Below are 72089 nucleotides of genomic sequence, written 5' to 3' on the forward strand. Positions count from 1 at the left end.
TTTTTCTGTGGACTATTCAAGATCTACCTTTCTTGCCACAGCATCTGACTCTTGATGCACCATCAGCTTGTGATTCACTGCAGCTCCCAGATGCCCTTCTGCAGTTAACCTCTTACTGCTCGTTTTGGGTGCGTGCATCCAATTTCCAAGAGCACTTCTTTGCACTTGTCCATATTGAATTCATTTCCCTTGTCTTCAAACCACCCCTACAGCTCATTAAAACCACTGTAAGGGACAATGCTACCACCTAAAGTACCTGCAATGTTTCTGGTTCCATTTCATCTTCTGTAGTCTACCATCCGATCTGCTACTGACCCTCAAAATGCCTTCCTGATCCAACAGCAACCCATTTATTTTAGCTTCTTAAGTACCCACTTACAATGATTTCATCTTCAGCACATTTCCCGAGTTTGTTTACCGAGCTGTCAGGATTTCCCCAAGAACTACTCAACAGCTTTCAGCACTTTTTTTGGTAAATACCAGCCTTGGTACGAGTTTGTCTAGTAGTTCTGGAAGCCCTCCATCCTTCAGGAGAAGTTGCTACACCAGGAGGTATCACAGCTAAGAGCCGGCAACTCAGACGATACAAGTTCTGCAGCTATTTGAAATGTTCTTTCAAGTCAGATCAAGCAGATCATCCATTCCACCTTCAGGATCAGCATCACCGTTTTTCTTCAAGTCTCACCTACCTAGCGGTCTCTCCGGTGCTATTTCCCTTGGCTGAGTGAGGACTTCAGGGCTGCAGCAGCTTACAAAGAAAAGCTCGCGTCCGAAGGGTTAAGGCTTGTTTTTTCATGATCTTTAAGTCATAAATATGATTTCCACTTGAAAAGGGAATACTTCATTTAACAGACGGAGTGGCTCTGAAGGGTAATGCAGGGCTTTGAAGGAAATTAAAAAAAAAGGAAGCAAGGGGAGAAAGCAAAATAACACTTCCAGAAAGTTTTCCAAAGGAAATGAGTAACCACTTGTTATTAAATGATAAATCACAGTCCTCGGGAAGTGGCATTGTCTGTGGTCTATTTTTAATGAGAAAACACCCCTGTCATTGGCACGAGGGCTGAACATGCTGATGGGACGTGTCTGTGGACAGCAGGAGCGTTCACCGGGAGCCATCATCTCATTCCTGCCATTCCCATCACTTATCAGCAACCCAAACGGCACAAAGAGCAAGTGGTTTGGAGGGAAAAAAAAAACGCACCCAGGACAAAAAACAAGGGCTACTGTTTTCCATGGAGGGAGGGCAGGAGGAAGACCAGAGACCAAGCAGAGGAACCAGATCCCAAGCGTAGTCTTAGGCTTTGCTTTTGATTTTCACGTGTGAGGGATGCACACGAAGCCACCAGAAAGCAAATTTGTGCTGACCCCAATGTCCTCATAGGGGTTTAGGTGACTTCCCACGAGCACTAGCATCCTCTGTGTCCCCAAGACTGGGACACGCTGGGCAGGCAGGCAGCCACAGTAAACCCCTCGGTCTCTTTCCCTTGGGGTCTGCCACCGAGAGAGGGATTTCTGGGAAAGCACCTGGTGCTGCAGCTCCGCTGATGCTGAGCCCTTCGAAGGTGTAATTAGCCTCATTTTGTGCTGATAAAAGAGTCACAGATTCCTGTGCCAAAGCGACTCTCTGACTAGGAACAGGCAGACGGTGTCGAGGGAAGGGAAGCAGAAGTCAGCGGAGCCCGCTGGAGGCTCTGTTCTCAAACCAGAGGGACCACAAGCTCTCGAACACCTCACCGTCACGCAGCACGACTCCTTACACACCAGCAAGGGGACTATTTTAGGCATCTTGTGCCAAGCCCAACCGGCTCCCAAGCCCCAACGAAGCATTGCCGAGTCTGAGCCAGGGGATTCAGCTGCAGACCCACGTCCCTCGCACGCTCAAGCCAACTCTGACCCAAAACCACCACCCCTCGCCCCAAACCTTCCAAGCTGCACCAGGAATAATCAGGAATCTACGACTGTCTCTCTCAAACACAATACGCTATGCCTAATTTTACAGCGAGGGTGACGGAGCACTGGCAGAGCTTGCTCAGGGAGGTTGCGGAGTCTCCATCCCTGGAGACATTCCAAAGCTACTGGACATGGTCCTGGGCAAGTAGCTGTAGCTAGCGCTCCTTGGGCCGGGAGGTTGGACCGATGACCTCCAGAGGTGCCTTCCAGCTTCAACCATTCAGTGATTCAGTAATTGCAAAGACGTACAGCATTGCAATCCTACACATTAACTCAGCTTTCACTGACCCGGTGCAAAAAGACTGTAATTATTCAACTTCTCAACTATTTCTGACATTCTTTCCATAGATGAGGTTTAAGCATTTTTTTTTCCCCTTCCTTTTAATAGGAAGGCAACCCCACAGTTTGCAGATTATAAAACACACACATCACTCTTCCAAAACAGCCTCTGAAAGCGTTTGTTTGATGATTTTTTTTTTTTCTCTCCCCCCCCGCCATAAACCACCACCCTGCTGGTCTCATTCATTGTGCGGCATTTTGCAACGAAGCGTAAAAACGGTATTAATCATAGCTCTGAAAAAACACAAACTTCTTCTCTGAGGTTTGAAGTAACCATTTGGAAGGAAAACTTCCAGGAGCCAGAAGGACTGACAGGGCTGGAGACTGAAGTCCTTCTTTTCAAAGGCCAAGTGTATCCCAATATATCCCTTGGACAGCTGCCCCGAGCCAAAGTTATAATACTTTATTCTTCAGTTCAAGTAGCAAGAAGGAGATTTGGTACAAAATCAGGACAAATACCCAAAGTGAACGGGGAGGTTCAGCGGGCAAATGTGTCGTAAATCTAATGGGAGCCTTGAGCAGTAACTACAGCTTTGGCAAGGACTGCCGTCTGAAGCCTCAGCTGCCTCTCACCTCCAGGATGCTGCAGGGACTGGGGACAAAATTACCAGGTAAAGGCACCCACCCCTCGCAGGCAGCATCCGAGCATCCCGGACCGAGCGCTGGCACTCCCCCACGGCAGAGTGTTGCTTCAGCAACCGGCACAGACACATGGAGATCTGCAAAGGCTATGCCAAAAAAAATAAAAATCATTATCATCTTTATGTTTTCTGGCCAAACAGCATTGGAGAAAATCACCTTCTACATAAATCAAGCTCTTTGTCCACCTCCGCAGATTTAGTGCTTCTCCCGGACACAAGGAGGGGCTTCTGTCAAAGACAGAGCTGGGAAAAACCATGAGGCTCTTTTCTACATTAGATGCTTTAGCAGAGATTTGCCAAAGGCTTTGGAATCCCTTCGCTTCAGAGGTAAAACATTAGTAATTTAAACCCCTCCTTTTAAATTAGAAAGGGCACTAAAAGAAACTATTGAAAGAGAAAAACCATCGAGCCCGCCACCGCATCCAACTCCAACACCGACATTTTCTCTCAAACCCCAAAAATGAGAAATTTACCTTTTTCTTAGCCATCCTTCCCCAGCATTTGCTCCCAGGACATTAATCTTCCAGGCAAAGCAGCCGGCCACAGGGACGGGGCCCACTGAGCATCCTGGCACAGAAAGCCCTGGGATGCTGCAACCAGGGGCAGGGGTGGCGTGAGCAGTTGCAGAGTCTCACAGGGCATGCCAAATATATCAGGTTTATTGTTACATTAGTGGGGTGGGATGGGAAGGGAAAGGGAAAAAAAGGAGAAGGGAAAAAAAAGGGGAAGGGGAAGGAAAAAGGAGAGGAAAAAGGAGAGGAAAAAGGAGAGGAAAAAGGAGAGGAAAAAGGAGAGGAAGGGAAAGGAAGGAAAAAGGAGAGGAGAGGAAGGAAAAAGGAGAGGAGAGAAAGGAAAAAGGAGAGGAGAGGAAGGAAAAAGGAGAGGAGGGGAGGGGAAAAAGGAGAGGAGGGGAGAGGGAAAGGGAAAGGGAAAGGGAAAGGGAAAGGGAAAGGGAAAGGGAAAGGGAAAGGGAAAGGGAAAGGGAAAGGAAAGGAAAGGAAAGGAAAGGAAAGGAAAGGAAAGGAAAGGAAAGGAAAGGAAAGGAAAGGAAAGGAAAGGAAAGGAAAGGACCTACAACCATCATCTAGTCCAACTGCAAGTACTTCATATTAGACGAGCAAGCAGAGAGAGGAAGAAAATAATCAATGATTGATCTTTTTTTCTTTTTTTTTTTCTTTTTTAATCAATAACCCCAGACTCTTGTGTGCGGTGAAGTTCCCTGCTTATTCAAAGCACGCGTGCCTCTGCCTGTCTCGGCTACTGATACCATTTCTTATCAGCACGTTTCATTCTTTCCCATTCTTGCAAGAGCTCTGCAAGGTAAGAAAAGGATATTATCTTCATATTTAAGAGGCAAAAAAGGCTGATAGGGATAGGTCTACCTCACTATCAAGGCTTTTGCAAGAGCAGGAACAATGTGGCAACCCAAGATTTAGGTTTGTCTACACAAGCCCCACCAGGGACCCCAGTTCCTTTGTCACCAGCCAGCCCGGGCGCAAGCCACCCTGCTGGTATCGAGGTGGTCAGATAAAAGCACACACTCAGAGACACATCCCCCTCTTCCACGCAGATGTACGTACTTCAGATGACCGGTCCAAATTTGCAAAGAAAGACGCGTAGGGCCAGGGAACACCATCCATTTACTCCATACCATGGCTCTTCACAGACGCCCAGCTCAACCAGCCAAGCTGAAGACCTTCGCATTGATTTGAATCCCCAATTCAGCCATGTAAACACTGGAAGAGTGCAACCTCGTGTCTCTGCAAAGGATGCTTAAATGCATCCTTTTCTTCAGGAAAAAAAAAAAAAAAAAGAGGAGGAATAGCTAGTCAAACCCTATGCACCAGCCGATACAGGGACCGAGTGCCATCCTGCGATAGCTTTGTTAGACAGTCACGAACTTTACGTTTGTCTCCTGCTCCCAGCAGCTCCTAAACAGTGTGAGCTAAATATTTATAGAAGAGTCACTGTTTGTTTAAGTTCCAATCCATACTCACTGAGGTCCAATATGCCCAGATCCCGAAATGACAGCTGATTACAGAAGAGCCTGAAAACACGGCTGAGGGGACCCTGACGCTTACCAGACCTTTCATCTGGACACTTTCTCCGGTGGTTGTTTTGGGGCGCCTTTCCCAGCTTCTTTCAAAAGAAGAGCAGCTGCAGCTCCCGCCGGCCCAGGGCCACATTTCATCAGATGCTTTGGCACAGCTCTGCTCAGTGCCACGGAGCCCCAGGCTTTGGGGAGCCCTGGACATGCTCCGGAGCCTGCTCCTCACAGCAAGGCAGGTGGATTGCTTCTAGAAATGCATCTGAAGCACCGGAGCTGCTGCACAGCATGCACCAAGGTGCAAACACCTCCCAGTGCCCAAGCCCCTGCAGACAACCTGCCACAGGTGGGGCACGGCATGGTGTCACCCCAGCTCAACAAGTCCTGCCCCGACCCATCCCTTCTGCCTCTCCTGGATTAAGCAACAGCTTTTCCAATTTGCCATTGTGTCCACTCCAACCACACAACAAAGTCCTCCCAGACCTTACAGAATAACCAAGGATACCCAAACTTTTGGGCTAACTGGACAACCTATCAGAAGCTTAAAAGACACCTGTATGTGCCGACCCACATCTGCTACAAGTCCAACAAGTCACGCAGCAGAGGATGACACCACCTTCTTGCATGCAGCCAGTACACAGCTCTACTCATGAGTCAAGAAAAAAATCAGACCACACTTCAGACACAGTGATTTCCATTTATTCATCCCATAAAGTCACGTGTGGGCCCAGCTGAACACTCCTGGAGTCCTCCATTTGGGGTATAACTGGGGACTCACCACCACAAAGATGCACACGAGAGTCGAGGCTATCAAGCCGGCATAGTGCCATGCTGGCATACCCCGATGGAGCATCTCACCCTGTAGATGTTCAGCGTTGAGCTTTGCAAGCTCCCAGAGGAACAGCAGAGGCAGGAAGACACTACCCAGGCAAACATTTCTCACAGCTTCCGATGACCACCCACAGCTGGTAATTTGCTTTGGTTTTAGGTTTCACATAAAAGTTCCTGCATGAGGAACTGAGCAGGAGGTGCTTATTCACCTCAGATGGGTGAGAGGTTGGGATGTCTCTGCCCAAGTCCAGCTACTTCAAACCCAGCACCTGATTTGAACGACCTCTTGGATAAGCACACATTGCTGAAGAACTCAAACCTACCACAACAGCTGTTGCTGTGCTCATCCCATCAAAATAAACCCTTTCTCAGTGCTGCAGCAAGGTGGGACTCAGCAACATTGCTCTGCCCTGGGGTTCCCTGGGGAATGGCAGGACCCATCCGCTGCCCACACAGGGTGTTTCAAGGCATTTCTCCCCAGTAAAATAGAAAATATGGCATTGAGCAAGAGGATGACTTTTGTCATCAGCTGGTTTTTGAGGTCAGGTTTGCACGCTGCCGTCATTAGGAGTCTTGATATCCAGCGTGAAGGCCCTTGCAAGGATGAAGAACCCAATCGTGCAAATGGCCGTGCCAATGCCATGCGCACACGTGCCACCTGCCCTCCTCTTCGCACCTGTTTTCTGTCCAGACATGCCTATGGGAGAGAGAACTGTTGTTGGAAGCACGCGCCTCACCATGCACGTCACCACGGCTGGTGGGTCCACTGGAGCCAGCCGCAACCAGGAGGTTGAAGGCACAAGTCTACGGCCAAGGAGACTTCGAAACCGCAGCTGGTCTCCTCCAGCATCGTCCACACCATTAACGCCACAGGGCCGGCTTCATGGAAGGCAGACATAGATGCTTCATGGAAGCAAGCAAAATTTTACTGGGGCACGGAAGAGAGACGCTTTTCTATTTTAATTCACCTGGTCCTAAAAAAGAAAAAAAAGAAGGGAAAAAAGAAGAAATGCAGCCCCCCTCTTTCTCCTTTTACATAAATATTGGATCTGAGCGCTTTATGCTCTTAAGAAGTTAAAAATAGGAAATAATATGAAGTCTATGTGCTGCATCTTTTATCAAAGCCTTTTATGAACATCAAAACCAGCTCTTCTGCGCTCTTTTATACTTTCCTGCCGTCACTCACAATTTATAAAGGAGGACTACAGAGATACAAAGGGTAAAGCACTTCCCAGCACTGTCACAGCGAACCAGGGACAAAAAACAACTTTTCCTCAAAGCTCTGAAATCTAAGAGCAATTTTATGATATAATGTCACTTTTAGCACAAGAGATGAATAATAGATATTCAAAATATAATAATACTTTCACAAGTAAACAATGCTTTGCAGTGTCAAAGCTCTTCAGCAGCGCTGTCAAGCCTTTGCAGAGGGATCGACAGTGCAACCGCCGTTAACGCCACCGGGAAGCAAACACTGCGAGAATAAACATGCATTTAACCCAAAAGTAGGGTCTTTCTAGCCAAACTCCATCTGTGTTCTCTAGACACACACATCCAGATGCCCTCTATAAAAAAAGGGGAGGTTTGGAGATTAGCAAAGTGAATCAGAAACTCTTTACGCATAAACCTGGCTTTGACCCTGCCATCTCCCAAAGACCTGCGATAAATACAAACCTCCCCCCATCTGTACACGCGGGCTTACGCTCACCTATAGTGAAGAGATACGAGCATTAATTAACTTCAACATCAAAAAACCCCACCCATATCTGAAAGACGGTAGCTGCTAGAATATGCATTAGTCTTACCCAGCCTGTTTATATACCTGGATATGGAGCAAATCCCCTATGCAACGCACAGCAAACCCGAGAGTGCCATTGAGCTCTTCAGCATCTTTTCCACAGAAGGCAAATTCCATAACTTGTGGTCACCGTTATTTTTTTTCCTGCCTTGCACAGTAAGAGTTAGGAATTCCAAGGGAGGAAGTGATAAACCCATGATAAAAAAAATTCCAGTGAACTTTCAGCATTATCCTAAGCAAAAAAGAATTTCCTCCTTAGTCATCCACAGGCAGGGTAAGCCAGCTCCCCCGCGAATTACAGAAGAGCAGGGAAAAATGCTTATCTGGGAGATTACTTCTCTTCCTAGTAACTCGGTATTTAAGCAGGGCAAAGGTGAAACGAAAACCACCTGATGCTGATGTAAATACAGCCCTGGATAAAGCTGCGCAGGGACCCCAGCAGAAGGAATTGCTCCTTGCAAAAAGCTTAATGAAAACCGAGTGATGGTGCCAGCGGGGAGGGTGACGGCACTTCAGTATCCGCGTGCCACAAGGATGCTCCCAGCCGGTGGGAGGGTACATCCACGCTGTGGAGGTGGCCGAGCCCAAAGGCAGCCAACAGCCCCTGTGGCCCACGGGGAGCCAGGACACTGTGGGGGTCCCTGCATCGCTCAGCGCCCCAGAGAATGCCCCCAGTACTCCCATTTGGCCAGGCAAACTGGGGCGTCAAGCCCCGACTGGAGTTGGGCCTCTCTCACCTGGACGGTGGGCAGGGGTCCACCTTCCTGAGGGACCAGGGCTGGGATGCATCTCTGCCTCACCCTCCAACTTCTCTAAGATAACCTGTATAAAAATATACGAGGTTTTTATTGCAGAGAGTTGGCGCAATGATGGTTTCCTGCAAAAGTGGAGCTGACGAAACCACAGCTTCCCCAAACACTGCCAGGGAAAAACAACGAAGATGGGTGCGAGATTTGCTTCCAGCTCAAGAAACACCCTCAAAATAAAAAAATGGCCCAAAACCATATTTTGTGTTTCTGAACTGGGCTCCACACTTGCAGGACCAGAAGACTGGGCAGACGCCCTCCCTCGGCGGCAGGCTGGCCCCGGGGCAGCCGTTCCTCGCTGGCGGTTTTCATCTGCTGCCTGAAATCAGCAACCAGACCAGCTTGGCGACGATTGAAACCTAATTACAAACTCTTCAGATCATGCCCCATTCACGGCTTTGGGACGGCGCAAATCCTGCCACCTTCACCGAGCGGCCCCTCCACGGGCCCCTCGCAGACGCGGGATGCCAGCCAGCTTCAGAGGCTTTACATTTTCGTGGCATGAGACAAATTTCACTACAAGTTCCTCAATATTAATCCACATAATGCTGCTCAGCAGACGGGAGCCCAGGAAAACAGCACGTCGCCACCTTCGGCTCCGCAGAGCCCCTCAAAGCAATGCGAAGGATAACTCTGGCTTTGGTGGCTTTAGCAATGACACATCTTGTGACAGTTCACTGCTTCTTTCCAACCCGAAGCAGCATGGTAAGTCAGCAGATAGTTAAGTGTTCACTCTGCATAGTAAGTCAGATGCAGGCGTTCATGGAAAAAGCAAAGATCACACATTAGGAAAGGTCTTTATTCTGAAAGTAATGACTATGATGCTTCAGTCAACACAAAGTGCCGAGTGAAGTGATAGGGGACCACTGAACACACACTGGCAGGATTATTTCAGACCTTTAAAAATAGGCAAATATTCATTTATTTACGGAAAAAGAATGAAATATGGCCTTGTATATCCCCAATTATACGCCCCGCAAAGAGGGCACAGAGTTTGGGCCCGAATGGCACGCGCTGCGATGGTGTCAGCAAGCGCCCTGAGAGACACGCTGCAGAAGTGGGGGAAGAAAGAGGGGAAAGGTTTAACACAGCCTAAGGACTGGGATACACAATCAGTTTGCTGCCCTCGAGCCGGCGAGCAAAAGCCAACATTCTCCAAACCCCAGTCCTGGGGTGAGCAGCAGCAGGAGGAGCGCGGGGTCCAGCAGCATCCCTCACCCCGGGCACACTCTCCTCTGAACCCCCCCGGCAGGACGGCGAGAAGAAAGACCGAAGCAAAATTTCAGCGTCAGCAGCTCCAGCACTTGTCCTGAGCGGAGGCAGAAGCGAATCCCAATATTTTAAAGGTGGCAAATAGACACTGGGCAGCCAAGATAAGAAGCTTTAACAGCACCGACTCGCATTTGCTGCCCCCGACCCTTGCAAATCCAGCCTGCTGAGGTGGTAAGGTTGGTTGCCCACAAACGGGAAGCTGAAACTAGTCTCAGCCCCAATTCCAGAGAACTGGGAGTAATTTTAGCAGCTGGAAACCATCAAGCAAGAGACATCATCTGTAGATTAAATCCTCGCCCTTTGCCAGGCTTCGATACATTTGCCTCACAAAACCGTAAAGAAAGTAAGACTCCCTAAAAAAAGCTTCATTGTCAAATTTATTTTATAGCTTTGAGGTTTTGTTTGGTTTTTTTTTCCCTTGAACCAATACATACTTGCAATTCCTTTATTTGCTGCCAGCTGGGGAGAGATTTGAAAACTCCTGCGAACCTGCAATTTCAGTGCTTGCCTGTGCTGGGCACTAAAAAATTCCTCTGGGGTGAGAGTGAGAGGGGTTAGTCATGAGGAGAACATCCCTGCAATGTGCCAGGGCCGCTTTTCACTCTCATCCGACCGTCGTTAATACCGACTTAGCCCATCTGCAATTTTTATAATCGGTTACGTGCTTTTGAAACACACCCAAATACACTACCCTCACAAGCAGCCAAACCAAAGCTTTCTGTATTTTATTTTTTGAATTGGTAACAGGCATCTGTCCATAGATCTACCCCCTGAAGGACATTTTGACCTGCACCCGAACTGAAAGGCTTTGCCTTCTTAAAGCATTTTAAATGCTGATGGAGTTCATCATTCCACTAGCACCCAGGGATGTACCTGGCAGCCCCCGGCCCCGATGCTCGCGCTGACGCGCGGAAGAACCCTTAAACTACACTCTCCTTGAAGCCACCCCACCTCTGCGCAGGATGAGACCGGCTCTGAACAAAACCCAAGGTGATTTTTCCTCCCTGTAAAAGACAGCTGTAAATTTGCAACCAAAACATTGTTCTTGCCAAGCTCTAATTCTCAGGCCACCCACAGGTACTGGCAGGTTCTCAAGTGCCTACAAGACATTGTGCGAGTTCCCAGGACAGCTGGGACACCAAGGGGCAATGCAGAATGCAGGATTTGGGGTACGTCTACCACAGCTTTCTCCTTGCTCGGTGTCCCATGCAACGCAGAGGGCAAGCACTGCTGGGGCTCCTCTAGGTTACCCAGGTAATGGGCAGGTTTTGTTCGGCCTCCAAACAGGCATCTCCAGAAGCATCAAAGCAACCGCACCACTAGAGCCGATCAACTGCTACCCCATTTTCTGGGGTGACCTCGAGCACTGCTTGTACTCCAGAACAGCAGCCAACGCCTCTTCTCGTACTCAAGACCCATGAAGAAACCTGTGTACAAGCGGTGATTATACTTCTTTCGGCTCTCTAAACAAAAGAGGAAACCCAAGGAACTCCCTCATATCAAATTACAGAGGTGCTCTTCCAAAAAGCTTGAGCAGCAAAGGCTGGGAGGAGACCAATAAACACATTTTTCACATATGCTCTAACTCCTCTAGAGGTGTCCAGGGCTCTAATTAAGTTCATCTTTGCCTGCAAGGAGGAAAGCCCAAGCTCCTAGTTACATACAAAAGATAAAGCTCATTCCGACGCAATGCACTGCTGACAAAGGACCTTTTCACATCTTACAGGAACAAGTGGAGATCTGGTTTGCAACATCTTTATCAAACAGCTGGCCACAAAAAAAAAAAAGAAAAAAAGGGGAAAGGACTTTAGATATCAATGGTGTTTGCTTTAATTGTAGATAAAAAGGTCGTACTGCCAGTGATCCTTCTTTCCTTCATGCCTTAGAAGTTGTTAGGAACTAGTTTATAACAGAGGAGGAATTTCAGTGATGGGAAAGCCGTGTTCTGTATTCCTGAGAGAGAAAAATGGGCTGAACAACTTTCCTGATGAACCCACCCAGTGGGGCTCACCCACCCGTGAAAGTTAATTCAGGTTCAGGAAGGAAACCTCTTATCTCCAAATGAAGGGCCGAGACCCAAGCCAAAAACACAGCCAAGTCCAGCACTTTCAGTAGTGCCTTAATTCGGTGCACAGGAGCAGGGGCTGCTCTACGGTGGGACCCACCGGTCTGCTCACCCGGGGACAGATCCTGCACAGTTCGGCCGTGCCTCCCCTCTGGCTCCACCAGCAGAAGACCCAGGAGGGCCGGGAGGACAACTGGGATCCCGGGATGCCCAAGCCACCGGAAACCCCAGCCAGGGGCATCACTGCAGGTGCAAACCGGCATTTTGCAGCAGATCTAAACAAGAGCAGAGTTTGGCTTGGTGAACCCAGGTGAATCTCAGCAACGTTTACTGGGGTTCAGTAAGTTGTTTTTCTGTGCTGTAGCACAAAAAGCTAGGGGAAAAGAGAAAGCCTAAATACCACCATACATAATGCTATCACCTTTCACACATAGAATCATAGAATCTTCATGGTTGGAAAGGGCCTTTGAGATCATCGAGTCCGACCATACACACACAAAAAACCCCCACAATCTCTGCCACTACAGCATGCCCTGAAGTACCAAATCTATGGACCCAGGCAAACAAATAAATGTATTTGGTGACTTCATCAAATCATCTAGGTTGAAAGGGACCTTTCAGACCATCGAGTCCAACCACCAACCTAGCACTGCCAAGTCCACAACTAAATCCTGGCCCTAAGCACTACATCTACCTGTCTTTTAAGCACCTCCAGGAATGATGATTCCACCACTTCCCTGGGCAGCCTTTTCCAATGTTTGATAACGCCTTCAGTGAAGAATTTTTTTCCTAATATCCGGTCTAAACCTCCCCTGGCGCAACCTGAGGCAATTTGCTCTTGTCCTATTGCTTGTTACTTCACCAGAGGTGCAGATGGGAGTGACTGGAGGAGTCAGCTGCAGAATACAGATTTTCTAATTGCCTTTCTGCTCTCTCTTGGCCATCAGAGAATGTCTTCGGACTTACAGAAGAGGCACTGCATCATGCAGAAGAAATATAGTAATTTTTCAGTGTATTTTCTACATCACTTGACCCGGACTGCAACATGCTGAGTGAGCAAAGCAGGAGCACAGTTCAGCAGGGAGAAGTAGAACACTGAACGTCCCGGTCCCAGGGGACACCTCTGCAGCAGAGCACAAAGCTCACACAAGCAACACCGGAGGTCTCCATCCTCCCCAGGGAGTGGGATCTTCCAGATGCTCCTGGGCTGAGCCTCCAGGCAGTCCTCCTTCTGGAAGAAGGTCCCATCTTGGCATGCAACCGTGCTGCACGGGGGTTGACACCAACCAACCATCCCCACCAACCTGCCACGACACTGCTGTTCACCACCAAATCCCCGCGGTTAATTCTAGCCTTTGTTAGAGGCACAGCAAGCGCTTGCCCTTCCTGCTACTTAAAAGCGAAGAACCTTTTTATCCTCAATCTTTGTCTACCATCTCCACTTGGCCTACGGGTCGCAGTCACATTCAAGAGCGAGGCGACCAATTTTGCTTCCCCCCCCGCCCCGCACACCCTCCACCCCCCCTGTTTCCTTCCTTTAATCAGATGCGAAATCGCGCTTACGAAGCAAGAAGATGAAACTTGTAATGCCTCACGAACGCTGATGGGAATGCAGAATAAGTGTAGAGCAAAGCATTTTCAGTCCTTTCCCTTCAGCACCTCCTCTTTGCATACTGAAAATAAATGAGCCAAGCTAGACTCAAAGAGCTAACTTTTTCTCTGCCCTTTGGAAGGAGCGATCTGTTTGCCCGCACACATGAGCAGATTCAACCCAAACAAGCACAACTGCCAAAAAGGATGATTTTTGCAGCAAACTGATACCCACAGAGACCAACACAACAATTCCACTCTGGTATTAAAGGGGAAAAAAAAATACATCTTGTCACCTTCACAAAAACATCTAACTCATTGTAATTGACTATAAAAATGCAGATTTGGTGCTATAACTCAAATGCTATTGGGCTATCCATGCCTATACTGAATAGGAATAGTTTTAATTCTAAAATTTAAAGCCATCTCCTTTTTTATGGGATAAATCATTCTCAAAATCAGGTTCTTCAGCAGGAACACTGTTAAATTAAGAAGAGGAAAAATGGAATCAATACTTGTGTGGTCTTCTTTGACACCAGATGACAAAGCCTGATAAGCAGATCCACACACGGCTGGTGCCGGCCGCGGGTTACAAACACAGCGGGAAGCTGCCCGAGGGTCTGGGCTGATCCAGGAGGAGGAATAAGAAGCGGCAGATACAAGCACCTCCATCCTCCTGCTCAGATGTGAAGTTCAGGTTGGGCATCAAAACCTTCAGAAGCAGCTGACCCCACCACTCCACACAAACCTACCTATCAAATTGGGTCTGCATCCCAGCAAGGAAAAGTCACCTTGAGAGCACGGCATCAAGGACTTTGGAAGGTCTTACTTTTAGCAGAAGCTAGTACTGAAGCAGAATTATTTAATTCCTAAAGATGAAGACAGTAAACTGGCTAGTAAATGAGGAAACCATCTACGTACCTGATGGCCGTGAGCGCTGCTGCACTGGAAAAGCTCTGGGAGAGGACAAAAATATCCTTCTGCTGGGTAAAGCAATGGGTCCATCTTTAGAGAACAGAAGGGGAGGTATTCCAGTAAGTGACCAGTTTGCTATAATCCTCAGGCCAGACAGGCTTCCTTCCCAAATGACATGGGGTGACCCAGGAAAAAACAGTGTAAAAAGATGGTAGGAATTTCCAGATGTTTTTATCTGCAGCTGACATTCTCCAGAGGGTTTTAGGGGTCCATATATTCCATGATCCTAAATATCCTTGGGAGCTACCGGAAGACTCATGCTGCCAGGCTCCTCCAAATGTTACTCCAGACCGGTGGGAAGCGTGAGGCTGGGACCTTCAGAGAGAAGAAAGGGACAGGCTGTTACACGATAGCTCTCACCGTGTTGGATGAGGCTTATTCCTACGCAAACTCATACCTTTTGATTTGTTTTTGCACAGCAGGAAGTTTTTAGGGTTCCCCTCCCCTTTTTTTTTTTTTCCAATTTGAGTGATTTATTTAAATGAATTTCACACTAAGCATAGGCACACCATGGGGCCACCACCTCCAGATGCCTCAGAGGTGACATGAGCAGAGGAGGACTACAAGCCAGGAACTGAAAAAAGTTCTCACCTAACTAACAGATCCTTCCAAAACCCTCTTTTTTTTCTTTTGTGTCAGAGGAAAAGAGACCATTTTCCTCCCCTCTCTTCTTTTCCCATCCCTGCGAAACCTAATGAGGTGTCTTCTCCACCAGCGAAGAGAAGGACAGAAAAGGCTGTAAGGAGGATGGTCAGCAGGACCACCTGCCTTCCTGATTTCAGTAGAACGCATCCATCCATGGCTTGCAGCATCGCAGCATCAGGAGTCTACACCAGGGCCCAGCCCAATCCATCAGCGAGATCCCACTCCCAAAATCTCAGAAACACGCAGCTCTTGAGTACAACAGCCCTCTTTGACCTCCTACCAGGCAGAGCCACGCTTCCCACCTCTATGTTCAAAGAAAATAAACACATCCCAGCAAAGTGGCTCAAAATACCCAAGGAATTAGTCATAAAGATTCTAGTATTTGATGTATACAAAGCCATCACAATCTGGGGGGGGGTGGGTTTGGTTGTTTTCTTTTTTTTCTTTTTTTTTTTATCTGGTTTTACTAATTGTGCTGGGAATAGATTTGCCGGGATTTTTGTTTGTTGTTTTAAGATATGAAAACTGTCGCGCAAACACAGGCGATTGCCAGGTCCGGAAACAATGCCTAGCAAGCACTGAAAGGAAACTCAAATAACTCGTTGCCCGACATTGCTTTCTAGTTCATCTGTAATAAAAACAGGAGAGAGCAGCTGAGAGCCAAAAGGGTTGGTTTGTTTTGGTTTTTTTCCCCACTTTGTTTCAGCTGTAGCCGCACAGGAAGGAGATATCATTGTGTAATGTAACCAAGCACAGGAGTAACGAAAGTGCAAGCAAATAGATGAAATAGCACAGGGTTAAATAAAAGGTGTGATAATCATTTGTTTCGCTAATTGTGTCAATAAAGTCCTATCTACCCTCAAACAGCGGAAACGTCATCAGATATTTCAAAAAAATAAAATCAAGTGAATAATTAAATGTACAAAAAACAATCATTTTTTTTTCCCCCAGATGCTCTCTTTAAAGGGTTGATTAGGAGAATCACGTGTTTGTTTTAAATAAAATCCCACTGACTTTGATCACGTTTAAATCACCTCGAGAACGAAACCTGCTTTGAATCAAAGCTTCTTCCTCCCTAGGGAAAACAACCAAAATTGCCTCCTCTGCAGTAAAGACGCAGCCTTCCCGCAACCCAGGCTACCCAGCCCGGGATGCGATGTCACCAAGGGGGCTGGGCGACACCGTAACCCACTGAAATCTGGCGTCTTTGGGTTGTTAACTACAAAACCCAGCACCGAAGTCAGCACGAGGCAAGCGGCAGGCTTGCAGATGGAGCTGCAGCTGAAGTCTGCTAATTCATGGAAAAATAACCTGAATTGCCTTGCCCTTGCTTCTAGTTTTTTTACCAGTCATGGGGAGAGTTAGGAAATTAAATATTCCCTTACACCACCACTTCCCGCGTTAAATGAACTGAGGCTGGAGAAAGTCTGACCCAAACCCCTGAGCTGATGAAAAGGTTTTGGAAAAGGACTCAAATCCCCCCAGAATAACTCCCATCCCACCAATTACACAGCGAACCTCAGCCACTTTGATGACTATACGACACTCAAAATGCCTGTAAAACCTATTTCTCTACTGCAAGAGCACCTGCCTAAAATCCTTGAGCTAACGGTTTTCTCTATAAACCAATTACCTTTAAAATATGAGCATGCAAACACACATGAATCTCTGTCGCCAGAGAAATGAGACTTCTCCGCAGACCCAGCCCCTCGTCGTGCTGTGCCCGGAGCAGCAGCAGAGCTTTTTGTCCCAGCTCCATCACGGATGTGTCAATATGTACTTTGCCCACTTCTCCTGGGAGACAAGCCCAACTGTCCAATGAGTAAAAGCATCATTCTCTTGTTTTCTTCCTTTTACTTCTCCCCCCTGCCACATACACCACCACTAACATCACTCCCATCATCTGCCTTCAAGACCAGCTGGGTGGCAGCAGGACCTGGGGGCTCTGGCAGAGCTCAGAGACCGGAATCCCGCACACGCTGTACTTTTACATAAACATATGGGTTTTCCTAGTCAGGTTGTAAGGATTGGGACAACTGATAAACCAATGCCAGGTGATTAATGCTCGTTTTAAGCATCTTCCTTCACAGTATGGAGGATCCTCAGTACCTTCCATCTCTGCATGTAAGGAGAAGATACTGTCTCAGTGCTTCCCAGTTTGGGATGCAGGTGAAGTTCAAACTCTTGTGCCCAGGAGAGATTCCTGAGAAGTCAACTTTCTAGTTCCTTGGACTCTGCCCTTAAAATGCACCGGCTCGTTAAGGCTAAGCACTCTGCCTGCTCCAAAGGTCCGACTTCCAGCTCCAGCTCACTGCACTCCAAGCTCTCAGCAGCCTTCTGCTTCCACTCCAAATTGGAGGATGTTCCTTGCAGACTGCCTGTGAGTATTGCCTAACACCAACAGTTTAGATCTTGCCCTAAATAACTTATTGAAGGTCATGCAGTAGGTTGGCAGCAAAGCCCTGTAGAACATCCAGATTTTGCAAGTCGTGAGCCGTCCCTTGAAAAACACGTCCATCCTCCCAATCCCTTGAAAAACACATTCATCCTCCCCATCCGTCGATGAGGAATAACTCCATTACTCATACACGACAAGGGTTCAATAGCCCATAGGAAGAAATACGACATACCGAGCACGTGTCCAGCTCCCAGCAAACAAGGTGTCATCCTCAACGTGGAGAGCAGCCCTCTGAGCCCAGGGCTGCTCTCCAAGAGCACCAAGAACACGTCAACACGAGCTGAAGGAAAACAGCAGCAAGCAAAGCGTGCCCTGCTACGGAGAGCCCCCGCATGATTAATAGCCACACGAAAAAAGTTAGAGAGACTTGTTGCTAATTAGTTAAGAAATACAAGGGGAAAGAGAGAGGAATAAGGAGTTCCACCTGTTACATTTTGACCTGTAAAGAGTCCCAAGTGCAATGGCTCATTTTAAAAAACAAAGGCTGTTTTCTGTGCCTGCACTTTTTGTTGTAAGGAAAGGGCTGTTTTTCCACTTCAGCATGTTCATTACAACTCAGCCATGTGAGTTAAGTGCAGTGAGGGACCTGTTAAACCTCACGATCCGCTGCAGTAAGCTCCAGCAGTGACTTTATTATGGGCAAGAATGCAACCGGGGGCGTTTGCCTCTGCTGCTCCATCCACCAGGCACCGCCGACACCAAACTGCCTTCCCAAACACAGGGTGAACATCCCGAAACGGTGTCGTTACATTCCCATGCAGAAGAACATTTCCAGAAGAACATTTGCAGGTGCGGAGACTGCTTTTCAAAGTTAATGCTACCCAGCAGAGGAAGGGGAAAAAAAATAAGAAAAAAAATCCCAACTTTTCTATTTTGCTATAAATTCCCCAGCTCATTTTAAGTGAATGGTTGCAGGTGTATTCGCTGAAAGGCAGCAGTTTGCTACGGTGGGTACCCCAGCCATCACGGGGAAATGGTTTTCTCCTGGTTTAGTCAGCCAAAGCAAGCTCGGCACCAGCACCGGTGGAAAGACGAGGGCAGATCAAGCCCCATCCAGCTGGTGAATCAGCTCAAGCCATCTCCGAAACCTCTCCAGGCCTGTTACCACCTTGTTCTTAAGCAATTTTAAAAGAGCTACAGAATGAACCTGGCATAGCAGTGAAAGTGGCAATATCAGGGGTTTTCAGATCAACAGGACTTCTATTTTGTATCAGTGAGGAAGCATGAACTTGCTTACTTTATGGAGTCATGGAAGGACACTGGTAACAGTCTCTTCTATCATGTGCCTACCATATTTACTTCTTTGTAACAGAAAAGTCAACAAAACACTAAAACCAAAACACTTCAAATATTCTTTCTTCCCCCCCCCCCGCCCCCCCTCAAAAAATATAAAGGCTGCTGCTCCTTTTCCTCCTCGCTCAGCAACACTGAATTCTTGGAGTAACCTGACTGTGGCTTTTGAGGGCTCCACAAGCCTGGCCAACAGCCACGACCTGGGCAGTCTCCAGAGCAAGGGCTTTTGCTCCTAGAACAGAAAACACAGCTATGGCTGGCACATGGTTAATGAGGGGAGGGCGCTTCACAGATGCTCCACCAGCCTGTGACCAGGTGAAGACACATGCACACCCAATTAGCAGTGCAAATCAGGAAACCATTAGAGTCAGCCTGTTAACCCACAACAGTCGTAAGCTTTCCTCGTAAGCTTTCCTCTCCAAACATCGGTCTGGGATGGCTTCTGTCATACAACCCTCTGTCCATGTTACGGAGTATTTTAGGGAAAAAAGGTGGAGGCAAGAACCATTCATCGTGTTCCACCCTACCATTTTTCATCCTAAAAGTCAACTCCTTCCAGAGAACTCCAACCAAAAGATGTTTGAAGGACAAGGACAAGCACAGAAGGATTTCCCGGTAGATTGGGAACTCCAGCCCAAAGGCAAGTCGCTTGGTAACACAAAGTGCAACAGAAAAATTCTTCCAAAACTACTGATTCTTGTAACTGTTCCAGAAGAAAGTGCACTTTTGAAAATGTAAGCCTAGATATTCCATGGAAGGCATCATCACACAAATTCTTCTCCCTCACATTCAACCAGGACTCTTTACCCACACTCACTATGGATCTGCCAACCTGCTGGAACCATCACCCAAGAGACGAAGGAACTGTATGTACAGCCCAAGTTCAAAATGCAGGTCATGACTACGCTATTTTGTCTTCACAAAATGATTCCAAATGAAGATCACAAGCAGGGACACCAGTATTTAAAACACTGCTGAGATGCCTTCCATTGAACCCTGTTCTTTTAACCCGGAAGGGTTTTGAAGACAAGAAGCAACATTTTACACAAATGCCCCATAATCTTACATTCTAAGCACCTAATGTCACCTTGGACCATTTTCAAAGTAAAATTTAATAAAATTCTGCTCCATCTGCACCAGCTGACACAGTTATACTAAAAGAAAAAACTTTAAAATGTTCCCTAATGGGGAGCGCGGGGAGACACTCTCCTAATAAATGGAAGACTTGCACAGAAAAGACTGAAGGAACAAATTTTAAGGTAAATATTAATTAGCCTTTTCATAATGTTCAAGACAGGAATGTTCCCTGACCTGGCAGATGGCAGCACCAAGAAAAAGCATTTTATTTCACACTATTGAAGTCACCCCTATTATGGAAAAGAGCATTTGACATATCCTTCTCTTCGCAAAAAATGCCTTACAATGAATTAAAGAGTGTCACTCTCAAGAGATGCTGAGTTCCCTCACATGGAAAAATTGAAAGGCCACAAAAAGCCCATGCCTATTAAGAATAACCATTTCAGCCCTGAACCAACAGCTACACTCCCTCCGAGATGCAATCAGGTTCCTTGGGTAGGAGGAACCACTCAGTGATGCACCAAGAGCATGGGTCACTCAAGAATGAGCTGACTTATTAAAACCTTTGCCTTTTTTTTCCCCCCTTTTCATTTCAGAACGTCTGAGGAAGACCCCAGCACCAACCACCCCTCTCTTGCAATTATCACTTTAGTTGGATGCAGGTGAGACCAGAGGAGCTGTAACCCCCTCGCCCTCCCTCCAACCGCCCGTTCCCACCACCCAGCAGCACAGGGCACTGCAGGCACCTGCTGCTGAGCTCAGGTCCCACACAGTGCTGGTGTGAGATGCGGGATGCGCATGAGGCGAAAATCAGAATTGCAGATCCAGTGCAGAGGGATGGAAAGCAAGGGACAGCACTTGATGCCTCCAAGGACTGTGGATTCTGGCTTCAAAGCTGTTTTAGAGAAATGCTGACCCCCAGGCTAAGCTTGCAGAGATAAACTGGGCCCCTTCAAGTGCAGGAGGACAAGGTTTTTTGTTTTACTTGTTTGCTTTCTTTTTTTTTAAATAGTCTCTCAATTAAAACAATAATCTCTACCCATCAGCTTCAACTACTAAGAGAAAAGTCAAGATCTGTGCATCAAAATGAAAGGCAGGTTCCCCCACCTGGTCCTTCCTGACAGTTTTGTTAAGTGAAGCACATCAATCAGCCCAGGGAGGACTAATGCCACCACCCCAACATGGTACCCACCAACCCCACGCAGTATCTGGACAGGCTGCAAGAGCAACTGCAGGTCTTTCAGCTCTCTCTTCAGCAGATGAGACATTTCACACCTTTTAGGGGCTCTCCTGCCCCTCCGCACTGGCCAGGAAGGAGGTACAGATGGGTCCCCACCCTACCAGAATCAGAGCCACACCGATCTAATCTTCTAATCTTCTCTACATGGGCCTTGAGAGACAGAGGAGGGGACATAACCGGTTGCGGGCTGTGCGGTGCTGCGGGATGGAGGCAGTGGAAAAGGCCATGTGAGGATGCCTCACACAACTCATCCCACCACATTTTGTTTTAGAAGTGAGAGTCAACACATGCTTTTTGCAACACCCCTCTGAAAACCCACCAGGGAGAGCAGTGCCCGTCACAGGCGGAGCAGGGACAATACCTCCTGGAACATTAGCCCTTATTCTCCAGGACTCCAGCTTGTACAGCCTCACGCTTCATCTCGACCTCTTCTTCTGCTCTTCCAACTCATTTTGGTCGTACACGCACACAGCAGAAACCACATCTTAGGACAAGCATGCTTGAGGGCTGGGTCTGTATCTCAACTCAGCTCCAACTAGATACTGACAAGGCTGGACCTCTTGCAGGCTTTTACCAGTCAAAAGTGTAAAGAACTGTCTCAACGTACCAGAACCTCCAGAAGTCTTTGCTGGTACACATCTGTGAGCAAAGTCCTGCTGGCAACACCCTGGAGGTACTGGGAGCCATGAGCTCCCTGCCATTAACCTTGCTGCTGGGGGGAATTCAGCTCTGTCTTACGCGGGTTGAGTCTCCCATGACCCACGCTGTTATGAAACAGTTACATGATGGCTGTAAAATCATGAATTTTATGTTTTTCTTGGTAATCCCTCAACAACTGAACCAGGAGATGCCCACAGCAGATCATCGCTACCTGGTCACCAACATACAGGGACAACACAGCAGTGGTTCTCCTCCCCATTGAAAGGAATCTCAGGGGTTCATGTTTGTGAAGATTTCATGAAGTGTTACCGGTACTTCTTCCATTTCTGGGATCAAATGTAATAAAAAATGAATGTCTGCTTATCATAGTTCAAGCTACTGAACCATTTAAGTCTCTACCTCCACACCTGCAGCAGCAATCTCCTCCGGACAAGGGGACAAGGCTGCCTGGGTCTGCACATTCCATAGCTGGCCTGAAATATCGCGTTGCCTCTTACAAATGCAGAAGAAAAAAGGCTGGGAACCCACTCCATGACTTCTGAAAAGCCCTTGGTGACTCCACAGTTGCTACAAGCCTGCAGGAGGTAACCACCAGCCACGACAAAGACCCGCATGGGAGATTAGGGATGACAAAGGGGTTCAGCCGCACGGAAAAGACATATTTGAGTGAACACTGCTAGGGGAGAGCCCTCCCAACCAGCTGACTTCTCCTCTTCCAAAAGAAATAAAGGGCACTTGTTATATCTGGTGGGGATGCAACCACTCCAGAGTTCCGCGTATGCCCAGCAAAGCGTGTTAAGAAGGGCACAGGAACCATGAGGTGATTACGGTCCCATCCGCCAGAGAGAAGCTCCAGATAAGCCTGATTGGGAGCCTTATTAGTACAAGGGGGGTTAATTCTTTAATTCTTTTAATTCCTTACAAAACAGACATTTGGTATGTTGGAAACTGCCACTCGCCCAAGTTTCCATCCCACTGTTCACACCCCAGTGGGCACCGTTTCACCTCCCGTGCTGCCGGCGGGCTCAAACAAGAGCCTCTTTCTTTCCTCAGGTCCCACGTGCAGCCACATGGCGGCGAGGAAACCATTAGCTCTCCCACCGGCCCACGTCTACCCGCAAAGACCTGCAAGAGCTCTCACAGGTACGAGATGGAGCTCCTGCTCCAGCTCCAGAGATGCTCAGCTGCATCCCGACGCGCAGCCCGTGCCAGGCTCCTTCGCTGGGCACCGATACGGGATTCATGGAAAACTGGGAGACTTTGCTGCAAACTCACTTCTTGCCTTGGCCAAAATGAACCGCAGCTTCTCACGCCCAGCTTGGTCACTGTGAACCATCCCGCCTTCCCAGAGCGGGGCTCAGTCTGAAGCTTGCGGTTACCTTTTATTTATGATTTTTAGTCTACAGCATTAGTCACTAGCTTCAAATAAAAGGAAAAAAAAATCACTAAGCCAGATAACAAAAATAATCCTCCTGCTCGTTACACTCTCGGTTCTTTATCTTAGACCTATTCTTTAAGCCGTCAGGATCTAGGCTGTCACCATGAGGGCTAAAAACGTGCTTTATAGTCAAATAAATGCTGAAATTCTCACAAGACCACACCATCCCAAGAGCAAAGGAGTTGTGCTAAAACTATACAAGTGACTAACAGAAAGATTAATTAGATACTATTAAAAAAAACAGAAGACACCCCTTACTTTTCAAACATAGAATCAACGAACTCGAGGCATCTCCTTCGCAGTTGACATTTCCTTTCATCAACCCCCCGCCACCACAGCCTCCTGCAATTCCTCTATTAAGCTTGATTTGCAATTCTCCCTGTTAAACCATCCATACTGCCACGGCTTCAACTCCAGGAAGGTAGAGAAGTGCCAGCCACCGGAGCTGGGATGGTGGGGTTGGTCCTCTGAAGGCAACTGGTGGGACAAAGACTGAGCAGAAGACCCCACTGCTGGTGAAGTTTGACCACTGAGGCATTGGACTAATGCAGCTCCAGCCCCACAAACACCAAACTGATTTGCTGGTCCAATGAGGTCAAAAGAGGACATTTGTGAGCCCACTGCTCCTCTCCGCACTCCTCTGGACCAGCTCAACTCATCAACTCAAAGGAAACCATGACACACTGCTCTTGCGGGGAGTGGCTTTTTGCAGGTAAAGCGAACCAGTCCAAAGCTAGTCGAGATGCAGCAAGGGGGTAAGGGCCAAGAAGAAAAAAGCCATTTTTTGATGAGCTTAAATCACCCCTTGCACAGCTGACATGTCTGAAGCTTAATATTTGTCTCCTTTTAAAGCTGAATTCTCGGTGGCTGCCTCCTCCTCCTCCTCGGAGAACCAGGCAGGAGCCCAGTAGTAATGACTTTCCCTGTGCACTGTCACACTTGGCTTGAGGTCTGAGCATCCCTGTGGAGCCCAGGAGAAGCCCCACGTGCTCCGGGGCTGGCACAGGGCTCCGTAAAGGCAGCCGAGGTGAAGATTTCAAAACATCTCTGGGAATAGCAGCGCAGAGACATGCTGGCAGATCAGGCTCTGTCTTCCTGTTACTTTTTTTAAAGCTCCCCCTTATTAAGGGCACATGTTCAATATTCCGTAAATAATAACACAAAGTGTTTGCCATTAAACCGAAACCCATGGAATAATTTGACTCATTTCGGCTGGCAAATCCAAATAAAAGCCTGCCCCGCTGTTACAGGCAGCTTTAGTGTGCAGCTCAGGGAAGTCAAGGGGCACGAGCTCAGGACCTTCTTGAGGTGAAAGGAAATATTATTATTAGGAAAGATTTTGTAACAGTGTAGGATTAGGCTTTGTCCAAACAGAGACGTTGCATTGGTTTAACTAAATCCAGCATGGAAAAGTTTTATTTATTGCATCAGACAGTTACGTTATGAAGTTACAGCCCAGGATTCATTTTTCTGATGATATCCCAGAGCGAATCCCTTTTCTGCGGATGCCAAGATTCCTACCAAGGATTGGGCTCCATCTCTACCCGCCCCATCCCATGTGTTTGTAAAAGGATGCTTTCCTCACTGTCTCGTACCTGCGGAGCTCTCCCTACCAAGCAAAATGGTTTTAATCCTTCTCACCAAAAAACGACACTCGGTCCTGCCAAGTCTCCGTTCCCATCACGCTGCTTTCGCCTACATCGCCTCTGGCCTTTGTCAAGATTATTGGAGCCAAATCAGGAGGAAAAAAACAGAAACACAAAAAACAAGACCCCTGAAAACACGGCTGGCTGCTGTATAACCCTCTCTGAAAAATAAATATACAGCCTGGTAGCAGCAGGGAGCTGCAGGAACCAGAGCTGCCTCCCACCACCCGGCACCACGCACAAACAGGGCAGCTCGGCTGGGCGACGGGTGACACCCCCCCTGCCCCGGGGTGGCATCCCCATCATCTTGATGCCTGAATGTGCACACAAAACAAACTAATCTTCCTGCAACCCAAATGGTAGATTTTTTTTCATTTTTATTCCAAGACTGATACATACTGCACATCTTCTTACCCGTTTGTTGCTACTAATATTTTTATTTTAATCATGTCCGGGCTCTTGAATCTTTAACGCCCAGGTTTTCTGAAGAGCTCGCATGCTGCTTCTGAAATGAACGCCACACGTTGGTGTTCAGACTAGAACGAGGAGAAAATAACTAAAAACTGGGTTATTTTATTACTACGTCAGCATTTAAAGGCATCAAAAGAATTCCCAGCCACACAGCATTTGCTGCATGTGAATGCAGTTAAACACTGTATTTACATACAAAGCCTGCTCGGTGAATCTCGGCAGAGCTTGCAGTTGGAAAGGTCCCTTTTCTTTTACAGGGATGCTGCTGCCTTGGAAGGGGCAGGGTTCACTCTGCCAACACATCTCATGGTCGGGCATCGCTGCCCTCTTTGCTCTTTGCCGCGGCCCCATGACTGGAATCACGGCCCCTGCCGCCATGCCAAGAGAGCGATGCAAGCGCAGAGTGCTTTCTGACATGCTCCGGAAAAAAGAAAAAAAAAAGAAAAAAGAAAAGAAAAAAAAAGAAAAAATAGAAGAAAAAAAAAGAAAAAATAAAAGAAAAAAACAAAAGAAAAAATAAAAGAAAAAATAAAAGAAAAAAAAGAAAAAAGAAAAAAGAAAGAACAAAAAAAGAAAAAATAAGAAAAAATAAGAAAAAAGAAAAAAGAAAAAAGAAAAAAGAAAAAAGAAAAAAGAAAAAAAAGAAAAAAAGAAAAGGTAGGGGTGGAGGAAGCTGCTTTAAACAGTGATTTCAGCTCACTGGATGGGGAGGGAAAACGCATGAAAAATGCCTGTACAACTGCTCCTGCAGCAATGACCATCCATCGCTTCCACGGCTCCCCTGCCCCAGGCTCAGCTAAAACCTCCTGGGGGGAGAAAGGCACACCAGCGCGTCTACCAAGCCCACGGGATCTACCAAACCCATGTGTGAAGGCAGGGATGTCTCTTACCCACTGTACAAATACATTTAACACCAAAAGCAGATCCATCTGTCACCACCCGCCTGAAGCACCTGAGCTGCACCCACAACTCCGATGCAAAGCTGCTGTTTGTGCTGTTCCTTAAGCATCTGACCAACCCCTGCCAGGAGCAAACAGTCCCACGTCAACCTCTCCATTAATTTCAATGGAGTCAGGATTTCTCTCCAATGGTCATAATCTGCTCCAGGGACAGGGCAAGGGAACAGAAGATCTGTTTTCATGTAGATGGCCATGCTTTAATCACCAAGAATCGAGAGAGATTATTGTAGGCAGATACTATCTTTCCTTAAATGAAGCAATGGTAGCCCCAAACCATAAATCTGTAACCCAGCCTTCAGGGATTCAGGGGCTATCTGGCTGAAATATCTGAAATTACTTCCTTCTAAAGGCTGCTCACTCAAGAGACCTTTTTTGCCCCAGGGTAGAACTCACTCCTCTTGGGGACAGTGCAGGAGCACAAGTTAGTGGCCCTTCCAAACCACCTTCCCCATTTACTTAAGATCACAGAATCACAGAACCATAGAACGGTTTGGGTTGGAAGAGACCTTCAAGATCATCTGGTTCCAATCCCCTGCCATGGGCAGGGACATCTCCCACTAGACCAGGCTGCTCAAAGCCCCATCCAGCCTGGCCTTGAACACTTCCAGGGATGGGGCATCCACAGCTTCTCTGGGCAACCTGTTCCAGTGCCTCACCACCCTCACAGTGAAGAATTTATTCCTAATATCCAATCTAAATCTCCCCTCTTTCAGTTTGAAGGCGTTACCCCTTGTCCTATCACTACATGCCCTTGTAAAAAGTCCCTCTCCAGCTCAAGATAGCAAACGCAAAGCTGCTACACGCGGTACATAATCAGACTGTGGGATATATTTGGTGAAGGAAGCTCCCACAGTTAAAGAAAATAAAAGAAGGAAGGAGAGGACACTTAAACACACCAAGAACATCATAGGAAGTGTCACAGTAACAATGAAACTTCACGATTCAGGGATAACAAACAGCCAAAAAAAAATAATTATTATAGGAGATTAAACTTAATCAGGTTTTTCTCAAGAAGATGACACCTCTGACGTATCTGACGTTGCTTATTTGGGAGTCGGGCTATCGGATTAGACATGTTTGTGGCTGATGCAACCCATCAAACCTAAGCCTGTGGCACACTCAGCCGCCAGCGCATGTCCCCGCAGTCATCCCGGTCCCAAGGCTGCCCCGTGATCCTGGAGTGCCAGGAGGCGGACGGCAGCTGCGGCGTGATGCTGCGAGGCTATAAAAAGCCGAGGACACAGCCGGGAAAGTGGCGGCCGACCCGTGCCGGCAGCGTGCCAGCATCACCTTTCACCTACATCTGACGACCCGCTCTCCCGATAAAAGATTATCTTGGAAAAACAAGCCCCGTCACGGCTGCTTGCGCCAACAGGTCCCGGGATTGGAATTATGTCCTCATAGGACACAGCGAGCTACGAGCCAGGAGGGGGGGGACCCTGTGCCCAAAGCCGTCCCCAGGGATGGGGGGATCAGAACTGGCTGTCCCAGGATAAGGGAGCCCCTTCCCACCCCTGGTGGCTCCTGGCAGGGCTCAGTCCCGCTCCATCCCTCCACGGAGGCTGCCCCCACGCTATGGTGCAAGCAAAAGCCCCGGCAACTTCAAGCAAAAGACTGATGCTCCCTTCCCAAAAAGGTCCACCAGGGAACAGCAAAGCAAGAACGTCACTGGAAATGCCCACAGAAAAGCCTCAACGGCTTTTCTACCTCCCCTGGATCTCTGGCCCGGCAGCAAAACATAATGAACCTGGGACTTGAGACTCAGCAATAGAGATCTGGGAGATCCAACTTAGGAGACTCACAGAGGAAAGCCATACCAGAAGTGTGTCAGGCCAAAGAAATGTTCCAGGAACTACCATCAATGTAAGAAGGACATGGACCTGTTGGAACGGGTCCAGAGGAGGGCCACCAAGATGACCCAAGGGCTGGAGCACCTCTCCTATGAGGACAGGCTGAGAGTTAGGGTTGTTCAGCCTGGAGAAGAGAAGGCTCCAGGGAGACCTTATAGCAGCCTTCTGGTACCTAAAGGGGGCCTATAGGAAAGATGGGGAGGGACTCTGTCAGGGAGGGTAGTGATAGAAGGAGTTTTAAACTAAAAGAGGGGATATTTAGATTAGATATCAGGAAGAAATTTTTTACTGCGAGGGTGGTGAGACACTGGAACAGGTTGCCCAGAGAAGTTGTGGATGTTCCATCCCTGGAAGTGTTCAAGGCCAGGCTGGATGGGGCTTTGAGCAGCCTGGTCTAGTGGGAGGTGTCCCTGCCCATGGCAGGGGGTTGGAACTAGATGATCTTGAAGGTCCCTTCCAATGTAAACCATTCCATGATTCTATGATTTTATGTTTAGATTCTCATCTGAAGTTGGCTCCATCAAAATACTCTCGCTGCCTCCCACACCGAGCCATGCTGTTCAATCCTGTTCATAACTTGTCTTCTCTCTCCTCTGTGTCCTCCCCAGTGCCCAGCTGGCTCTGGTTCCCGGCTTCTCTGGGTCCCCATGCAGCATCCTCAGCATTGCAGGCACCAGAAAGGCCATTCCAGCCAGGCAGACAAGTCCTTCTCTTTCCAGCTAAGCTGATGTGCTCATTTTAGCTTCATCATCCAGCAGGATGGACCTCTGAGCTACCAGAATTGCTGGAGCCAGCCAGTGAAGCATCAGAAGACCCAATAAGAAGTTACATTAGCTGTTAGTTGCCCCATTTTCGGTCTGCCTATCTGGCTTCACATTGATGGCAATTTTTTAGTTAGTTGGTACCTATCTTCTTAAAGTCCTTGTATACTCCTTGCAAGTCATCCACATGCTGTCCTTATATATGCATCACCACGCCAAAAAAAAAAAAAAAAGTTACCACAGTCTAGTTTATACATAAAGCCCCAAAACTAGGTTGTTTTTTTTTCCTGATGGGTACACTGATATATCAAAGGAAAAGAGCCTCACACAACACAGCAACAGGGCTGTGAACACAGGAACGGCAGAAGGGTCAGGACTCCTTAGGAACATACTTTCAGGAAGAGAGTGGAAAGATTTTGGTAGATATTACCATTTCTTCCTACCTCAAAAGCAGCATGGATTTAACAAAGCCAATAATAATGACCTGAAAACGTATACTCGAGTGCCTTGGCCTTGATTTTGATCTTGAAATAACCTGGCCCAAGCTCAAGAATCATTTCTGATGTTTATTTTTAGAATGCATTACCTTCAAACCTCCAGACCTGTCCTTAAAATAGTTCAACACGTTAGATACCTTTTCTAATTTTTTCCATGAGGCTGAAAACACGATCTGTGAAGTCACATTTATCAAGAGAGACTTGTCCATCACTGCTATCTCGGTAAGTGCTTTTCCAAGGAAAGTGGTGTTCGGTTCACAGCAGATGCAGGCTTTCCCACCACCTACCACCAGGAAATGCATCAAGTCGATATCCAGACATGCCAAAGCCAGCCTGCTCTTTCCACAGCTACAACAAACTTCTGGCCTTGAGTTGACAAAGCCCAGTTTAGCTGGTAACCATTATTCTCACCCACACAAGTCCAATCTGTGTAAGAACTCACTGTCTCAGGGCTACGTTTTCTCAGAGCTGCCAACCTTGTTCCACCTTGCTACTCAAGCTGGACGCAAACAGCTTGTTGCAAGCCAAAGGTACGTGTCCTCAGCAACTTTTGAGCACACTTTTACTTTATTTGAGGAGGTCTGACTACTCTCAGCCAGGTTTGGGAACATGTACACCTGCCACATGGTTCCCCAGGCTTATACACCTGGCACCACCACTGTCAGGACACAAAAGTGAGGGAAATTGCTGATTTTCCTTGAACCAAAACAATTCCATTGGCAGAGATCTGCACCAATGCACCCACGCCGGTATAAGGGCATCCTGGCTTCCTGGCTTCTCATGAGCCTTCGTGACGGCATAAAGCCATTGAAGACCACACGTGGGATCGGGAGGGACGGAGGGAGTCCATTCTCCTCCGACCCTAACACAGCGTAATGGAGCACCATAAACAGCCCCACTTGTGGGACACCGGGGGATGAGAGACCTTGTGATTCTCAACTGCCTTAACATCACCACTTCCTGACACCCTCCTCCTCCATGTGTCCCTCCGGAAAGGGACCTCTGTGAAACTGTCTTCTAAATCCAAGCCCTCAAGCATCCCCATGGACATGCACAACCCAGAAGCCTGCAGTAGTTTATTGTATACTATTTGAAGCGGTTTAGTTACATTAATGAAATCCCATTCATTAGGATGCCCTGAGGCATGTTAGGCCACAATATCTAAAGATCACAGCTCTGCATATCTAAAAGGACCAGGAATAACTCTGAAGAACGTGAACCCTCCAGAGACCATGTGATGAGCCTTCCGGTGAAAGGGATGGTTTTTAAACATAGGTTTTTAAACACAGGAATCACCAGACAGGATCAAAATCAACCACCACTCTTGCTCAGCGTCCGGTCTCCAACCTCAGATGTTTTGGAGAGCAGACCCACGCAGCTGGCAGGCGTGAGAGGACACTCCCAGTCGGCACCCACCACCGGCATGCACAAATGACTTGCTTCATTCTCCAGCTTAATTAAATCGACAGTTTAAACTCATTTCTCAACTGCGACTGGTAGCAGCTGAGGAGCTGACACGGTTCACCTTCTGCCACCCATGGCAAGTGTGGCAGCCTCCAGGAAGGAGAGCAGACAGCTGACAGATGACAACACCTACCATAGCGGTTGCATGGCTGGGCAACCACCTGCCACAACCCCTGGAGGTCCATTTAACCACAGGGTCACTACTGAAACCAACTGTGTATTTCCACGTGGGTACACAGATATATATTCTTTATCTCAGATAGCTTTCTTCTTGTGTCTTTGCCCCATCGGACCTATTCTGAATCTCACCAGGGTATAACTTCATGTCTGGCAGCAGAGGAGGGTGCTGACTCCCTAGCGCAGGTGAGGCAAAGTGAGGACAGCTCAGGCATTTGCTACCCACCACTGTCCACTTCACCCTTCCCCCTACAGGGAGATCCCAGAGCACCAACAGCAACCCATTTCAGGTGACTTTAACGTGCCAGGTTACGAGGCATGACAATGCCTGAGCTGCTTCACATGGTGGTCTCCAGGTGTCCCCAGACAAACTCCAGAAGTGGTGTAGGTATGCAAGTGCTTCAGCCACCCCTGCCGAACCTCCTGCAACTCAAAACCTTGCGTATCATGTCACTGTGGTTAGGTAGCATCCTGACCTCAACTGCCTGATTTGGTAGCTCGGGTACTGGCTCTACAGTGATGAGTCCCCATGACCATCTGGTACCGATAACCCTTCACGAAGGCAGAGCCACCCAGCGCGCTGGGAAGCACAAGCGTGAGCAGGTTCTGCGCTCCAGGAAACGGGGGTACATCTGGTTTCAAGGAGTCACCAAGGCAAGGCAGCATGTCTTGAGATTGGTCCTTCCCACTGCCAAGACTCAGAAATAATAACAGCTGGATGAGAAAACGAGGGGAAAAATAAAACAACCAACCACAACATCACATTGTGGTTCATTTATTGTTTCAAACAGCTGCAGCAGAAACTCTGCTTCTGGTTTTGCTGGCTTTTCTCTTTTATTTCCCTTCCCTTCTACACAAATGAAACGAAGCATGGAAAGCAAGGGCCCTGCCAGCGTTTGTTTTGCACCGACTGTTCATTCCTAAGGGCCAGCCAGGCAGATGGACCTCAAATTACAACCCCCCCCCCCAAGTACAACTGGACAGATAAGCCTCTCCCAGAGACAAAACCCTTATTTACAGTACGGTACATGTCTACTGCAAACTGCACTGCTGCAAAAAGCACCTTCATCCATCCACAGCAGGGGCTGGTCCTGCCTTCGTTGCATGAGCAGCTGGAGTTGCGGTGAACCCACAGGGCGCAGGAGGACCTCTCGAAAGCCAGGTGAACCATGGCACTGTCTAAAAGCTTCGGTGTTTCACTTCAGCTGCTGTGACCCCCATTTAAAAAGATGGGCCTATCATTACTGTACTTCCTGAGTGATAATCATTAAGTATTCTTTTCCATTTTGATAACTGAAGCACCTGAAGTCTGCAGAGAACTGGAAGTAGAAATTCCATCTTAGCAACAGCAACTCTATTATGAACAAAACCATCACAGAATTACAACTATATCTTCTTAGTCATTACTGCCACAATTGTAACCAAAAAGAAACATGCCATCATATTACAAGTACCTTTTACACCCCATATTGCCAAGCAATCCTGGTAAAGAAGACCCAATCATGAAAAATAAGCAGCTTTCATTGATGCTCTTCCTAAGTACTGCACACCGTTCTGCAAAGACACCGAGCTTGGGGCTTGCTGCCAGAGTTGGGCGAAGGTCGGTTTTAGTTAAGGCTGGTCCCGCTAGAAATTTCATCACTCCCTGCCAGTGGGCTGAGATCAAACCCCCTGTTTCTCCAACCATAAGGTATCAAAAGTAAGATGACCAACACCGCGCCCCTACCACCGAGAGCCCCACCTGGTGCTGAGGGCCAGGAGGAGAGAGCCAGGAACTTCCAAGGGCAGCAGGGCTTCAGTGGCAAGGCAAATGCTGGGGAGCAAAGTATTTCTGGTAGAACTAAAGAAGATGTTTGCTACACCAGTAACAGCAGGATGCTCTGTCTCCAAGATGCTGTGTCCCGTCTGGGAGCTTACATTCAGGACAGACGGATTTGAGCAGAGCCCATGAGAGGAGCGAGCTTCCAGGATCAGGCAGGGAATGACGAGCCCCTCTTGGACAAGAGGACAGAGGGAGCTGCCTGTGTTGGAGCTGCCCGGCTCAGAGGGGATGAGACTGCTGTCTGCATCACAGAAAGACCGATTTAAGCTACAGGACAACATTAGCACAAGAACAAATGAGTATCAGAACGACTTCAGGCTGCAGCAAGAAGGTCCCTGGCCATGCCTGACTCTGGATGCCTTCCAGCAGTAGTGGGGCAGGCAGCCCAATCAGTCTTAAGATGCAGCTTGCTAAGTTTATTAATGAGATTATACCTCTTGGCTGCTCTTGAGGGTAAGGAAGAGTCCCTCGTGACGCCAGCAGCGTTACGTATCCTTGTGTTCCTCCTCTCATTAGCAGCATTTCTTAATTGGCTGCTGCTTATCCTCTACCACCTAGATATCATGACCATGCCCTGTGATGGGAACTCATTCTGGACATGTAACAGGAAGCTCTGGAAACCCAGACAACGGCTACTGTAGAGAAAAGAAGTATTATTTACCCCATTTTACAGGTGTAGCAATGAGGACAGGAGGAACCTGCTTCCACACCACAGGGAACCACTTCTCAGCATTGGTCTATGTATGACCAACATGAATTACACATCAAGCCCAAACTTGCAAGGACAAAATCACACCAGGACAGAGAGTGCCACATATCGTAGGGATTACACCACTCCTCCAAGACAAGAACTCACAAAGTTTTCAACTGAGCTTGCTCTGCCTGATTTTTGTAACCCTTTGCCAGCACTTCACTGACTCCACCACCCCTGTCTATCAATGAACGTTCTTCCCATGCATGCTACAATACCCCATATGATCTTCTCCATCTGACTACGTTTTAGGAGCTGGGTTGTCCCTGCCACCTCCCAGTGTGTGCCTCCATCCCACCGCCCAGCAGACACTCTGGTTTCTTATCCCCCAAATAATACTTCCACCGCTTTATTGGGATGTCTTTGGAGATTACTGCTTGGAGTTCTTCCAAGACATTTGTTTTCAAAGGCACTCAGATACTTTGCCGGCACCTTTGATAGGTTTCCAGCTTTCAGATCCATATGTTTAGATAAAAATCACTTTTAAGTCCAAGACTCATTGTTCAGCCTTTCAGCTGCAGATTTTCAGTGACCAAATCTCAGTTAAGCCAGTAAATGCGGCTGCTGCCTTGCCAACGCGTGACACCATTTCCTTCTGGACATCCCCAGTGGCTCCGACACAACTACCGGGATACGCGAATGGATTCATTTCTTGTATTCCACTGCCTTCTAACGTAAGGTTTGATGCAGGAGCTGCATGGTTTTCATGAGAATGGTGGATTTGTACCAGCCAGGACAACTGCACCTGCCTGTGAGGCTGAAGGTCTCTCCGTGCACATCTGCTGAGTGGTCCCATGGGCTCCATGGTGAGCACTGAACTTGGGACCCCGGGTTTGCCCTCAAACTCTCAGCCAAGCGAACAGGAAAGCCCAACCATTTGTAGGCACAACCACAGCAGAGGCTTTACCTGAGTTAGATCTCGTTGACGGTGGAAAACAGGGAAAAACCTGAGTACAGGCTCTCCGGCCTCCATAAAGCGTGGGGGCAACCAGCTGGGGACAAATCTGACGCCACCCCAGCACAATAAACCACAGGATACGTCCCAAAAAACACTACGGCTGCTCAGAAATAACCAAGAGTTTTACTTTTAATCCAGATTAAAGTAGTAACTGAGTTTAGACAGGTCCTGTGTGCATGGCCAGGTTGTCCCAGGCACTGGCAGGTAGCTGCCAATCTCTTGGAGGAGCTTCACCTTCAGCAAAACCTCATCTAGCGCAAAGCCTCCCCACCCTTCAAGACAAGAAACTACAGCCACCGATAGCCCCGAGCTGCCAAGGATTACTTCACGTTTGGACAACCATTTGCAAGCGAGGAGCCCCGTCAAAGCCCGGGGAATTATGCAAACACAAAGCGAAGAGGAAGCATCATCGGCATCGCATACAAGTTTGCCCTCATTCTATCAAAGCCTCGCAGCAGTAAGGCATTTCCCGCCAGTAAAGCTGCCGGGATCGTGTCACCTGCTTTAATGCACTCGTTTTGAGCCTTTTCTACACGCCAGGAATGCATGAAATTTAATTAGTATCTCCATTTTATTTAGGTTTGCTGTAAGGGGAGGGGATCTTTGCAGAGGGAATCCACTTCTCACTTCAGACCCTTGGCCAGGCTCAGATGGATGGATATTTATTTAAAACATTACCCCCCCTCCCTGCCTGCTCCTCTGCCAGGGGCTGCTACCATCACAGCATCACAGGGCACGCCACGGCAGCCATCCTACGTTAAGGTGCTGGATTCAACTGGGAAAAGGGTCTGTCTGCATTCCAGGGCAGCAAAGCAGAGGAAGAGCACTCACTCCATCATCTGCATCGCTAGAGGTAACGTGGCTAAAAAAATAATAAAGAATTAAATATCAAATCAGTGAAGATTCTGCATACAGGCAAATACTTTAGTATTTAAAAAATACAAATTTCACTTCACTATCCGAAGATTACCCTTTTGCTATCCTTTCCCCCTTAAATCTCATACACACAAGAGAAGAAAAAAAAATAATCCATATCCAGAGACTTGCAAATTCCCAATCCCCACATCCCAAGGCACATAGCTCCTCTCCACAGACAAGAAACCAAGGCATCTCACATTTGCCTTGGCTTGACCCATACTTAAGATGCACCAGAAGCCGGTAAAATGGTGAAGAGAAAATTAAAAGAAAATTCAGAATACATCCACAGCCCCAAACAACATAGTTATGCCGACGAAATGCCATCGATTCAGAAATAGCTCTGTGGAGGCAGCGGGGAAGGAAAATCAGAAAAAAAGCCTTTTTTTTTTTGCTGAAGAAGCTTACTTTTTTCTGGGAGCCGGTTTCAGCTGCCCAGCAGAAGAGCTGTAGGCAGCAGCAGGGCAGCGGATAACATCACCGTAGGTGACACCTGCATCACCTCAACGTGCGCTGCCCCCCCAAAACGCTTCCTTCCTCTTTCCCTACAAGGAGGCAGCAAATGCCACCAGGGCACTGAAAAATAACCTTGCACAAGGGGAACAAAACCCAAAACAATCTATAAACTTCATCGTGTGGATCGTCGCTCCATCTGAGCGGTTTTAGGTGCAGGAAACCCAAGGGACAGTGAAACTCAGATCCAGCACCAGGAACTCCGAGCTGCCACCCCTGGACCGGGATGCTACCAGCTTTTCTCTGGGGAGGAACATTTATCCTATCACTAATACCTGTAATAATGAAAAATTAATTAAGGACATCGTAAGACAAAAAGAACAGTCTAATATCCCAACAAAACCCTCGGCTCACTGAAATTTAAATCACTCGCACGGCTCTTCTCCGTGCGTGCAAGTACATGCGTACATCCATGCATTCAGTTTTCCATTCTGCACGCTTTCAGCAAAGGAAAATGCTAAAAATATTTCTTAAATGCCTAACAGAGTCTAAACCAGCAGCCCATATTGGTAATATCACATAAGTAATGTCATTTAGTTACTTCATCCAGGAAATTAATCCGAACAGTTAGAATAACAAGACAAAGACAGCCAAAACTTGGCTCCCAAGGTAGAATCTGCCCTTTCTGGGGGGACCAGCTCTGCCACTCACCACAACCCCCTGTGGCCACCGCGGTCTCTCCACCACATCCTTGGGGACGTCCACTGCCTTTTAACACTGCTGCCCCTGTGACCAGGGGCAGTCCCAGGGACTTGGTTGGATACTCCACCCCTGGCCCCACCGCGGTGCAAGCAAAGGGCATGGGGCAGGTGTATTTTATTAAACTGAGCATTGATATTACGCGCGTCTTTTGGGGACAGGGACCTAATCAAAAGGAATTTAACAGAGCAGGAATCACCACGCAGCTGGAATGTAAGGGCACACTGAGAGCTGACTGACAGAAGAAAATGCCAAAAATCAGACACCCTGTAAAAATACACAGATTTTAAGTTCCCCGGGGTCTTAGGCTCGGGTAGCTGTAGGAACACAGAATGATAGAATAGAATCACAGAATGGTTTGGATTGGGAGGGATCTTAAAGATCATCTAGTTCCAACCCCCTGCTATGGGCAGGGACACCTCCCACTAGACCAGGCTGCTCAAAGCCCCATCCAGCCTGGCCTTGAACACCCCCAGGGATGGGTCACCCTGTTAAAAAACCCCCTTCATAAATCATTTTGAGGCGCTCAAAGAGCAGGTGCTGGTGGCAAGAGGGGGTATTTCAAGGGTGTCCCCCCCCCGCCCGGCGATGGCAGAGCCACAGGGGCACAAACAGCTGCCGGCACGTGGTTCTCCCCTGGCACGTCCCCGCTGGCATCCGGGGGGGCTGGAGGGGGGTTAGCAGGGCTCGGGCGGGAGGCAGGGGGACACACACCATGCTCTGGTAAGCTGTGGAGATGAGGAGGGGGGGAGACAGGGCTGCATTCTTGGTGGATGAAACAGAAGAGAAAGGGCTCTTGCTGCTCCTATGCGCGTTAGTCAGCACGCAGGAACACAAAAAAAAAAAAAAACCAAAAAAAAAAACAACAAACCAAAGCAAATCCGCTCTGTAGTATTAGGGATTATGACTCAGAGATAATTTCCACCACCTCCCCCCCCGCACCGTGATTCATCCGGCGCAGCCTCACAGCTCAGATTCAGAGCAGCCTCACCGTTTTGGGCTCCCTCTGCCCGAAATCCCACTAAATAATCGCCCTTTGCAGTCAGCGGTGAAGAATTCAGGGTTGCTTTTTTTTCTGTCTTTCCCTGCCAAAGTGGGGGCCGAGTTTGGGGGGGTGGGGGGGACACAAGTGCTGCACGCCAGGACCACGCGCCTGCGGGGATCTCAGCACCGGCAAAGCCGGCACGGCCCCGTGGGAGCCACGTGATGGCCCCGAGCGCAGGCGCAGCCCAAAAGGGACGATAAAACGGGATGCGATCCACCGGCACAAGGGATGGCTGGCGGCCAACGGCTTCCCGGGAGGCGCGGAGGGGAACACCAGGAGCGGGGGGCAACTTCAGAGAGGTGGCAGTCACTTGCAGGTGACAAAAAGCACCCCACGCAGCAGCGGTGCCTTTCTGGAAAGGAGCCGGTTTAGCCCCCCCAGGATGGGTTAGAGTTTGCTGGGAAGGAATCCAGATGCAGGATGGTGGGGCTGCATGAGGTCTCTAGCTCAAGAGACCATCCTCTGCCTCCTCTGCACCTTCAGCATCGCTCGTGATGAAGGACTCCTTGCTGCAGGGAATGAGACCTCCAGAAGCATCCCACACAGCCTCCCACCCCACGGACCATTTTTATAGGAAAATGAGCCGTAGCTGCAGGACAGACTGCTGTAGAATAAGGAGAACGGCATTATTTTACAGAGGATGTGGCCTGGGCAGCCCCATCCCTGAGCACAAAGTGATTCGGGCTGGGCTGATCCAAACAAAAAGTCTCGTGGCCCCTTTGCAATGGGGTAATAATAGCAGCAGATAAATTCCACATTTCAAACAAGGGTAAGACATTAAGCAGAGCCTCTGTAGAGAGGTTAGGTGGAATAAAAAAAAAACCAAAACAATAAATCCTGATGTTCTTGGACTTGAACCGATTGGCAGCAGAAGCCGGGGAGCGGGGCCTCCTTTCCCCTGATACCACCACAGCGCCCTGGAGCTCAACACCTTGCCCAAAGGATGAGGGCTGCAAAACAGGGAGCACAGAAATACCCAAAAGACCTTCCTCCGGGTCTACTCCCACGATTACTATGTTCCCAAGCTGCCACACACCCGCGAGGTCCCGGCTCTCGCTGCCCCACTCTTCCCAGAAAGACCACATAAGGGCACCCAAGGAAGCCTGACATGCCAGGTGAGAACCACCTCACCTTCTCCAGCACGAGAGGCTGGGCAAGCAGGGCGCTGATAAAACAGGGTGAAGAAGTAGCAAAGAAACTGTTTTCCCTTATAGAGCTGTACGGGGAGAGGTTACAAAAGCATTAACCCTTTTCCAGGCTCCTGCAGGAGGGATTTTTGAGCCTGAAAGCCAGAAGCAAACGTCAGTAAAGGCAGGAAGAAGAATGAAGGGGGAGAATCTCTTATGTATAGCTTCATTATTTTACTTAAGGCTATTTCTCTTCTGCATGCTCTAGAGGACTCAAAGTGCAGTTTTCATCCTTTCCACATAATCCTTTGAAGCTGAGGTTCATATCTCCTGGCCTAGCATGGAGGAACCTCACGGTCCTCCTGCCCCCCTCACCTCTGAGGGCCAGACTCAGCCAAAATAATGAATATCAGCAATTAAGGTTCCATCTAAATAATATCCTCCTTGAAAAACAGTTTTTAGATTAATGATTTAAGACTAACTTCAAAGACTGAATCTACTACACGGAGGTCAACCCAAGCTCCACCAATGGATGCTGATGTCCTGCAGGGCAGCAGGTAAGACAATAGACACATTTCCATGTTTAAAACCACACCCTGGAAATACTGTTTCTGCCGCATGGCAAAAAAATGTGCTTTAATGACTTAAGGATCCAGTAAAACTAACTGGTGCAGAGGGACTCTCATCTTCTGCAGGGGGAAGCCTACCCTGTCACAACCAAATTCCCAGTCAACGTTGTCTCATTTTGCAATAAAACCCAGCTGCAATATTGCAACATACCATGGGGAGAGGAGCACACCTAATGCCAGGCTTGTTCATGCTTCCCGTTATCCTTGACCGTAAAATAAAGAACATTAATCCGAATAACATTTGCTAGAAAGAGCTCTCAAAGTACTTAAGAGTTTCTAAACCTTATTTCCCGGTCCGGATTACCATGTCCCTTATGTAAGTGCTGGTGACACTGCAAGTTCAGTTACGTGTCTAGAAGAAAAGACACGTCACCCTTACAGAGCCACGGGTCACCTACACCAAGGTGGGGGGGCAGCAGGAGGTGCTGACAGAAGGACAAACGCTGGCTCCAAAAGGACAAGCGGGAGCTGGGAGAAGACAGGCGGCAAAGAATGAAAGGAGGAGAAAAGGTATTTGTGAGTGTGAATCACCCATTCCCCCAGACATCTTTCCAAGTAATGATGAATATCGTAATTCCCTTAAATAATGCAAGGAAAATTTGCTGAATCATTTAAAGGCATCATCAATAATATATATGTCGGCTCCAGATGCTAACCTCACCGCTCTTCCTTGCTCAGGGACTGCTTTAAGGAAGAGATTAAGGTCACTTTTAATTTGGAAAGATGCTTCAGTATCAGAGTCAGGAGAACGAAGGAAGTACCTGAGACCAAGAAATGGAAATCCAAGTGTGCACACACCCTGCGCGGTGTAAAAGCTCTTTACACCACGGTTCCTGTGCAATAAAGCAGTGCGGGCAAGCAGAGGTGTGCACCGAGATAGCCAGGGGCCAGTTAAGAGGAAAACCCTTCCCACCCGCCAGGACAAGGTGCTCCCACCAAGGACCCAGGCGGCCAAGGAAGGGGCTGCCCCGCAGGCAGCGCATCCATCACCTGCCTCGTGAGAAGGAGAAAAGGATGCATGCCGCCTTTTAATACTGGATTTCTCAGGAATGAAGAGCAAAAGGGAGATTTAAGAGCCTTGAGCTTCATTCAGTGCTGCAATGCTGCCTGCAAAACCCACCGTGCATACAGGAGCATCCTCTCTAACACTGGAAAATTGGGACAGGTTTCCCAGCTCATCTTGACCGGGGTACCGACTCCTCTGGGCCACCCGCCACCTCACTGGCACACGAGTCACACCCTCCCCAAGGTGTGGACTGCCTTGACATGATGCTCCGTTGTTAACAAAATCATAATCCCAAGGGTCGCTGGTGCCACGGCAATCCCAGGCACTGAAAACAAAGGTGATGGATGAGCTGTGTGGGACCAGTGGGAAGAGCTATGGACCCATCTGGGGACGGAAGAAGGGAAAGGAAAAAGAGGTGAAAACCTAAAATCATGAGGACACCATGTTTCCAAAATCACATAATCCCAGAACTGTACGGGTTGGAAGGGACCTCTGGAGATCATCTAGTCCAACCCCCTGCCAGAGCAGGGTCACCCAGAGCAGGCTGCACAGGAACACATCCAGGCGGGTTCTGAATATCTCCAGAAAAGAAGATTCCACAACCTCTCTGGGCAGCCTGTTCCAGTGCCGTTACCCTCACCGTAAAGAAGTTTTCCTTCATGTCGGCATGGAATTCCCTGTGTTCCAGTTTGCCCGTTGCCCCTTGTCCAGTCGCTGGGCACCACTGAGAAGAGTCTGGCCCCATCCTCTTGACACCCGCCCTTTAGATATTGATCAGCATTGATGAGATCCCCCTTCAGTCTTCTCTTCTCCAGGCTAAACAGACCCAGGTCTCTCAGCCTTTCCTCGTAAAAGAGCTGCTCCACTCCCTTGATCATCTTCGTAGCCCTCCGCTGGACTCTCTCCAGCAGTTCCCTGTCCTTCTTGAGCTGGGCAGGGGGGCAGAACTGGGCACAGTACTCCAGATGTGGCCTCACCATGCCGGCACATTTTCCAGAAAAGCCTTTTCCCTACAAATACAGGAGGGATGAGGGAAGCAGGGGAATAAATCTGCATAAAACTGGCATAGTTTTGACTTCCAAAGTCATTTTCTGGCATCCCTAAAATAAAAGGCCGGGGGGGAGGAGGGGTGGTGACGACCAGCGGGGCAGATGGAAACCCAACTGCACAGAGCCATCGCAGGCATGCAGTGTCCCGGCGAGGAAACCCAGCCTGCTGCCTCTGCCAAACCTCTATCAGGGGTTGGGGTGGGACAAAAGGTTTGTGCCACCAGGCCACGGTTTGCATTGTTTCCATTTTTCTCTTTTCCCTTGGAGTCACTCTTCCGATTCAGAATCTGTACTATTTTAAGCAAGCCTGCTTAAAAAAAAAAAAACAAAACACCAGGATTTAATGCCTGTTTGGGCTGCCCATAAAAATCTTTTCCACTGGAACAAAGATTTAAACCTGTGACTCAAAATGAGTTTACAATGGGGGGCTGATTATCAAGAGGACCAGAATATCCTCTGATTAGAAAAATATTCACCGGGCTTTCCTGAACTTTACATGGTGGTATTAACTCAAGGGCTTGTTTAGCTGCGTGCAGGCGATATCGGTTGTCTTTGACACAGGGGGAAAAAAAATATATGTATTTTATAATACAGAAGAAGAGCAGGTCCGTGGGTGTGAATGTGTGCTATGTGTTTCCATACACGCACATGCATGCACAAACGCACACATCCTTCTGATTACTGTCAATAAAAACAGCTATAGGAAAGAAAAAACGCAAAATCACAAAAATCAAAGGTTGGAAAGGATCAAAGGATGCACTTCACCTGCTTGCCTCAAGTGAAACAAGCCTAATTAAGGCACTTTTTAAAAATTATCATTATTTGTCTGACAGTAGCAAGCATCATGGGGGAAAATCAGGGCCGTACGTGTGCGAGTCCTGTGCAAATACTTAAGGCAGTCTGGAAGAGATCTACAGTCTACAAGGCTTCCGTTAAACCGACATAAACCCCTAAGAGTACCCTGCATTCATTTTAGCTTAAACCTATTTGTTTTTAAGACTTATTTCTATTGGGACAATATTTATATGCAGATAAATTATGACAAAAAAGGGGGAGGGTAGGTAGGTTGGGCAGCAGCTCAGGTGGGGGCAGGACCACAGCCCTGGTCTGGGGATGCCCATCCCGGCACCATCCGTAGGAAGCATTTCGCAAGCTCTCCTATTTTTTGCCAGGGGGGATGGGGGGGGGGGGACGGTGGATGAGTTACAACAGCTCCTCATCCCAGGCCTGCCTGTGCAGGTCCCTGGATGAGCTCTGCCCCGAAGCCTTGCACCGGTGACGGCCATCGGTGCCACCTCCCAACCTGCCTGCCGGGGAGAAACCCTGCCCTCGCTGACGAAGCTCGGAGGGGAAAGCATGCGTAAAACGCCCGGCTCGCTGTTATGCAGCAGGGCTGATTAGATTTTAAGGCAACGAGTCATCAGCCGTCAGCCTACGAACTTGGCTTTATGCGTGTCAGAGCAGCATCCTACGATAGAGACGTCCCTCGGTCCTGCTGACCCGGATCTGAACCAGCACCCGTGAAAGGGAAGGTTTGGAAAGTTTCCTAGCCCATTTTTTAGGTCCTAGAGCCAACAGTTAGTCAAAAGTGTGGTCCCCTGGCAAGCAGAGAGAACATATCCAACAACCGTGTCCAAACTTTAAACAAAAAAAATTACCCTGGGGAGCGGAGCACAGTGTAAAAACTCTTATTTACAAGTTTTCTGGCTGCTCTTTCATCAGCAGAATTTACTGGAAAAACTCAAAAGCAGTCACCATTTTACAAGCATGTTTTGCTCCGTGCGGTTCCTGCACCCGACTTTACAGGGAGAACGTCCCCAGGGTGACAGGAGCCGACTGTGTGTCCCCCCCGCCCCCGGCAGCTGTACGGCGCGTCCCTCTCGCCAGGCCAAAAACCCACCTCTCAATTTAGACACTGCGCAATAATTATTTTTGCTAATCACAGGCTGCTCTGCGCTTCTCAACCCGAATTATTATTATTATTAGGGCTGGCTCAGCTGCGCACACGCCTGCTTTCCAAACACACGGCACGGGCATGAAGAAGACGGGGGGTAGGGGGACAGGTTTAATCCTTTGCTGGTCGCAGAGTAAGGCAGTGAACGGCGTTCTGGCACATAAATTTCATCCAACGGGAAAAATAACATCTTTCAGGAGGTTTTCCATTTTGAGTTAGCACAGAAATCACCACAAAAAGAGAAAAAATAAAAATACTGGGTAAGGCAACATAACACATACTATGGCCTTCTTTCAATTCACCAGCTATATTTATCTCCCAACTGCAGCGTAGAAGCATATTTCAGTTAGAAAAACTTTTCAGCTGCTTAAAAGAGACACTCAAGTAGCAAAGGCCACACACTTAGATACTGGGGGGGGGGTGAGAAAAAATGATTTATTTGTTTAGATGCCGTAAGCTAGCTGAAATCTGCCACCTCCAACTCACCCCCAAGCCCTCCAGTGGGCCAGCATGACTTGGGCACAAGCCAACCTGAGCTTGAAATGTTTTGGTAGAAAACTGCTCATATGATCTGGCTACTTTTTAGCCATCTATTTCACTTTCACCCACTTTTTTTTTTTTCTTCTAAAACCTCTGCCTTTGATCAGGGCCAGAGGCAGCAGGCTGGCTAAGAAAAACACAAGTTTCTGCCCCAGTAGAGCAAGTCTACCATACTTGAGCCCAAAAATGTAGGGTCATCAGCATCACAACCGTCACCATCGAACCTGCGGCAACCTGCATGGTGACTCTTTATCAGGGAGTGTAGCAACAGGACGAGAGATAACAGTTTTAAACTGAAAAAAGAGTAGATTTAGATTGGATATCAGGAAGAAATTCTTTACTGTAAGGGTGGTGAGGCACTGGCACAGGTTGCCCAGAGAAGCTGTGGATGCCCCATCCCTGGCAGTGTTCAAGGCCAGGCTGGATGGGGCTTTGAGCAGCCTGGTCTAGTGGGAGGTGTCCCTGCCCATGGCAGGGGGTTGGAACTAGATGATCTTTAAGGTGCTTTCCAAGTGTGATTCTATGACAGCTCCGTTATTAAGCAGACCTGGCTTTTAAAAACAGTTTTTCCCAGCTGTCTGCCAGGCTACCTCAGCCATGATCTGCTCCTTACCCTTTCCAAGGCAAGGTCCTCTGCATCCCCCGAGTCAACCACTGTCACTCTGTCCCATCCTGAAGGCTGCAACTTCGGAAGTTCAGGTGCTACCACCACGCGCCTGACAGCACCAAAGTAAGGTAAATGAGTGGGTAAACAGCCTGTTCCCGAGCGAAACTAAACCAGGGCAAAAAAAATCCCATTTGGGCATCCAAGGGAAATAGGATCAGTCCCGAGAGCCTCAAAAATAGCAAAGCACCCTAACAATTGGCACTAAGTGACCCTTGGGTGCAAGGGTCATCAGCAAGATCAGGTTATGAACATGGCCTGAAATAGTCCCTAGTCCAAGGGGGGCTGAGGTGGGTGGCACGGGACACTTGCACCACTTGTGAAAGCAGCCTGCATTGCGGGCAGGGGGGGCAAAAGCAAAGGAAAAAAAAAAAATGGAAGAGTCATCCTGAAAGAAACATGACACTGAGTGTTCACATTTCATCTAAGAAGCCTCACGTATTATCATCAGCCACACGAAGGGGATGGTCTGGAGGTTTTTTTTAAACAGATTTCTGTTTATTCACCTGGATAATACCCCTTAATATTCTCTACTCGGGTTACGTTTTTCGAATAAAAAGAAAAAAAAAAAAAAAAAAGGAATCTTTCCCTCTCTCCGAAGGAAAGCCCCTTCCACAGCTTCCACAGATCCACTTGCCTAAACCATGCTGGGCAGAGCTCACCCGACCTGACCTCCGTGGAGCGCAGGCTGGGCACGGGCAGGAATCGCCACCCATCAAAGAAACCAACGCTGCAAACCAGGGCTGGGAAGCATCGGCATTCCAGCACGGGAAACTCAGTGCTGAGACCTGGGAGGTTTTTGGGGGGGAAAAGGAAAAAAAAAAAGAGCTGTGCAAGCAAAGCCACCCAACCAACCCGTTTGCTGCAAGGCTGATGCGGCCAAGAATAAAATGTCTGCTGTCACGTGATATTGAGCGTGTTCCTCAGATCGCCAACATGAAAGTGTTTCCCGATTTCAGATACTGCCGTTTCCATAATGGGAAGCAGTTGGAACATTCGGCTTTATCGTCTACCAGTCAGCCTCTAGAAGAGGCTGCACTTCGCAGCGCTCGCTGGTTGCAGAGCAGTGGATGAGAAGCTCAACATGAGCCAGCAACGTGCGCTCGCAGCCCAGAAAGCCAACTGCATCCCGGGCTGCATCAAAAGAAGCGTGGCCAGCAGGGCAAGGGAGATGATTCTGCCCCTCTACTCTGCTCTGATGAGACCCCAACTGGAGCACTGTGTCCAGCTCTGGAGCCCTCAGCACAGGAAGGGTGGATAGGGTCCAGAGAAGCACAAGAAACATAAGAAACATGATCCGAGGGCTGGAGCACCTCTCCTATGAAGACAGGCCGAGAGAGTTGGGGTTGGCCAGCCTGGAGAAGAGAAGGCTCCATGGAGACCTTATAGTGGCCTTCCAGTATCTGAAGGGGGCCTACAAGAAAGGTGGAGAGGGACTTTTTACAAGGGCACGTAGTGATAGGACAAGAAGTAATGGCTTCAAACTAGAAGAGGGTAGAATTAGATTAGATATCAAGAAGAAATTTTTCATTACGAGGGTGGTGAGGCACTGGCACAGGTTGCCCAGAGAAGCTGTGGATGCCCCGTCCCTGGAAGTGTTCAAGGCCAGGCTGGATGGGGCTTGGAGCAACCTGGTCTAGAGGAAGGTGTCCCTGCCCATAGCAGGGGGCAGGAACTAGATGATCTTTAAGGTCCCTTCCAACCCAAACCATTCTATGATTCTGTGAGTGGGAAGCACTGTGTGGGATGTGCCCACAACTCCGTTTAAAATCCCCTCTGCTCCCAGCGCTGCCCGTCTGCTCTCCCCCGGCAGCGTTTTCTTATGGGAATGGGAGGATTGCTTAAATGGAGCCATCACCAACACATGCACAAACCCGCCTTCTCAACTGCTCGCTCACACACCCGAAAGCCCTCTGCCATCAGGGCACTGCAGCCCTCACAGGACCACCACGACTTTGGGCTAACACCCCTCGGGGGGTAAAAAACAGGGTTGAAACTAGGTGGGAAAAGCTCTAGGCTTGCAGCAAGCCAGAAGACTACTAAAATTAGCAGCGGAAAGGTAAGAGAGGTAACAGCAGGAATGCAGAGCCAAGGCTTTGAGTGTAGCTTGCAACCACCAAGGAAGGAAGGGGAGCCCAGGCCACCTCTTGCCACCACCGCGCCCGGGGTGCAGGAGAGAAGCACTATGGCCATTGACCCCAATTCTACTCTTACCATCAGATCCAAGAAACATCTACTCGGCCACACCAGCTGCAACCTGGAGCGGGCAAGGGAAGCCAAAACTGTCTGGCTGATGTTCATTTAGAGAGAAGGGAAACTAGAGCAGCTCAGACTCCTTTGTTCCCTTTTTTCAAGAAATAAAGGGCGCAGCTGCGGCTGTTCCTTGGGCCACAAACTCTTGGGGTGTGCAGAGACACTAACAGGGTGCTTGGCCAACCCGCCCTGGCGACAGAAACAAGGAACCATACAGAAGAGAAATTACAAAACAACTTGGAGAAGAAACATGTGGATGAGAAGGTAGAGAATGAAAAGCCAGAATAGAAAAGAAAGGAGAAAGAAGGTAAGAAAAAAGGGAAATACACCTATGAAAAACACAACCGGCACAAAACTCAAACGTGAAGTGGAACAGAAAAAGAGAAGCGGAAGGAAACCAGGAGGAGGAAGCAAAGTTAGAGCTTAACAGGCAATGATGCTTTCACACACATGTTTGTATATATATAAAAATACATATAAAAGTTACTTGGATATAGATACATGCACACACACACAAGTAGAAAACCTGTGCCGTGCTTTATCTGCGCTGCCCTGAATAAAAGCAAAGACTTCACCACCGGCTGCTGGCCCTGACAGTTTTCACCTGCACGGGAATGCTTTCTCTACCCTTCTTGTACTGAGCTGGCTCCCACGTTTACTGCTCTTCAGAGCTAAAACAACACAGAAACCTGTAAAAAAATCCATGCTACGGCAGCGCGTTTATGGCGATCACGTCTCCATCGCGTGCACAGATAGCCACACATCCCCAGGAGGAATTATCACTGTTATGAGTTATTGGCATTACATATAGCACCACCAAGAACTTGAGATTCCAAATATGTCTCTGCTGGACATTATATAAAAATAGAATAGAAAGGCCAGTCTCTGTCCCACAGACCCAATGACCCAGGGTAAAACCAAGATATAGATAGAAAGTACACGCAAACAAGGCAGGCTGACCAGAGTGGAGCAAAAGACATGTCAAAGGAGATATCATCATCTCACCATACATGGGAATCCTGGATGGGCACATCCAAAAACCTTGCTTTAGACAGGAAGCCGGGAAGGGGTGAACCACAACAGAGCACGAGCAAAGACCCACCCATTCCCTGTTCTCCGAAATCCCACTTAGACCACTAATGGAAATGGTGAAAAGATCCCCCATCACTGAAACAAACCAGCAGTAAGTAGTAACCCACATCAGAACCACCACATCCATCAAACCACATGGAGAACAACCCCTAACTAACACGGCCACAATGTCCATCATCATCTTGACTTCGTGATTCCTCTTCTGCATGCTCATTTGTTTAAATATCACATTTTGGGACATACAAAACAGATGGAGACCAAGAGTCGTACATGAATTAACGTGGAATCTATGAGCCCATCCACAAGGTCATAAAGGAGGTAATGTAATTTAAAAAAATTAATAAAATTCAACACATCAGTTAGATAAAATAGCTTGCTTTGACCCATTAATATTACAGGGTGCTACAAACCAGACTTGCGTCTGCAGAAAATTCCTAGTAATTAACCCTAGTTTAAAAGGGGTGAAGAGAGGAAAGGGAGGGCTGAGTTAAGGATGTCTGGGCATGTACCTCAATCTTGCTATTTCCTATTTTTTTATATATTCTGAAAAGGTACAAATCCCTGCAGGTAACTGGGATTACAGTCAAATGTATTTTGCTCAATGCTCAGCTTAAACACTGCAGTCATCACCAGATTATCTTTCAGGTAGTGTATTAAGTCATGAACAAACATCTGATACATCTTATTTCTCCTCTTTTCTCCTACTCAGCAGTGGAGGGTCTCGTTTAGCTTCTGTGTTCCTTAACTGTCTTTAAACATTACACAAAACGTTGCTATATATTTAGAAAAAGGACCTTCAGTTGAACGTACCTTGCACTCGGAGCAGAATATGAGGAGGTTTGTGGTGGTCTTTATCTCCTGGGGTTGCCCAGTCCATGTGAAACTGGACTCTCACAGAGCAGACCTTCATTTCCTTGCAGAAAGCTCCTACGGTCTTTGGCACAAAGCTTTAAGCAGCCTTTCTGCTACCTGATGCAAAACAGGGAGCACCCTAAAAAGAGAACAAAAGACCTCAAAACTTTATCTGTATTTCCAACAGAAGCCAGCATAGAAAGATATGGCAAGCTGCCCACGCAGCAGAGGAGATGGGCTCCAGCTTTCTGGACTGGTTGGAGCTTCCTTCACTTGCAGGCTCCCTCCCCAGGTGTATCATTGCTACTGTCAAGCCAAGATGCAACGACCGTCAAGACCAAGATGAGGACTCTTCTCAGGAAGATGGGGCTGCACCTCTTAATCAGCCAGAAATGACAGACACACCGGCACTGATAGAGAACAGCTTATCACCAGAAGAAATTCAAGATTACTCCTAACCCACCAATTCAACGGACCAGCTGTGGACGCATACAGACAGTCAACAGGGCCAGCTTCTTCATATGCCCATGAGCATTTCTGCACTGATGGAGCTCAGCTTCAAAGAGCTGCTCCTCACCCATAAGCCAATGGTGTCCAAGAACTCAGCTCCCTGGCAGCAGCTGGGTGAAAAGAGGTTAAAAAGAGCTATGGATCATCTTCACACTGTGGTCACTTGAGCCTGGGTTGCCTGAACAGGTCACCTACTGCAAGGCCAGCGTGGGGCTCCAAGCATGGAGATGGGTGGGAAGAGGCAATCTCATGGCTTCTCCTGTGGTACCAGCCACCTCAAAGGGCTTGTACATGACTTCAAGCTCCTTCTTCTGGTGGCCTGCCACTGTGGAGGGAGGCCGGGAGCCTCTCTGGGCAGACCTGCTCTGCTGGCCAAGCTTCCAGTGAAACCACAGCTGCATGAGCTCAGGCTGAATGCTTGCCAACTTCTAAGGGGCATCGAAATCCCTTAATATCTTCAAACGAAATAGTGTTATAAGCAATATTTCATGGGTCTACAGGCTTTGTCGTGCCTCAGGGAGGCCCTAAAACAGATTTAGCCCAGACTTCAAGACATTTCATGAGAGCATGTCTCCCAGGATCCCACACACTGGCCCCTTCCCTGATGGTATCATCTCACACCTTCATGAGCTTTAGCTGTCTTTTCTCTGCCACAGCAGAGACAAGAGCATTTCTACCTGCTCAGCATCCAGATTTTCTAAGCAGAACAAGATATAGGGGTTTGTCACTATGAATATCAGTACTCCTAGTAGTATCAGAAGAAAGTAAAATGCATTAGCAAGACCAACTGTAAGCTCTCGCAGTCATGGTGGATTAGCACAAGTGACCACAGGTTGTTTGATCCTTCCCATACATTCCTCTCCCATACCACCTTGCTCCCTGAGGCAGTGTTAGCAGTTAATTAAGAGGGTGCACAGAACTGAAATCCTATTTACTGTAACCTGTCCCACAAAATGTTCACTAAAAGGTACTGAGAACACCCTGCAAAAAACAACATCTTGGCTAAAAGTCTCTCAAGGCATCAAGATTTATAAGACAGGCAGGGACACTGGTTACCAGAAGTAGTTTACAGTCTACAACACCAAGCAACATAATGTTATGCTTTATGCTAATGGCAACATCTTGAGCTCTGAACGGGCTACTACTACCTGTCAGAAAGATGGTTACCGCCTAGTAACCTGTAAATCATACTTGATGCACTTACCTTTAAAATTAAAATTATAGAATTATTGCAAACCTCTCTTCCCTTCCCCTTTTCCTCCTGTTCCTTCCCCATATGAAGAATGGCCATCAACAATGCTATGAAGATGAAAAGCCAGTACTCATGTTTACCTGCCACACTAAGCTATGAGCTAAGGAAGGTTTTATTTCCAGTCCTTCAACATGTACAGGATCTCATATAGTTACTTGGTGAGTTTTCAGAAGTTTTTTCCTGTCTAGTTGCACTGACTGTAGCCATCAGACCCCCCCCCTTCCAAGAAAGCAGCCTACAGAAGTCACCATTGCCATTTCCGACCAAGCAGAAGTGCAGGACCTTGACCATTTCCATGAAGCTCTGAGAGTCCACCATTGCCATTTCCGACCATGTCAAGCAGAAATGCAGGACTTTCACCACTTCCATGAAGCTCTGAGAGTCCAGCTGACATCAGGGCTCTACTGTCCTACGCTGTGAACAACCGTATGAAAGTCAGCATCTGCCCTGGTGTGTTCAGAGATGAAAGAAAGAGTGGAAGGGGGGGAGAAGAAATGGTTTGCTGAGGGCAAAGCCCCCAAATCCTAACCACAGCCAAGTACTGGGAACCCCATCATCTATCCAAGCTACTTGTAACCAGCAGGTCTGGTAGGTCTTAATACTAACTACTCAAGAGAGGAAAACATTTCAAGATGAACTGCTCATTGCTTCAGCTTCTCGGACTGCAAAGAGCAGCATCTTCCTTCCCCTCTGAACCTGAGCGTCTTAATTGCTTTTATTTACCAATCTTGTGAATTCATGGTAGCTGGGCCTCCTTCCATCTCCTTCCACAAACGGACACTTGAAGCCCGGCTTTTCATTTTCCCCTCAGTAACCACAGAAACAGAGAAAGTGCTGGTGGGAAGAACCCTCTGGGGTCTCCAGTCCAACCTCCCACCTCGTAAACAAGGCTGATTATTTTCCTCTGTAACATCAAGCACACGTACTATTTTTGTTAGCATTTTTATATAACCTAGTAGCATCCTTTTTAACATTTAAGAAAAATACAAAGCTTTGCCCACCCCACTCCCAAAAGCAAACTGAGTAGAACCAGAGCCAGATGTGAGGTACCTGTAAACCAAATGATCCAACAATTCACACAGCAAATATCACTGTCTAAACCCCCTGAGCAGCATCTCAACTGCGGCAGCACGAAGCTCTTGGCCTTTGCTCCCTCCATGACCATTTCTGGGAAAGCGTGTTTCAGACCTTCCTACTCTTATGAAAGAGGAAAAAAAAAAATAAAGAACCCATAATTAATTTAAATAAGCCTGGAAATGTTAGTAAATATTTCGAAAAGGATGTATGGTAGCTTTCTGCCCTGCATGCTAAATTACAGGTCATTGCACTGACAGGTGTGACTGCCCATTTACAGCATTAGTTGATGCACAAAGGGGTTTGGTGTATCACATCTAGGGTCTGATGTAGGAGGATTACATTAATATATAGCAAACTTTATGTCTGTAACACACAGTTAATATTAAAAGTAATAATAATCTTGTTCCCAAACTTTAATATTAGCAATGAGAAACCCACGCTATACCTTTTTCCACACAGGGGAGATGCAACATAAAGTGTTCCAGCACAGCCTGGGCTTTGCCCATTGCTCCACGTCCCACGCACCCCACCATGAGCCCACGGCTGCCGTTTCCACCACGTGGACCGGCACGCACAACATCACACGTACGTCAGCGAGGCACCACCATCGGAGACAGCAATACACCATCTGACACCGAGCTGCAAGGACACAGCACCTGGCTGAAAGCCGGCCAGGAAAAGCCACCTTTCCTAAACCTACGGAGCCTCTTGCACCACGCGTTCCTTGCAGAACCTGCAAGCCCCTTCCACTTGGGCATTCCAGGCTCACCTCCTACCTGGGCAGGGAACTGCGCAAGGCAATGCAAGGCAATTTAATTTTGTCCAGGAGCTTGCTCAGATATTGTTTTTGAGAAGAGATGGTTACAATATGATCAAATCCAGGGCCCAAAATACAAAGTGTTATGCCAATGAGGAGCTGCCGCTTAAGTTTTTTTTTTCTTCTCCTTTCTAAGTTACTGGTAACAGCTGCCCAACCCCAGCTGGGATTTATTGAGATTTATACAGGAACTCACAGGATGCTGCCCCTGCAGCACCGGTGGAAAGATCAAAAGTTTTAGTTCTGACTGGGAAGAAAAAAGCGAGCCAAGCAATCTCTTAAATCCAGCTGCCAGGGCTTCAGGAAAGGCACAAAATGTCCTGAGACCAAAGGCAAGCAGTACGTAACCGAGCAGCAGCGGGGCTGGCCCCTACCTGCTGCTGGGATGACTTTGAACCTGTAGGGTTCCCAAACCTGTGGAACAGATCTGCACTTCGAACGTGTTCATCCATCCAACGAAGCATGGTTAACCGGGGACAGAGGCACCGACACTAAGCATGAAATGCTGAACGGAGGCTTTTCCAGCCCAACACCACTTGGATCGCCATGGGAGCCAAGGAAACGACCTAGGACATAGAGACATTTCCATTTCTCCTGCTCAGACTGGGTCTCCTCCGTACTACGTCCCTGCCAGGCCAAATGCAGTAGTCCTGCTACATTGCAAAAATCCGCTGAAAGAGCTCCTAGCAGTACCAACGTGATGGCTTCTATCAGTGCAAGGAATCGGGATGCTGCACCCACACTGAAAGTGTGAAGTACCCCCTTTAACACCTCAACTCCACCGGTGCAGACCAGGCATCCAACCAGCAGGTATCGAGGGAAGGTGGGGAGCACAGAAAGGGTGTTCAGAGGAAGCCAAGGACAAGCGTGGATCGCGACAGCTGGATGGCGGGGAGACAACGGTGGGTGGTTAGGAGGACTGTACCAGAGTTTTCCACTTTAAAATCCCTGCACTGGCTTGCTTCAGAGCCTGGGGGTTCCCAGCACAACCCACATCATGCTGAGGGCCTCCACAAGCTGCTTCATAGACTACACAACAGGATGCGGTCTTGCCTCTCCCACCCACCTCTGCTGTCCACTTGCCCCTTCGGAAGCAGCCTACAGCTGTGGGCACTGCTCTTGCGGTAGGGACCTCCACTCCCCTAACCAGGGGAGAGCCTTTGGGGGCTTCCTTCAGGCTCCTCTGCCATTCACTCCTACCTCCAGGACAGAAGCTGTGATCCACACCTGGGGAAGCACCCAGCTTGATGATGAGGACCCTGGTGATGCCATCCCTTCCTCTCTCGATGTCCTGCAGCTCTTGGTCACACATATGTTTTGGCACTGGCTACTCCTGACTGGCATGCAAAGAGGCAACTCTCAAACACAAAATCATAGAATCATAAAACCATAAAATCACAGAATGGTTCGGGTTGGAAGGGACCCTAAAGATCATCTAGTTCCAACCCCCTGCCATGGGCAGGGACACCTCCCACTAGACCAGGCTGCTCAAAGCCCCATCCAACCTGGCCTTGAACACTTCCAGGGATGGGGCATCCACAAACTCCCTGGGCAACCTGTTCCAGCATCTCACCACCCTCACGGTGAAGAATTTATTCCTAATATCCAATCTAAATCTACCCTCTTTCAGTTTGAAACCGTTACCCTTCGTCCTATCATTACACTCCCTGATAAAAAGTCCCTCCCCATCTTTCCTCTAGGCCCCCTTTAGGTACTTGAAGGGGCTCTAAGATCTCCCTGGAGCCTTCTCTTCTCCAGGCTGAACAACCCCAACTCCCTCAGCCTGTCCTCACAGCACAGACAGCAAAACGCTGTCTTCCAAAACATCTCATGGCCGTGACACACTCCTGTGCAAATGCACAGCCCTTCCAGGGCTTTGGGTTGCCGTTTCTGGCTCTGCACGCCCCAGCTCAGGACCGCTCCCAGGGCACCCCCAACCCAACCTCATAGCAGGGGAAAATGGTCAAACCTCACCCATCCCACCAAGGGACTGCCTAATGTGCCGATTCGCAGCAACCTACACAATGATTTTTATACAAAACTTCTTCTACAGCTTCTTCTGACTCAGGTTTTAAGGCAGAAATGACTGAGAGAGAAAAGCCGCCCCTTCTCTTGGCAATTTGTTCCAGCGGCTAATCACCCTTGCCATTAAAGACCCGTGCCACGTACAATTGTCCACCAGGCGCTGGTTCTAGCTCTGCCTGTCACCGCTGCGTTCCAGGGCCCTTCGCTGCCTGATGCACTACACCAGCAGCAATCCACGCAGGGCTTCTCCTTCCAGGTGACAGGGGGCTGCAACTGCAGCGTCTGCTGACAAACCTAAGATATGAAGAGCGGTGAAGATGTGGCAGCACAGGCATCAGAGTGGGTGGGACAAACCCTGCCTGGAAACCCTGGGTGACGCTCCATCAGCCTCCGATTTGCGGACTACATCTCTGCAACAATATTCACGTCTGTATCTTGAATCCACATAAAGAATGATATCACCCAGGGATGAATTAAAAGGCATTTCGATCATACACATCTGGATGCCTGCAAACCCCCCAGCCTGCTCCGTATGCCCGGCCTGTCCCCGTGCCCCTGTCACCCTGCAGGCTGCCGAGCAGAGCTGATGCACCACGTAACCATCTCGCGGCTTCGCATCCGTCACCCTTGGAGCGACAGGGAAAAAGCACCACCACCCAGCCCCGTCCTAAACGGCCGCTGGCGCTTGCCAGAGAGAGAATTGGGAAATGCCTCAGGAACGCTGCTTCATCGCGACGCTGATAACTCCAGAAAATGCTGTCCTCCTCTGAACTGTACCAACACGGCAACCAACGGCGGGTGCTGCATCTCCAGGCACAAATAACCCATGTGCAGACGCACGGCGGTACTGCTTGCTGTGCTTTGCGACATAAGACAGATCATCTTAGGAACAGACGCAGCTGTGACAAAGGAAAACGTGCCCCATACGCAGTGCTAAAGGGGTCCAAGAGACGGATTTTTCCCTCCTCAGCCTTTACTCCCTCCTCAGCCTTCATAAATCTGGCCAGGAACTGTGCAGGTGTTCGGTCCCAAAGCCACCAGCCAGCGAGGACGCAGACCGTGCTTCAAAATGAGATCTCTACCACCTGGCTGCAAACAGGCAGAAGCTTCCTGACCAGGTATGGGTTTTCCTCTCGGCTGGTTCAGTCTGCAGCTCTGTACCCTTCCCGGCTTGCAGAGGAGGACCTCGGACCACCCTGCCACCCTGGGCCAGCAGCGTGGCCACCACCTCCGCCTCTCCAGCTGTAGTGCCCTGAGAGGATCAGCACCAGAGGCTTCACCGAGGCTCCGACGGACCCCCTGGAATTGCTTCACTGATGAGCTTCCAGCCGCAGTGCACCGCGCCGCGGGGACCTGACACTAAATTCATACCCTGGGAGCAAAAGATGAACCCTCAGCATCCCTGCGAGCAGCAGAAACGCCTCCCAGGTCACAAAAGCCAGCATTTCCCCTTCCCACGGCCAGCCGCTGCTGCTGTCTGCACAGACCGCTGGGGAAAAAATATAAATACATATTTTTTTATTAAGACGTCATTACTTGTGAGCCCTACCTTGCAACTCCTAGCAGAGCAGCGTCAGCATAATCACAGAAAAAGCCTGAAGAGGCCTGGAGAAAAACTGTGATACTGTAATAACCCACTGCACATCTTCGGCTGAAAGGTGACAAATGAACACAAGATGCACTGTTATTTTAAACACATATATACAATTTTTTTTGCCCTAGCCTTGCTCCACAACATGGGCACTATGGGTAGCTTCCCCTGCCAGTAATTCCTCATATAAAAGTCAGTGCAACGTACACAGCCAGGAACCATAAGCCCTCTTTGTAAAGCATTCTGATTAAAAACAGGAAGACGCAGCTCGAATCGTGCAAAGCATTAAGCACAAGCTCCAGTTCTAGCAGATAAAGCCCTGAACTAGCCCAAACGGCAGGCTTTGGTGGTCAGGGGCAGGGAGAGAAGAGCAGCGTGCCCGCAGAGCTGCAGGACGGCGCTGCGCCCTCGGGAGACCCGATTCCCCATCCTCTCGGGAAGCCGCCAGCTCCCACTAACCTTTTTATTCCAGGCAGGAACAGTTCACCCAGGGAGCCGATATTCCATTTTACAAACTAACGCCAACGCACAAACTCGTTCCTGCCGCAGGCCTAAGCCCTTCCTTATTTTCGCTCTGGCGTGGCATGGTGTGGCCACCAGCGTGCAGATGCCAAGGATGCAAATATCCTTTGGGCCTCCCCAGACCGGCACAGCCCCTCTTCCAGGGATGCCGGCCATACAGACGCGCGGTACGTTTTATTCTCAACAGGTACAGAGGCATCCCCCATGGGCTGACAAACTGCACCTGCACCACTAATTACCTTAAAATTACTTAAAATACGGAAAGGCAGGGTCAGATGGAGTTCTAACAACGCTAAGCCAGCTGTAAGCCGGACTCGCAACTTAACGCTGGGCGAGACTGAAGACGGGGAGAGAGAGAGAAAAAAAAAAATAGAATAAAGTTAGAGGTGCGTTTCTAAAACGATGCAAAGTACATATAAGATGCCTTGAAACTCCCCGGGGTGTGAAGTGGCATTTATGAGAGACAGGCAGCACAAAAGACTGGTCCACATGCTTGGAAAATATACATATTTATTAAAGAGTTTTGAAAATCACAACAGAAAGGAAACTGGATGTTTATGAGCCACGACTGGGTATCAGAGTGTAACCTTATTTCTTACAGTGATGTCAACGCTTCAGAGCTCAGGTTTTTTTTAATATCCTCATATTTTAAAACATATCTAAGCGCTCTTAGCATAATCCAAACCAGTTGGCACAAACTGACATTACTGAGATTGTATTTCTGCTCGACAAAGAAATAAATCCTCGCATTTCATACAGCCATACCGGGCACATAATATTTTGTGCGCTTCGTATTCAGAAACACATCCTATATTGCTATAGTTGCTATATTGCAAAATATATTCTAACACACCCCCAGAAAAACTCTTTTGTTCCAAATCAATGACTGAAATAATGCATGTTTTTGCACGTATTAGTAAAAAGGAACTAGCCGGGGTTCACGACTCGCTGTGTCTGACCAGATACGTGGACAGACAAACATGTCGAAACTTGTCAACAGGGATGGGATCAAAAAGATCCCAGTGAAGGCCTCCGGCATCCTTCAGACACAATTATCGGTCCTGCTGGGATTTCTCCGCACGGCATTTTAAGAGGCAGCAACCCACAGTTTAACAGATGGAGGCCCAAGTCCTAAAGCACCCTGTCAACGAAAACATCTTTTTTTTTTTTTTTTTAATATTATTTATCTATTAAAAAAATAAAATGCGGCCTGTTAAAAAGTTGTGTTTGAAAAATCCCCAGCTTTTTCGGAAAAAGACATTCTAAAAAATAAGATAAATTTAAAAAAAAAAAAACAAAAAAAACAAAAAACCTTTTGTAAAAAAAATGGTCTTTGGAGCCTCCAAAAAAAAAAAATCTCCCTTTTTTTTTATTCCTCGGCCCCTCGTGCGACCCAGCTTAAAATCGGATCGCCCGCATTAACGACAGCCCGGGCAAAACACTCCAGGTCCGCAGATTAAAAGCTTAATTACCACCCCCCCACACACCCCCCGGCCAAGGGGCGCGGGCAGGAGCAGGCCGGCTCCGCACGCACCTCCGCGCCCGGCCCAGCGCACAGCGCGCATCTTCCGCGCACATGCGGAGGGCGCAAATAAAACCGTACCAAACCCCCCCCCCCCCTCCACCGAGGGGACCCCCCCACCACCTCCCCGGCGCAGGGAAGGGCGGGGAGGGGGTGTCCCTGTGTGTGTGTGTGTGTGTGTGTGTGTGTGTGTGTCCCCGAGGGGGGGGATGGGGACAGCAAGCCGTGTCACCCCGGACCCCAAACACCGCCGGCCCCTTATCGCGGCCATTTATTGACGTTGGAAGGCATCCCCCGCGCCCTCCGCCTCCCCATCCGCACGGATTTCGGTTTGCCATCGCTATTTTTAGCCCAACGCTTTTAAAAATATATAAATATATAAATAAATAAATAAATAAATAAAATGCAATGCAATTCCCCCCCCCCCCCCGCGCCCGCCTCCCCCATCTGCACGAACAGCTCCCCCTCCCCACCGCCCCGAAGCTGTAAACTCCGCCGCGACCCGCAAGCCCCACCGGGGAGACGCGCGTAATAACGCAAAGGAGTGAAGAAAATAACAATAATAATAATAACAAGGCAAAAAAAAAAATAACAGAATAAATAAATTTAAATAATAAAAACACAAACATGCAAACAGCCTCCCCCCCACCCCGCCGCCGTTACCGGCAGCCCCGATACTCACCGTGCCCCCCCCTCCCCGGGCGGGGGTCCGGCGGCGGGGCGCGGAGGGGCGCGGAGCGGCGCGGGCCCGGCCGCTGCCCATGTGCTCGCCCGAGCACGCGCTCGCCTCAATGGAACGTTGTGCTGGCGAGCGGCTCTGTGACGTCACCGCCCCCCCCACCCCCCCAACCCCCCCCCGCCGCCGCCGCCGCCGCCGCCGGCCGCAGCCCCGCGGGCAGCCGCGCAACGCCCGCCCCCGCGGAGCCCCCTCACCGCGCCGCCCTCACCGCACCGTACCCCCACGTTAAAAAAATAAAAATTAAAAAAAAAAAAAAAAGTAAAAATTCAAAATACAAAAAAAGATGAAGCCACGCGTGCGGCGCTCCGCAGGTGCGCTGGGGCGCGGAGCGGCCGCGGAGCCCTGTCCCGGACCGGCGGGGCGGGGAGGCACAGGCCGCGGAAGGACGGGATGGGCGGCAGCACGGGGGGATGGGAAGCACGGAGCCTTTACGGCTTCTCTTCTGCTGCTTTTCACCTTAAAAGATGCCCTGGGTCCCATCCCCCCCGAACTCCCCGAGTTTGCTGGCGGATAGAAATCATAGATTTTTTTAAAAAATGATCCCATTCTCCCAGAGTCCAAGTGGTGAAATACCATGGATGTCTCCAAATAATCCCATGAGAGAGGGAAACAGGCGTCCCACATACACGTAGAGGAAGTAGCCTCGCATTCCTCGAAGTGATGGAAGAAGCACCGAAAATACAGACCAGGCTGGTGAAATAGTAAAAAAAAGGCAAATGTCCAGTATACGGACAAAACAAGCTTATTTTCCTTTTATTATTATATATTTTTTTAAACATACTAAGGAAAAATCATATGTACCCTCCTCGATTCCAGGCTGGAACTGAAACCAAGCAGAAGCATCAATGACACATGATTATTTTTTTTTTTTCCCTCTGCACTATTTTTTCTCTGTCTGGGAGGCAACCTAAAAATCCTGCTTTGGAAGGAGGCGGGAGCTGCAGGGTGTCCCTCCTGCCATGTGTGCAACCTGTTGTCACCAGCACGGGTTGTGGTGCCCGGTCTGGGAGCTGCTGCTGCCACCTCAGACTAACCAGCCCCCGCGGAGGGTAAGTCCGTATCAGGCACAGGGAGATTTGCAAAGCAGTGCTGAAAACGTGGATAGCACACACTGTTCTATTTAATTAGTAATTATAGAATCATAGAATCATAAAATAGTTTGGGTTGGAAGGGACCTTAAAGATCATCTAGTTCCAACCCCCCTGCCATGGGCAGGGACACCTCCCACTAGACCAGGCTGCTCAGAGCCTCTTCCAGCCTGGCCTTGAACACCTCCAGGGATGGGGCATCCACAGCTTCCCTGGGCAACCTGTGCCAGTGCCTCCCCACTGCCCTACAACGCTTTGAATATTGCAATAAAAAGCAACATCCGAAACCCAGTCATTGCGGGAGAAGCGACTGCTAGTGCCAAAGGTACAAAATTATGGTATAAAATGTGGCTTTATCCAAACTACGATTCTGTGGTGCTGCAGTTTAAGCAAGATACTGCAAGAGAGACCAGAGCCCTCCTGACCAGGCAGCTGGGAGGGCTCTGTGCCATCCCCTGCTGCAGCAGAAGAGGGGTGGAGGACATCGCTTTGGGCCATACTCCCTGCAGCTGGACGGAGACCAAGTCCTAAATAAACGACCTCCTGAGGTCAGTGAACTTGGGAGAAAGACCAAAATCTACAGTTCCTCGTGAGACCAGAGGACCGTTTTGTCAGCTGAAAAAGAGCCCGAGTGCTGGAGCAGCCTGACACGCTTTTTTCGCCAAGCCCATTGCCGCTCCAGAGTTTGGGATGGTGGCATGAAGCTATTGCTCTGGCTTCGCAGGGCTATTGCCCTTAAATGGGGCCCTGATGGCTCCTTCACAGCTCCCGGCTGCCAGAGCAGGAGAGAAATATGTCTCGAATAGCCCTGAAAACTGAGTTTTCATTCCTTTCTCCCTAGGACTCCCTTCCTCAGCAAAGCACACGCAGAATCTGCTGTTACACATCAGCCCAAATGAATACTGGTTTTCCGAATGCCGCCGACAGCGCCAGCCGCACGGCCGTGAGCGCAGCTCTGGGCACCGTGATGGGAGACAGGTTATCTCCACGTACAGTTCCCGGCACAACAAAGACAGGAAAACATTATGAAAAAGAGAGTGAAAGCATTTACCTGCCTGTTTATACACAGAGAAGTCAGACCACAACCACACCAAGCTTATTCCAGATGCGGCTCCAGGAGGGACCTCTGCAACTGGTGGCAGGAGGACGTGCTGCTCCCACCCCCTGCGAGACAGCCCCAGGGTTTGGAAGTCAGGCTCCAGACCCCATAAAAATGCACAGACCATCCTTTATACTGTACCCCTTATCGAATGGGGTGGCAGGGGGCTGGCAGGTGACCACCAAGCGTTTCCCCCAGCGACGGCACAGCTGGAGCCTCAGCGGTCGGGGGGGGACCCGCCATTTCCATCACACCCAGCGTCTCTCACTGCTGGAGGGAACACAAAGACCCTCTTTCCGCAGGCATGTGGAATATGTAGAATATGTCTTGTGTTCATATCTCTCATCCCTGCAGCTTTTCTAGTGGTTGGTCTCTAAAAATCACCTAGTATTACGACCCGAATATACTCGTCTGTGTCAATAAAGCACTTGAGCGTAATCACCTTTACGACAGCTTAGCACGCTTACACGGGGCAATGGCATTGCTCTGAGTTCACCCCTGCGAGTTAAACACGGAAAAGTCAAGGCCAAATGAGGCAGCACGCTCTTTGAAGGCCAGAGGAAGATCTGAGGCAAAGATCAGGGGTCAGGCTGCCACCGGGCTGTGCCAGCTGAAGGCATCTGCCCTCCAGCGCTCTGCTGCTGCTTCCCTGCCCATGGCCCCACCAGCTTTGCCGGCTGCAGGGATCACGAGTGCTCCTTAATCCATGTCAGGCAAAGCTGGCCAAGCTAGGTGAAGCGCCAGTGGAGCCAACAAAAGCTGTGACATGCTTCTTGTGGTTAGCACAGCGCGGAGGTGACAGCCTCCAGCTGGTGACCACGGGCAGCTGGAAAGTGAAGTGTCCTCAGCCAGGGCAGGTAGGTGCAGCGGAGGCTGGGGCAAACCACCACGCATCACCCCCCCCACCCCAACACATGGGTCCTGGAGAAGCACAGCAGAAAAAAAACAGCTGAGAATATGTAATTATAGCAGTAATTACACCTTCCCTCACCCAGGGATTAATTTCGTTTCAGGTTAATTCTGGAACTGTCCAAAAACCTAAGTCTTCCCAGGCGCTCAGAAGAAAGGGCTGGGTCATCGTATCTGCTCCTCTCCTGCTAGAAGCCATCATTTCGCATCAGCCTGCCTGTAAAGGCATCAAGTTGAGCATCGGTGTCTCGTCCTCACTTCACCTGCTTGGATATTATCTTGGAACGTTCCTCCTCTGAAGGTTAGAAACCACCTAATTTCCATCCTGAATGCACTCGAAGCCTGCACACACCCATTTGTTCTGCAGCAGGTGTTATATGATTCGACACAACCGGCTCTTCTCCTCACCCTTACACATACCTCCCTGCTGTATTTACCAATATCAAGCTCATTCCGTGATAAAATAATAAGGGTACAAGGCAATGGTGCTTATCATAATTTATTTCTACTCCCCACTCTTTTAATATAACTACTTGTATTAATTTAAAGAAAATACATTCCTGTCCCCAAACAGTGATTCATCTCCAGGCGATGGTAACTCACCCGTGATTTTGATGGGGACAAAGCTCTAAGAGACAGGAGCAGGTGACAATAATAGAGCAGAAGCAAAGACTGGAAACTTTATGAAGCTGCTGGAAAGATTTCCACTGCCTTATGTGTGCTCTCAGTGGTGAATATAAGACAAAAAATAGAGAAAGGGAAGGAGTTACAGTAGCGTGGTGGCTACTCCAGTGTATAAGGAATATCCCCATCCAGAGTTGTGGGAGCAGATTATGCCATCATCATTGCCAGTTCCACTCCCCAGAATTTATGTAATTTTTTTTTCCAAAACAGTTGTGTCACTAGATTTCCGCCTGTCCATTTCTTCACACAGATTATCCATAAACACGGGCTGGCACCTCTCTCAGTGGCTATTTTGAGTGTAAAGAAAGATAACGGGTAAAGGAAACAGAGATGATCCATTTTGTAACACAGCTTTGTTAATGAAGCTGGGCTCAATTTCCCTTGGGCCCCAAAATTGCATGGGGCATCGTTCTCTGCAAGGCTGTAGGGAAGGTGTTTGGCAAATAATTGGGAGCATGTTCCAAGGAGCGGGAGATTTCTTAAGGCCCCTCTTCAGGGTGGCTTGGCGGTGACTCCAGAGCAGAGAAAGAGCATATGCAGTGTTGATATGAAGCACAGAAATAACAGAATTGTCATTCATGGCCCAATTGCAGGAGCGCGTGACTCAGATGCTCCATGTATTTCCCAAATTTGTGGATTAAAAAAAAAAAAAAAAGTGACATTTTAAAGTGATGCCTTTCTGAGTCTGCAGCAAGACTGAACTAGTAGGGCAGAGAGATACAAAAACTCCATTTGAGACTATGGAGAGCATTTAAGATGACTAGCTTGAATGTGATTTATGAAACAAGAAAGCAGTGGAATAAGGTGAAACCAAATGTCTGTATTACTAAAATTTTGACAGGATGGCACGTAGATCCAGAGATGAGCATGCTTGCCTTTGGGGGAGAGTTAAAAAAACTGTGAGCTGGAGGTTGAGCATCAGTACTGAAAAAACCAAATGTTGTGCGAGAAAGAAGAGAGAACTCGAGAGAGAGAGGCCGCACCATTCAATCCCAGCCAGATTTCCCATGGAAGCCCCTGAGAAAGGGACTGACCGAGTCCCTGGGGAGAAGGAGTCGGGTTTGTTTGTTTTGTGTGAAGGGCGAAAGATCAGGACAGAAGTTGCAAGCCTGGGAGAGGAAGCGGAAAGTGATGCTGTCAGCAGGGATGGAAAACCCAGGATGCGAAGACATCGTCAGGCAACAGTTGTAGGTCCGGTTGCAGGACATAGCGCAAGGCCACCGAAGCTAATGCTGTGTCTTTAGGGAGACGTCCCGCACCAAGGGGATGTCCACCAGGAGATGCTCAGATTGAGAAGTGACTGGAGATACCCAGCTATAGGGATGCAGAGGTCCAGGGTACATTGATTTGGGTTCCTTGGGCCCTGTGAAGAGAGGAGGAGACCAGGAGATCCCTGCGCACCCGGCAGTGCCCACGTGACGACTGTATTTCTCAACAGCAGCAGAAGACACACAAAGCGGGTAAAATGCCACCACGTTCCGGAGAAGAGCCTGGGGCCTGCTTCCCGCTTTTTGAAGCACTGGGCTCCTGGGAAAACCTTGCCCTCCTCACACAAGGATCCTGTTGCTAATTCGCAAAGAGGAAACTGATTAACTTGTCGGTTATTCTTTGGCACCTGTGATTGTGTTAGACATTATAAACAGGTCGGACCAGCCAAGCTGGCATAAACCACCGCGGTATCCCCCGGGTCCTTCCCTTTCTGTTTGCTTTCTTTTTTAGCCTTCACACTAATCTCTCCATCTATAACAAATAAACAACACTCATGTGAACGATTTTCAAGGGAGAGTGACACCGGCAGCCCTCGAAGTGTCACGACGGGCATGTTGACACAGCCAAGCCACAACTTGAGCTCGGGGGCGATGCACGAGGCTCCTTCAGCAGCAGGATGGGAGCAGGGGACAGTGCGTGAAACCTGCGCCGGAGCTGGTGTCCCTCTCTTCTCAAGCCCGGTTGCTGTCTTGCCCTCACTTTAGAGTTCCACCTTCCCAAAGAGCTTTTTTATGGATGTGCTGCACACCCTCCCCGTGGGCCCAGCCGTGGGGCAGGCTTTGGGGCTGGGTCCTCTGGCGACTGGGGCAGGCTGGTTTGTGGCTGCAGGGCTGACATCTTGGGGGTTGGAATGAGATGATCTTTAAGGTCCCTTCCAACCCGAACCATTCTATGATTCTATGATCTTCCTTAAAAACAGCTGGGAGATTTGTGCTCTTTTTTAGCACGGCTGGTGATGGTGGCACCACTGCCCATGTCTCACGTAATGACCCAGCACCTTCCTAAGAAGTGGGAGACCTGGTTCAACACCCTCCTTTGCATCTCTTTGCCACCCGGAGAGTGGCTGCGCCCTGGGTGCAATGAGCCGCCTCAGACTTTGTCCTGCGCTGGCCCCTTTCTTCCCACCTCCCCTGTCAGAGGTAAAGGTGCCCACTGGCGCAGGACGCTGGCCTGGGATTTGGAAGCCCATTTCACAGCCAGGATGATGCTACTCCTGCACTACAAGGCACAGGATTCCCCCTGGGGTGGGAATGTGAATATGGCTAAACTGGTTCACAGCCATTAAATAAACTCCTTAGGCACTGGAGAAAAGACCTAAGGAGGGAGGGAGAATTATCTGGTGTGGATGTCTGTCACAAGCTGCTCGTCAGCTCACTGGTTTAGTCCCAAAGAGTGTCCCATTTTAGCCCTGACCTCATGACGGCCACCCCTGTAGCTGGTATCCTCGCTTTACCAAGAGGAGATTTAAGCAATTGCATATTCCAGGCAAAAATTGAAAGCAGAGCAGCGGCAGTACCCACAAAGGCAGAGAAGCACCAGGCTGTGCCCCTTCCGCATCACAAATTATGATAATTAATTTTGCGTTGTGCCATGGGGGCAGAAGAAATGGAAACAGTTGACAAGCCGTAGGGATCAATGAATCTTATAATGCCCCTAAGATGCATATATATGCCATATCCAAGCTCACAGACATGTAAACGGAGGTGCAGATATGTAAAATATCTTGCCTGTTGCCGTACAGGGAGAGCGCATGGAGTTCTGGCTGGTGTAACTGGGAGGCACTGGAGTCCTGATCCCAGCCTCCCGTTCTCAGCGCCGGGTGAGAGACAGGGCTGGCTGAGTGAGTGGGATAACCAGGGCTGACATCCCCGCAGTATCATGATTCACAGCCCTTAATCGCTGTTAAACAAATCAAAAATGAAATTACACGTAAAGAGATGGGAACTACAGAGCCTAAAAAATGCAAACACGTTCTTTCCCATCAAATCTAATTAGATTTGCCAAAATCAGTGTGCATTGATCTGTGATTCAAACAGTATGCTGATAACAAATTTTCATGATAGACGTGGTTATGAAGCTACTTGCCTAAACTATGAATTAGCCCCTTCAGCAGAAGCTCTCAGCACATTTTCTCAGCGCACTCTTCCACAGGCGGCTTTTAATCCCCAAACCAACAGGCGATCCCGTTGTTTAAGGCTGTCTGCTGAGCGTCCAGCAGAGAAGCCGGGCAGGCGGCATATTCGTGTGGACTATCAATCTTCGTTAAAATCAGCACGCCATTTTTAGCCACCCGTCTCAGCAAAACCGTAGTATGTGCTGGGAAAAGACCTTTCCACCACTAGGCAGAGCGGCTTGTTTTGTTGTCGTGCTGCGTAGCTTCACCTCGGCGACGGTGAGTAGAGAAAGCACGCGCTAGATGAATGGCATCACACAAACAGACTCCAGCTCCAGAAAACCAGCACCGCGCAGATGCTGCACACTGTCGTTTGCCTTCCCACCAGTGTCCAGTCTCTGCCCACAGGATTTCGGGATGTTATTTTTTTTTTCCATAGCTCGTGACAGTGAAGCCACAGCGATCTGTTTGGATGGTTTGTCTTAGAGCCAAATGATCCCGATAGGTACAAGGGAATGGAAGTGAGAAAACGAGGGCAGAGCAGGTAAATTTTAAAGAGGTCAAAGCAAATCCTTGACGTGCCAGGAGAGATCGAAGGACAGGATTTTCCATTTGTGCTCAGTTTCAGCTGAGCTTTGCATCCGTTGACATCCGAGAGCTCCTGAAAATGTGCCTCCCCTGAGAGCCAGAGTGCGTCCGAGTTTAAAGTTACCCAGAAAAAAAATGGCAGAGGGCAGGCAGAGCACTTGCATCTGTCTGTACCCCAGATTTATCCTTTCTCTGCTGTCTTTTCATCCAGAAACCATTATTGCTTCAGGAGAGGAAAACTGCAGCGGGTTTTTTGCCCTACCTTTAAAAGCAATGAGCATCCCCAACCACGGTTGGAGGCGATGGGACCTGCAAATGCCCAGCACCTCTGAACATTGACATACTCTGTGTTAAATTACATGTAACAGCAAGACCCACCCTGTGAAGCAGTCACGACCAGGATGTTGGTCACTGAGCACTGGAACGGGTTGCTCAGGGAGGCTGTGGAGTCTCCATCCTTGGAGATATTCAGAAGCCATGGTCAAAAGGTCATGGTCTTGGACAGCCTGCTCAAGGTGGCACTGCTTGAGCAGGGGGGTTGGACCAGATGACTTCCAGAGGTCCCTTCCAACCTCAACCATCCTGTGATGGAGAGGGAAGTGCGTGAGGATATCCAGCACACCAGCTCTTTCACCGTGGCCCACTGTCAGGAGGAGGGGGCTGAATATGGAGGTAAATCACCAAGACCAAAGGGCTGGATCATGTACAGCACAGTGGAAATCACTGTGCAACTCCACAGCCTTGTTTGCCGTCAGCATTTTCATAAGCTCGTTATCCCAAAATTTACACTTTTTAAAAATCTGATGAGTTACAGTGATGCAGTATGGGCACAGTCACGCTAATATAATTTTTTTTTCCACCTAGGAAGAAATGATACCAGAATAAGCATTTTCATCCCAGTGATATGGGATGGACTGGGGGTCAGTGGGGGATCCTGGTGCAAAGCCCTGCCCGTCTGCACCCTGGCACCCGGCCTCCTCTCGCCCTGACCCGGCTGCGGTGCTCTCGGCTGGGTCCCTGCTGCACACCAGCTGAGCCACAGGCACGCAGAGGCCAAGGAGAAGAGAGGACACCTTGTCTGTACCAAGGTGGTACCATTAAGATCAACTGTACGTAAGGCAGCAGCACGGTATTTTTGTGTGGCCAGGCAAAAAAAAAAAAAAATAAAGCATCAGCTGAGCTCACAAACCAAAGCAAATGGAACAGCACAGTATGGATTATATACTTTTCAACCTAAACTGCCCGCTGCAAGCTGTGGGTTACTGCATATTCCCACCCACACCAGAACTGCCCACCCAAGGCGGTTACCAGAAGAAACCCCCCCAGCAGAGACAATGCAGGTCCTGAAATTACTTAAAACTGGAATGGGCTGTAAAACTTCATGAAATCCTGTCTGCCCTTCAGTTTTAAGTTGGATTTGGCGGAACCGGTTTTCAAACTGGCTGGAGAGCCAGGACGGGCCAGCAGGATCACCTCGGAGAGGCAGGAGGTAGAACTTCAGCTCCTCATGCCTAGGCTGATCTGAGCAGTTGTCCCCTCCACCAGAGAGGGTGGAGCGCCTTCCCTGATAAAAGGCTGAGCTCTGCAGACATTAAAGGAAGGTCGTTAGTAAAGATCAAAAGGTAGGAACGGGAGATAGAACTGCAACATTTGCAAAGTTACCAAAGCCTTCCAGTGAGAATGAAGAGATAGATGCTGTGATGCTAAATGAATGGGGCAATCTAGATGATGATATCAGAATTAAATTAATTAAGAGAAGATTAAAGAAAGATTGCAAAATTAAGGTTGTAATCCTGGCCCTGCTGGAGTCAATAAGAGCTTTGTGGTTTGTGTGGTGCTTCGTCAAGAGGCCGAGATTTTGCTCCTAATGCATACCAAGACAAAGGGAGGTATGAACCGAAAGCTAATTTACGCAGAGCCAATTAAATCAGGGAATAAGTAAGCTGTGGTGGCCTCATAGTCACAAAATCGAAACCATGTGTGGCTGGAGCATCCAGCAGGATAAATATGATTCGTATCAACATCATCACTGATCTGCACACTGTGGGGTGTTCATGATGGCTTCAGACAGGCTGCGGTAGGACGGACTCTACCAGATTTGCTGTAATGTCTGGCAGGACGAAGCTTTCTATTCAAGGCGTTTTAAACAGATTTGAACCATCAAAGTGAGTTCACACCGGATCGTCACTTTGCGTTGCGTGGATGCGGTGTGTCTGTTCCAGGAGCCGGCACTCTCGGGTGGGATCTACTCTTCCTCGGGTGGGATTTACTGTTCCTCCGAGCAGGCTCCCCAAGGGCCAGCAACAGGGAAACCTCATGGAATCATCAACTGAGCTTAAAACCTTTTGTCACGTAGCGTTCCCATATGGTAGCGCATGACATTAATGGGAATTTGGCCACCAGCTTCAAAAAAGAGGAGTTTGAAAAGGAGTTTAGAGGGATGGGGGAACCCCCCACGGCTAGGCAATGCGGCGCAGCTGCAGGCCCCTCCGTGGCAGTCACCTCGCTGCCCACGTATTTTGCTCCAGCTGCTAAAGCAGGTCATAAATATCTGGTGGTTATTTTGGCCCCTGGAGCCCCATTAATGCTTTCGCAGTTTGTGTTCACTGTTTTGGGTGTCACACTCCGGTCTCAGTTTTAGGGCAGTGTGCTGACGTGAGTGGGGGAAGGGGCGGATTCATTTTAATCAGGCACCAAAAATCAAATTTCCACTAAAAGTACAGATGCTGATGAATACTTCTGCCCTTGTAAAACATGGAAAAATGCTGTATTGTTCCATAAGGGCAGGAGATTTTTTTTTTTCCTCTCCCTTTCACAAATGCAAAGGGAGGAAAGCATTTTTCAGTAACAATCCAGTTTTACAGGGAGGGAATAATATGTTACATAGTTGAATCACTTTGATGTCAGTTTTATTTTGCAATCACTTCATAAGATATTCATATAGCCTTTTACATTCCCTCAAAGTGTAGAAGTCTAGGCACAATACAATATTATCTTACTCTTTACCATAATGATGAATGATAATGAGAACGCATAATAAGATTTTACTTGTGCCCAAAGAAAAATCTGAGAGGGATTTTGCAGATCAAATTAATATTATAAACCAGTACAATTTATCAAAATAAGACGGCTTTTCTTCTCTGAATCCATTGTGAATCACAATGTCTGCAGCCAATACGTGGTGAACTATTAGAGTCCGATGGACTTTTTTGTCAAATCGCTGCCTATGAAAAATACTTGGTCGATAAAAGTAAAAAAAATAAATATAAATTCTCCTTTTTCCACTCCTGTCCATCACATTTATACAATATAAAAAGTCTGTTATTTGCAAGCTAGGTTGCAGCTGTCGTGTAATGATGCTGTTTACTGTTGGAAACCCAGCCTAGTCCAAGGCTGAAGTATCTTTGTTCAGGTTCCTCAGAAACCGACAGATCATATTCAATTTACCTCTGAAACTTGTACGTGCATGGAACATAGATTACAGCATAACGCTCGCAATATATCTTGTTACATCCTTTTAATTTAGATTCTGGTTACTGCTCCATTCCTGCATTTAACGCGTAGCCTAAAAGTAAATTCATAGAGCGCGGAATAGTGAAAAAACCGTGTTAGAAACTGGGGGTGGAAAAGTCGTCTTTGGTTCTGATCCAGCATCTTCACTACATTGTCTACATTTTTATTTGGTTTTAGATACGTCAACACCAGCCTTCCTAAAGCACTCTTGGTGGCAAGCCGTGTTCTGGTAGCAGTTATTACCGGGCAGGTTTTCTTTCTTGGGACGCACATGACATGAAAGAAACCAAATTATTTAAGGAGTGATTGCAGTGCAGTCTAATGAAAACCGGACGAATTCTAGGAAACAGCGTTGCCCATATCAGACTGAATAAACCTGAATTAAGGACACAAATCAGACAGAATAAATCCGGGAGCTGAGCAACGTGGGGTCTGGGCAGTGCAGACACCATGTTTCGGCGGGGGAGGGAGAGCGGGGATATTTTCGTATGGCGGGGAAGCGTGTTAACCTTTCGTTCATGTGGGCTGTATCTACATGGTTGCCGAGTTGATCCCTCTTCCCCTAATTCATCCGTAGCGCAGCGCGGCCTTGGGCACGAGCCAAAAAAGGGCTTTGCCAGACACTCAGCCGGGCGCTAGATCACAGGGACTACCTGCACCGAGAGGCTTTGTTTGGTCCTGCTGTCGTCACGGAGCAGATTAATGGGAGAAAAAGGAGTGGAAAGAAGCTCTCGCCCCGGCAGCTGCATCCCGGCGAGCAGCCCCTTGCACACGCGTGGCGCCTGGAAGAGAAACGTGCTGGGAAAGGGGAGCGCTGCCGCGGGACTGGGACCTGCCAGGGGGCGGCCGGAGGGAGGGGGCGGCGGCAGCAGGACTTGGCATTTCATCACGCACGCTCATACCAGTTGTACGTAACGCACAATTCCTGTAATTTTTAATTTATTTTTTTTCCCCCCTTCTTGCTATTTCTATCCTCTTTCATCATGGATAAATTAGCATGAAGGAAGCTGATGGGGCTAATTAGTTCCAAGCAGTGTTAATTTCTTTGCTTGGAACTATTTGTTACCCAGTCAGATTGCTCCATTTTTGCAGCTTGTATTTTAAAACCTCTTCATTAATAGCACCTAATCCTTTATTTCTTCTTCTTTTTTTTTTTTTTCTTTTTGATCCTATAGGGAAAACATAATTCCACATAATTGGGACATAGAAGCTTGCGATGGAAATTACACATGGTTGCAAGAAAGGTTTTGCCTTGAATGGAAATGTATTCGACAAAACAGTAGCCGTGGCAAGACTCACAGAGAGACATAGATGAAGGGTGAGTTTAGCAACAAAATGCAATTGCCATAATATATAATGCCAGGAACTAACCCACCCGGCTGCTTTCTCCCGGACTTGTGCAGAACAAGGCATTGCGCCACAATTCGTACATCAAGCTGGAAACTGCAGTGCTTGTGGGAATAAGACGCTTTGCCACCAAAGTCAACCAGAGCCATGGAGCTCCACCCTCAGCCAACGATTTCTCCCTCCTTTCTCACGGCTCTCAGCACGACCATGCAGATGTCCCTCGTAGCTTGGGCTCCCAGGCGTTGGTGGCGACTTGAAGCAAGGTTTGCTCAGTAACTACAAATATTAAATAGTTTCCACAAATGGCAGATGGAACTTTTTCATATGCATTAATATTCAGCGCCAAAGGTCATACTCTTTATTGTCAGAAAAACCAACTCATCTCATTTCTCGGTTCAAGAAGGACAGGGAACTGCTGGAGAGGGTGCAGCAGAGAGCTACCAAAATGATTAGGGGACTGGAACACCTCTCTTATGAAGAAAGGCTGAGGGATTTGGGTCTCTTCAGTCTGGAAAAAAGACGGCTGAGGGGGGATCTTATCAACACTTATAAATACTTAAAGGGTGGGTGTCAGGAGGATGGGGCCAGGATCTTTTCAGTGGTGC

At 48.5% G+C, this 72089-nt stretch overlaps 1 long non-coding RNA gene across 1 annotated transcript; it reads right to left on the minus strand.

The window, feature by feature from the left end:
• Nucleotides 1–5670: 5670 nt before the first annotated feature.
• On the minus strand, nucleotides 5671–58937 carry LOC128905996 (uncharacterized). The gene is made up of 4 exons (XR_008465040.1): nucleotides 58818–58937; nucleotides 48778–48958; nucleotides 14261–14629; nucleotides 5671–6782 (listed from the first exon to the last, which is right to left on the minus strand). It is a non-coding gene; the product is annotated as an uncharacterized LOC128905996 (long non-coding RNA).
• Between the last annotated feature and the right edge of the window lie 13152 nt (nucleotides 58938–72089).

The sequence above is a fragment of the Rissa tridactyla genome, chromosome 2 (assembly GCF_028500815.1).
Source record: "Rissa tridactyla isolate bRisTri1 chromosome 2, bRisTri1.patW.cur.20221130, whole genome shotgun sequence".
Classification (NCBI taxonomy): Eukaryota; Metazoa; Chordata; class Aves; order Charadriiformes; family Laridae; genus Rissa; species Rissa tridactyla.